This window comes from Gymnoscopelus braueri, assembly GCF_963280865.1.
Source record: "Gymnoscopelus braueri genome assembly, chromosome: 3".
Lineage (NCBI taxonomy): Eukaryota > Metazoa > Chordata > Actinopteri > Myctophiformes > Myctophidae > Gymnoscopelus > Gymnoscopelus braueri.
In genome coordinates this window covers 32,216,455-32,288,543 of record NC_137612.1, presented here as the reverse complement: position 1 = coordinate 32,288,543, position 72,089 = coordinate 32,216,455, and the positions used below count along the sequence as shown (strand labels likewise).

The following is a 72,089-nucleotide window of genomic DNA, read 5'->3' as shown; positions in this document are numbered from 1 at the left end:
TTCCCTCTCCCTTCAGCGGGATTAGGCCAAGTTTAACAACCAAGTCTCCAGACGGGAGTGACATAGCAGTACAATATGTTAAATACTACGAGCCAGATAATCATTAAAGTATGAAATAATAAATCCAAGAGGGGACTGCTTTTTCTCAAGCAGCCTATTAGGTCTAAGGGGAAAATCTATGGGGTTGAACATTCAACGTGACAGTATGAAAGCATACCTTTTCCTACAGTATATTAGTGGAAGCTGCTATTTCTGAACTTTCTATAGAATTACACGTACATTAATTAACTCTCCATGATAGAATATACAATGTGATTAACAACAATAAATGGCCATCCGTGGAAGGTCTAAAGAATACATCTGTTACAAGTGCACTATTACTATCGAAAATAGACACTGTATTTCAGAGATTTGAAATGCCCTAAATTCTGCTGTTGAGATTTGGGCAGCTACTGTAAAGTTGTTTTTCATATTATTTTTTTATGTTTTAGGGCTTTTCTGCCTTTATTTCAATAAAACAGTGTGTTGACAGGAAATGGGGAGAGAGTCAGGGAGTGACACGCAGCAAAGGTCCACCGGGCTCAGGAATCGAGTCTTAACCACTCGGCCATCGGCGCCCCCGGGGCAGCTATACTTTAACCTATCAATCATTACACTCCCACTGTCTTTAAGGGTCAAGAAGTGTAGAGACATTAGCCAGTTAGCTACCTAGCTAATGACCATGCAGTGCAAGTGTGATCAATAACACAGCTCAGATTTCCCAGCCAAATCACATAGAGAGACAAAAAGAGAGAGAGAGGGACGGAGGGGGTGCGGGGGCGGGGTAGCAGCAGCTGTTTAGGAGTGCACAGACTGATGCTAAACTCACAAAGAAATTGGAGAGACACAGCCGTCTTTCAAAAAGTATACACTTTGATGATCAACATTTGGTCAAAGTATTGATGACCTCAGTATACTAGTATACACGATATACTATAAATACTGTAAAGTGGATATTAGGGAGTTTGTCAGCTATTGTAGTCTAGGCTATGTTTATAGCTGCACCAAGATCATGAATATTATCTGGTAATAGCCATGGTAATAAATATCATCTTTTTTTAAAAGATTTTTTTTTAAATCTTTAATTACATTTTTAATAAAAGTCCAAGGTTTACTTTCTGTAGTTCATGGTCCTCTTTGAAGCATGCTGCTAGCTGGTTCCCAAACTTTTTAGCTCGAGACCCAAAAGAGAAATTAGATGTCTCCCCGAGACCCAAACTAGTGAAAATAGTAGATCTACAAGCTCACAACACATCAAGCTTGTAGATCTACTACTTTCACTACTTCTTAAAAGTTTATTTCTATTTTTATTTATGGAATTCCTTTGATTATTTAGTATATAATAGTAATAGTTACCCTGAAAAATATTTTTATTTCTAGCCTGGCTCCAGACCATAGACCTAGATTAATAATGCTGTACTGTATTACAAGACATCGAACTTGTAACTGAGATGCTGACACAAAATGAAAGTATTTGAACTCAACGATTATAATGAGAACAAAGCTATACACGCTGCTAAAAAAGGCTATATGGTCATCAGAAGGTCACCGGTTCGCCCCCTAGTTCGCCCAGTATACGTCTCGAAGTGTTCCTGAGCAACACTAACCCCTAGGAGCTCCCCCCAAGCACTCATCATGACCATCTGAGCAGCCATCAGCTGGATGAAGCTGAATTTCCCCTGCAGGATCAATAAAATACGCTGTAGGATATCTCACACATTTAATGAGTCTTAATCTCTGATCCTTATAAACTCTGGTCTTTTGTTAAAAATCTGAAGACGTGATTGAAACAGTAAGACACGCAGACAACCTTGGAGCAGTCAGCCAGTTTTTACGGGTCCCACAAGTCCTATTATCACAATCATCCGCTCTGAATGGGCTTAATTCTCTCCCCCACTTTGTCACTGAGCCCGCAGTGAGTCAGTGCAACCTCAACCTCTCTGCCATTCCTCTATCGCTCCCAAATGTTCCGACTTGTCAGAATCTCTATGTGGTCGTTTTGATGGAAGAAGATTCTACGAGCAGCTTATGCTTCAAAAGTGAATAGAGCAGTTATTGTTGCAGCCAGCAGTGCTGAAACTGCGAAAACACAAGGATGAAAAACATTTGCGGATTATGGGAGATGAAAGGAAGATAAGAAAAGGATGGAGGCAGTACAACTCAATGACGGTCCAAACCAGTGATCTGTAGGGAATTGCGTCTCGCTTAGCTGAAAAATATGACAGGAGCTGTTTTACTATTAGCTAAATAAGACACAGCTGTGTGAAACTAACTATAACTCATGTGGCTTAAGTTACAACTGTAGATACTTCTTGTAGAAATAAATGACCTTTCCCAAAATTGTATGTGTTCTGTGTGCCGCCATGTTAAAGACTTAATAAAAGCATTTTGTGCTTAGGTTGATACACAAAGTTGGATAGGCCTACCATGGAATGCTTTCAGAAGACAGACAGACTTTCGCCACTGAGTCATCCATAACTTTCCACCCACCAAGTAGCTTAACCACTTTCAACTAGGCGTCCCTCTTTCGGGCACGTCATTATAGGCAAAAGTTTCCAAATACTTTCCTTGAAAAAAAAAATATATAGCAGATCTACAAGCTCACAACGCTAAGCTTGTAGGTTCGTCGTACGATCAAGTACATACTGTAGTAGGGCTTAAGTGGTAAACGGTAAGACTAGACTTGGTAAAACCAGGAAGGGGGGATGGTCAACGTGGACCTTCAGTCCCAATGTTAAGAAAGCACTCAGGCTCCATCAGTACCAATCCCAGGGCGGATAGCATCGTTTCCCATCCTGGCGGTTTATCAATAAAGCGATTACCTCAATAGAAAGGACTGGGGCCTCTTGAAAGGCCTTTTACTTGTCAGATAATTAAATCAGCCAATAGAGAATCTGTTTCTGATCGGACACCTGAATTATTGATAGGCTACTGGAACCTTGAGAGGGACTCTGGGGTTTATCAATAATGGATACCACCCATCTGGATCTAGGGTGCATTAATGTGTGTGAATGTGTGTGTGTGCGTGCACATGTGCGTGAGTGTTCAAGAGTTCTGTGGTCTTATTAACTTCACATGTTTAAACTAAACGTTCATCTGTTGACCCATCTCCAAAAGTTCCCTCCATCCTCCTACCCATCCACCCACCCATCCATCCATTTACCCATTCGTCCATCCATCCATCCATTCATCCATCCCTCGACTAACACCACAGTCTTCCCTTGATTCTGGCTGTTAATTTCTCTGCTGCATGTGTGTTTCCTGGCTTATTAAAACCCAGCCTTGTGTGCCTTCAGCACACCATCTGAGTAATAACAGGGTAATGCAGTAAGTCAAACAGTCTTGTTCTAATTAGGTGTGGTCATGAGCAGCGTTCCAGCGCCTGCAGACCACTCGCAGACATGGCCATAAACACATTGGGTCTCACTGAATTCACAGCAGAACCCACAGGATGGGGATGGATCCAAAAAGGCCCTTGTCTCCTGCCACCGCTGAGAGGAACATGATCCAGCGCCAAAAATCACAAAGGGAAGGTCAGTAAAAAACAAAGAGGAAAGAGACAACACACAGAGAGGCATGGATGCTGCAGAAGGGACGTGGATCTCCTGGTGATTATTTTTGGGTTAATGCTCCTGACTTGGACTTCTCAGAGTATCTGAGTGCTGAAGTACAGTAAAAAAGTATGACAGTTTTGTTTCACCTCTTAAACACATGAACCCAAGCGTCCCTATTCTGGGGGCGAACATTATTGAAATTATGCTGCAAAAAGAGATTTGATGTTGAGAGGAAAAAAAGGAGTGGACCTAGGATAGAGCCCAGAGGGACCAATAGGGTTTAAGTGGTTTAAGTGGTTAAATATTAAATAGCAATATTTATTTGGAAATGCGCCACATTGAGGACCTTCTTCCACGGGTCTGCATCTACGTATCTTATGGGATAAATAAACTGTTGCAGTTTCCTGCAAATGGAGCACAATTGTGTCCTCTGCCCTCATACAGAATTTGCAGTAGCCTATACTATTGACGGGTGCGGTTTCGGTTTTCATGCGGTTTGCAGACAGACAAAATGATGTACTGTCCTCAAAGCTCAAACTGACAAGAAGATAAACTGTCCTCAACCAATATATGATTTACAACCATGAAAACGTTTGCCATAAGTTACATCAGCGTTTTTTTAAATGCTTACAAGATGTGTCAAGTCTTGCCTGTGACAACATAAAGACATCTCAATTATCGGAATACGGGCCTGGGCCCAAAACTGACAGCCGTTTGTGGCAAATAGGCAAGACCGGAACAACGGTCCTGTGAGTAAAATCAATAATCATCTCAATGAAAGCCTGAAGAGCACTTTTGAAAAGCGCAAAACATTGCATTTTTAAAACTTTGCGGACAGTAGACTGTCAGGATTCAATCACTTGACTGTCAAGCCAATTTTATAGGCTTTGTCACACACTTTGTCTCCACACTGTGTCACTCCCCCAACATAACTGATTTACAATCAGCTATCATGCGACAAAGCATAAATTAGGCTCTAGTCTAGTCAGTAGAGTGAATCCTAATGGTTGTTGATGTTGAGGCTTTCCTTCAATGTTATCTGCCTTTTAGCTCATTGTGGGAGGAGTTTTCACACACTTCGTAGTGACAAGACAATGTGCAACAAGGTGAGGCCACGGTGAAAATCCACCGCCTGAAGCCACCGCACTGACGGGACAGGAAATGAACACGTTGCTGCTTTTCTTTTTTCACACCGTTAACCGCCCTCCCCCACCTCCACCTCTGCTCTCTCTCATTTCATTCTTGCTCACTCTCTCTGTCTGTCTGTCTTTCCACCCCACCTCCACCTCTTCTTTCCGTCTCCCTCTGTTCTCTCTCTCTCACCAACCCCCACCACACCTCATCTTTCTGTCTCGCTCACCCCCCCCCCCTCTCTCTCATTCACCTCAGGCATCAAGCAGCTATAATCCAAAAGGTCACCTGTTGCTTCTTCTCCTGCCCCTCCCTTCCCTTTCTCTCCAGATCTCAGAAAAAAGGAAGACCTAACAGCCCTGAGGGAGTTTCAGTCCTGTTGGCCAGGGGCAGGTAACTCTCTGGGAGGCTGGTAACAGGTGCCTGATCTGCCAATCACAATTATTTTGTGAGCATCTCTCATTCACTTTGCAGCTCTCCTCATGGCGGCTGGAGAAAAATGCACTTATCATCCTCTGCCTACTGTGTAAGTGTAGGTCCACGAGCATTTTGCAACATTTACAAGATATTCTACTTATGTTCTGATATTTACCTTCACATCTTGATATCTAGCTACCATATCATCTTACTTTTTCCCTTTTTCAAAAATTGATTTGAAGGGATCAATCTGTCTTTGTGTTGCTTTGGGGTTGGGGTGAGGGTTAAAGGTCAAAGGTCTAGGTCACCCTCCACCCATTTCATTTCCAGTCAATCAATGTTAACGCAGTCCAAGCAAGCAGACTGGTAAACCTGTGACGGCTAGTTGTCCTGCTTTTGCCTTTGTTATCAATAATCCATTAAAACATGTGTTCCCCAAAATGCTTATTGACCAAATGGCACTTAAGGATCTTGTGACAGCATAAGTGAACTACTAAAGACCTAAAGGGACATAGCTAAGTAACACTCACGCCCATCGTTATCTCAAAGACTTCAATGATCCTCGTAGAATTAGATAGAACTCCTGACTGCTACATTAGTGCCAGCAAACAACTGAGATTAACGTTAAATTAAAAACACATTAGCCAAATGTCAACTGAGTATCAGGTTCTTGGACATTCACATGGGAAGTAATTTCAAATGGAGAATTAACTTGACTCATGTTTTGAATATCAATGTGTCTTTCTATTTCTGCCTCTATCTGTGTTCTCACCAGATAGTTTGACTGTAGCTGGTCTGACCGAGTCTGACCTCACTGAGGGTGTGTCCCTTATTTTGGGTTTATTTTAATAACCTCATTAAAAATGTCTATTTTCATATTTTTCAGACACAGCAGTGCAAGCCAACATAACAGCATGGCTCCAACATGTTATGAAGCTAAACAAAATTTGAATTTAAAATGTTTCTTAATTGTTTGCCTCAAACGGTAAATGGAAAATACTGTGCAGTCTGAGAACCACAAGCCAAAAATAGTTTTTTGATGACAGAAGATTAAAGAAAAACATTATTTTCAATCCAAACCGCAAAAAGTTGGGGCAAAAAATAGCCACAATAGTAATGAAGTGTGAATGAGGTGTGTTTTATTGGATGTGTAATGGACTGCTGTTGTAACATGGAGGTTTTCTGTTGAACCTTGGGTGACCATATTTTCAAACACCCCAAATGGGATCCTCAACCACTAAGCCCTATTTTTTTTTAAGCCGAAAATAGCAGATCTACACGTTCTCAACAAGTCGCTATGTGAAACGTTGTGAACTTGCTAGTGCTAGTGACTGCACCAGATTCAAAGAATGAAACATGATAAACGTCTATGTAAGCACTCAAAACAAGTCGTCACCTTGCTAAACTAATGGCCTATGTCATTTCTTAAAGTTTTTCAGGAAAAATAATAATGACTATTAAAATAGAAATAACACTGTCTGTCAGTTATGTAACATAAGAGATTTAAATAGGTTTAAATAGGATTCAATCTGACTTATGCCCAAAAAATTGCCTAAATTAGTAAATATTTTGGCCTAAGTCACAAAAACATGTGACTTAGGCCAAAAAAAAATCCTATTTTGGCCTAAGTCACACTAGGGAGTTAGGCCATTATACTAAAAGGGGAGGGAACAGCATGATCCTTTTCTATTAGGAGATAGGAGATTTTACCAGAGGTGGCCAGTGTCATGAGAAGCTGACTTGAGAAAATATAATTTTCCTCAAAAAATGACTTAAGCCATTAGTTTAGCAAGGTGACGAAGTGTTATCCTTCACAGCATCCTACACGTATCTCGAGAGCCGCCCGACTGATCGACTTGAACCTCGGCATGCGTAACACAGAGGACCCACAGGAGTGATGTGCCACTGAGTGGGAAGTCGGTTGGCGGATCTCCAACATGTTCTACAAATCTGCCAATTCCCATATATGGGGGACAGTAATTTCATCAATATGACATCATAGTACTGACGTCATAGACTGGCTGGACTCGATATTTGGGCATGCCTCACACAGAACTCCATATATGGGCATAAATGGACAGACAAACAGACGGGTGCAAGGGGTACACTGACAATGAGTACGGTACAATCAATGCATATTATATAACCAAGTGGGGCATGCATTCCCAATTTGCATCATTCCCGAATTGCATCATTCCCGAGAACCGGTCTAATCATTGTTACCGGATGGCAGAAGGCGTGGCTGAGATATGTATTCGCCCCTGTCCATCCGTGTGTCCTTATGTGTGTGTGTGTGTGTGTGTGTGTGTGCGTGCGTGCGTGCGTGCGTGCGTGCGTGCGTGCGTGCGTGCGTGCTTGCGTGCGTATATTCGTCCCTTCGTCTGTGGAAAGCTAATCTCCCGCACCGTTGGACCGATCGGTGTGAAACTGTGCACGCACACTCCCTGGAGGCCAGAGTAGAAGCTCTGGCCCAAATGTTTCACTTCGGCCGTCATAGCGCCACCAGCAGGCTGATTGTTGCAAAACAAATGTTTGGCTATTACTCCTACAGATTTTGTCCAAACATCATACAAATTGGTACACTTTATTTCTATAGTCATTTGATCAAGACGGACCCGTTTTGAACAAAATGCCTCAAATCATGAATGCAGCGTCCAATTGCCGTGAAACTTCACATTGGCCTGTTATAGCGCCAACAGGGGCACGATTTTTGCAGATTTTTTGCTATTACTCCTACAGGTTTTGTCCAAACATCACGCAAATCGGTACACATTATCTCTATAGTCATGTCATCAAGACGGACCTAGCCGATTTGTCATATTTCATCCTGATTGGCAAAGATTGACTTCTACTACCTGGCCTGGCGGAGACCTGTGCTACAAGGAGCACATTTTTCTAGTTTTAACTGTGGTGAACATTTTTGTATTTTACAGATACTTGTTGGGATTCGGGACACCCAGCTTGAAACTGTGACAATCCCGGCTAAACTGGGATGTCTGGTCACCGTACCCTTTGACCTCTGTACCGTGACCCACCTGCTGTAGTGGTGAAGGGAGTCCAGAGTAACTGAGCTTCTCTGTCTCTCTCCAGTTTGTGAGACAGCAGGGCTTCTCTTTCACCCCCCACCCCCCCTGCTCACTCGTATCCTCTCTCACTTCTTTCTCTGTCTATTCCCATCTTTCTCATCTCCTCCTCTGTCCATCTCTCCTCTTTCTCTGCCTTTGTGTAGTGAAGATGTGTGTCTGAGCAGAGAGGTAGGCCACATATAGCCAGGAGCAACTGGATGGAGAGTGTGGATGGGTGTCCTTGTCACCTGGATGTCTCCGGTGACAAGGACACTCTGTCAGTCTTTGCCAAGAACAGGTGACACATGATGGTGAACGGATGTCACAGCCCTTTTTAAAAGAATAACGGCTATAGTAAAACTACTCCTGTTTTTTTTTTGTGACACACGACGAGTCAAGCGACTTACTTACTTAATTAATTTCTCCTTCTTTCATCGTTGCTTTATTTTTTATCTCCCCCCCCCCCCAATGTACTATCCGCTTCATCTTTTACTCACCTTATTTCCGACATTTAATTTCCTTTGGCTGACAAACTATCATCAAATCCTTCGCTTTGACTTCACACTGCAAAAGCCAAAGAAAAAACACAACACAGAAACCTCACACAGACATGCACGTACAGGTCATGTAATGAACTCTGCTTCCTCTAGCCTCGCAGCCATGGGAATCCAGCTCAATATAGACAGGGGGTGACATCATAGAGTACCCTTGCAGGTCACATATAATTCCTTATCACTACAATAACAGTACACATAACAAACTTTCAACAACAAAAACATCTTTCTTCAACTTTGCGGTATGCTGGTCATGAACTCTAGAGAGAATAATAAATAGAAGAAAAAAAGGTTAATACTGTTTAGATGTCACGATAATTATCCACATGAACCTATAGAGTCCCTATTCAGGGGCGAACATTCTGCAAAAATTGCAGCTCTACAAAACTCACGTGTATACAGTAGGTCGGCTATTTTTGGCGAAGAGATTTCGTTTAGAGGGGGAAAAGGAGAGTATAGACCCCTGGGGGACCCAGTATATACGGTTGTGGTTAAATAGAGTTTTTGTTATGTAGATTTGCTAGATTCACTGAATCCAGTTATTGTTTCAGTATTGTGCCTTGGCTCATGTGCCGTGCATGTTGTGTTTGTCATTAGAGGTTATGTTCTGGCTGTGTGTTATAAGTAAGGGAATGCCCTCGTCTGATTGCTTTGTTCTGTTGCTACAACAGCAATGTAAAAGAGCTGGTTGGTACTGTTTTTTACACAATGGAGATCTTTTCTTTTTTTTTCATAAGCAGATGCCATGTGATTGGCTGATTTCGCTTGGCAATATTTTACACTCTGTTATGGAATGACGATCAGGCTGGTATCAAGTATAGGAATACTTCTCTGTCACGCACCATGCGACTGCTGCAGGGTGGATGAATTCAGCATAATTATCAAACGGCACATATTTGTGGAAACCAAATCTTTGTGAGATACCTACATATTTGAAGATGTAATAGATGAGATCTGTGGAGGAGAGAGTGATGGAAATCCTTGCTCTAATTTTGTGTTTAGTGCCACAAGGGTTGCTATAAATGAACTTCCCTTTTGGCACAACGAACCTTCCGTTAAGTCCCCCCCCCCCCCTAATTTCCAGTCAACATCAATGCAGAGCACTAGTGAACTTTTGGATTTTCTTCCCCTTTGTTGTCTTTATTCACCCAGGTTATTAAGAAATATTTAAATGTCTTATTTACAATAACGGCCTAGTGAAACAAAGCATTCACCATAAGAGCAAAAATAACCATCATATTTACAGAATGGTATAGAATTAAGTTTTAACCGCCTTATTTTCATGCAATGTAGAATAGTATGATACGAGCTATGCAGTATACTGTGTGACCTGCACTACCAAAGTAATAAGATACCCCAAGCACGTTCTGAGCATTAATGGTGTCAGAAAGAGGATATTCGTACATCTCAATTGTCATATTTGGCTACTTTTGTAATCCAGATATTTAGACAGATCAAATTCCCCGTCTGAAATAAGCATTTTGGTTTGCTTCACTAAAGACGAGACTCTTAAAACTGAAGTTCACCTGGTTTTGGTTGTTTCATATTAGAACAGCAGGAATTCTGATATTGATTTAACATCTTTTATTTTCAAACATTCTGTCAGTAGCTATACCCCTAACACAGACCTTTATGTCATTACCTCACTAAACACTAACCACACACACACACACACACACACACACACACACACACACACACACACACACACACACACACACACACACACACACACACACACACACACACACACACACACACACACACACACACACACTGTCGCTGTGGCCCAAGGCTGGGGTATTCTCTACCTATTCTTCTAACAAACCATTATCTTAAGTAAAGCCATTCAGGAGCACTGCACATCATCACGCAGCTATGTCATTCCCATGTCACCGTCACCAGTGCACACAAGCTGACACACACCATACATTGTTTACCTAAACAATAGGGCCATGTTGTTGTGAAACTATTTCACACTGTTTCTCGCCTCACATGGAGAGCTTCAGAAATGTAATACTTTCTGACACGCCTTGTCCATTTAAAGAGCCAGCCATGAGAGTGTTAAAAAAAATCCCCACTCTCTCGAGCATGGGCCCTTCAGCCTCGTGCATTCTACTGTGCCGTGGGAACTTGTAAAGCTACGTGCGAATGTATCTTTCTCACCTCTGGGTCTGTGTACAGGAAATGGAAGAGTCGAACATTGTGGGAGTGGGGAGGGAGGGTGGGGGTGCAACACAAAAGCGAAAGGTTTGGAATTCACTCAGGAGATCATTCATCATACACCAAGAGAGAACAGGTTGAGGCCACGCTTTATTTGCACTCATGGGGGCGATTATAAATCTTTGCAAGTGAGAGCAAGTGTCAATCATCCGTGGCAATGGTGTGAACGAACCCCCAGTGTTTGCTCAGACCATTGCTCCGTACCTGTGTTCAGTAGGCCTCACCTGTTAGTGTTGTAAAGACAGACAGGACAACCGAATTAAATCATTATATTAAACAAATTAGTTTTTTTTTATTGTTGTGGTATTGTCCATTATTAACAGGAAATTTGATTGCTGAAAGCGAGCTTTAATTACTGTTGTGTGTTGATTTGGCACTATCGTCTGTGTTGTGTCACGGTTGGCTTGGTCGACTAGCAATACACAGGGTAGAAATGTAAACTATTTTCACACAGGTTGACACAGACATTGTCGGGTTTGTGCGCATGGGAAAACAAGCGAATGAACGAAATGAATACCTGCCCTGAGGACATTCAATTCCACACTTCCGCTGACAAACCTGTACGTTTTTAATGCTGTAACACAGTTGCCGGATTTGGTGAGAAGATTGCTGATGGAGCGCCCATTTTCACACGGTTCAGCTGTGAATCAATGGCTGGCAAGAGGGTTGACTTTAATTGGCTTATCTATACTGGTACACAAACAAACTGTTAGTGATCGTGTTGTTAGGATCGGATGACAGCTGTTGTGATTAGAGAATTAATCCACAGTGCACAGATGACTAATGGTTCATCTATGGGCAACAGCCCAATGTGTGGGGATAGTCCCAGCATGGGACCAGTGACTCACAAGGTGAAGGTTTATGCCTTGAATTAATTGTTTGTGTTAGCTAACACATTTAAGGTCACAAAAGAGAATTGAATCCTGCTGTCACATTGTCTGACATTGTCTCTGTCTTACTGCGCCCCCCCAACCCCCCTCATTTATTTTTACCTTTTCATGTAATGTTTTGTTTTTATTTCCTTTTCGTTTTGCTTCGTTTTATGGTATATGAGAAAACAACTAAATATTTGATCATAAAAAAGAAAAGAAAGGAAAGAAAAATAATATGACTACTGCGACTACTGTTCTGCCCTGAAAGGAATTATTTGTTAAATCTCGAACTATTAACCACTTTCGACCTGGCATCCCTTTTGGGCATGTCATTATAGAAAGAAAATGGTCAATATGATAAAACGAATAAAACAGCAGATCCACAAGCTCACGTGTCGCGATGCAACACGTGCGCTTGTGCATTGGTTATTTTCGCTATTCCCTACAAAATTAAGTATATAGGACTTAAGTGGTTAATGCATCATATAGACTGGGTCAGGGGACTTCTTATCTGTACTAGTACAAGGTCTGCTACTGTAGCCAGTGCTGTATGAACATTAACAGCCTTAATATTGAGTCTATCAGGCCAGTGGGGCAGCTTCTGCACGTTACGGTTTCTTTCTGCTGTGGCTTCAGCTCTATCTGAGGTTTACCGCCTGAAACATCTGTTGTAATTTCTGTCAAATTGAACTTTTATTACCTGGTCATTAAAGCCCTGGCGATGGCAAAACCAGATGGGCTCTCGCTGGCCTTACAACTGCTGCTTTTTTATAGTGTTGGTGAAAATTGGACCAAAGGAAGCTGTCCGCTTTATAAAATTAAGGCAATCATTCCCACATTCCTAAGACATGGGGCCACTACGGAGGGTGACTATGTGTGCGTGTGTGTCTTTACATCTCTGCGTGCAAATGTGTCTGCTTGCGTGTGTAAATATGTGCCAGGTCAAATGTATGGCAGTTACTATAATCATCAGATTAGCATTATACCTGATAAAATAGGGGATCATTACCTGAATTGCTCAGTTGAAGGGAAGATTACTTTTACATTGTTAGGTTATAGTAGATTTTGCAAATTTCTATAATGGAAGACGCTGCTTGCTCATGATTAAAAGACAAAAACTAAATCAAAACAAATCAAAATACAGCCTGCAGTGCAAATGTATCACTTTTTACTTTTTATATCCTATTTATTGGCAAAAACAAAGCCAGTAGTGACAGAACACAATATGGTTACATTGCAGAGTTTGACTACTCAAGTGGATTGTGTTTCCCGTTCCAATTTTATGCAAGTCACTGGTGATCTGTAAGATATTCCATTTGGAAAATAACCTTTCCAAACTTGTGTGTTTGTTTCCTGGGGCCTCCAGCCTCTATGGTTACCCCTGATTTATACTGTACTTGGTTGTGCGACACTGGCGTGTACAGAAAATAGCAGATCTACAAGCTCACAATGTGACGTGTTGTGACCTTGTAGACAGGCTATTTTCAGTTTGTGACACTGGCATACAACTAAGTATGAATCACCCTTCATAGGGTAGGGTCAGTCAAATTGTAGTGTGTTCAATTGTGTCTCTAATTGTATTATTAGAAAGCTTAAGAGTAAGTCTCGTAATAAAGTAAAATGTATTCAGGTCTTGAAATGTACAACTACGAAATACTTTTAAGACAGATAGTACTACTCCTTTTAAAAAAAGCCTTTTTAACCTACATTTGAGTCAAATGTTTGTATACTCATTTTACAATTTACCAGAATTACTTTTAAACACAAACGGTCTGAATAGAGTTACACATTGAGCTATCAGTGAATCTGCTTGAGTAAAGTATTACCAGCTCTTTCCAACTATGAAAAAAGGGAAACGTTGAGGGGAAGTACAGTAATAATTGGTTGAAACAAATCAAAGAGTAGAATGAAGAAGTAGGAGTGAATTATAGGGGCTGAGGAGAATGGTTATGTGGTTTGGGGGTGTAGAGGCAGGCTTGAGGACAGGAGGTGGGTTTGACGTGTTGTGCTGAGTGTCGGTGATACCATGGCATGGGTCGGATGGGGTGTTTGGACCCGGCGCGATGGAAGGCTAGCTGTTGGGGCCTAGTGGAGGGGAGACATATAGACACAGATGTGGTGGTTATTACACCCCTTGCTTCCTTCCACATGGCGTTAACGCCCTGGAAGGTGTAATATTACATTCATCTCTGCCTCGTGTTTATGTTCTCTCTCCCTCTCTTTTCCTCATTCTCTCAGAATCCCTCAGCGTGGGCCTAATCGTGCTTACGTGAGATCACGAAATTGACAGGTTACACACAACGAAATGTTTTAACATCACACTTCAAAAGGCCCCCAAGTGATAGCTTTCAAAGTCAGAGTTCAAAGTTAAGACCATTTCTCCTTCTCCTTCTCCATTGAAAATTACTTATATTGTCGCTGTCGGGCAGAAACTTGAATGTCCATATTTATTATTTTATATTTTATTTTTTGTACATCGTATTTCTTTTGGGTTTTCAGCTATAATCACCTGCCTAAAAATAGGGACACCATATTTAAAGTGGTTAAGTATGTCTGTGGGTTTTATAAATATTTAACCGAAGAAAAGTATTAACAAGAGGTTGTGACTAAAACTACTTTAGATCCATTGGAACGCTGGTTATTTTTTCAAGAAAAGTAACTGTTTTAAACATTCAAGATTTCCGCCCAACAACAACAAGGATATATAGCTATGAAACAACCTATTCTAGTGGTGCCATCCTGGAAAGGACAGATTACGGGCAAACGAGAAAACATTTTTCCCGCACGAAGGAAGGAAGTACAGTATGTGGACATGACAGTGACATGAGACAGTGTGACAACGGCTGTGTCGGTGTGGACCACTTAAGACAGTGAGAGGAAGAGAGAGACAATGGCAGCTTTTATTTCTCCACCACACATTCCAATGGAAGAATGGAGCTGGCCCTGCCTGCCTGTTGTTCTGAGGAGATAGACTTGCTCATCTTGTCTCCGTCACGGTACTTCCCAGAGCCATTGTCATTTGGTGCTAGAATGCTGCAATGTAATGCTGAGGGATTGTTCCATTCAGTCTCTTATGTCCTTTCACTTAATTGTTTTTTCCCCCTTTACATATCTACCTTTTTTTTCCTGGAGAAATTGATTGAGCGTTTAGGTGGATATTGTGTGCACATGTAGAAATTTCCATTATCACTTGGGATGGTTTTGATAATTCTGGTTCCAATGGGAATGAGGCTCTTGCATGACAATGAATCATAATCTTGCACTTCAGTTATGATCATGTATGAATCGCAACTAATAAACAATCTGTTTATATTGCCATTATGACCCCAGAATTTATATTTAGTCTGCATATTGTTGGTTTCCTTTTAATAAAAAAAAAAATGATACTGAAATAGCACATTCAACATTTCCATTCTACTGTTTTTTAGAACATATCCCCTATAAGTATAAATTAGGGAGTAATACTGTGAGCAAAATTATGTAATATGATATCAATAAAACATTCATGCAGCACCTGTTCAGTTTATGAAACATATTACTTATGATACGGAATATCATTAAACGTATGAATCAACTGTTATTCGTAGTCCATTAGGTTATTTGTGAAGTAAACAGAAATCCCAAAGAAATTGTAACATTGAATCAGAATATTTACAGAATCTCAATACATAAAGTATCGGAATTCATATTGAATTGGCATCTATTCATCGATATACTGTATAGTATCCGGAGATCCCTGACGATTTCCATCCCTATCAGCCAACAACTTAGACCGGGTTAAACCACTTAAAGGGACTACACCATGAATTTTAACGTTTTCTTCTTTTTTGTGTGTTTTTGGTCTCCCCTACCTCTCTTCTATCCCCAAAAATACCCCAGTTTGAACACTCAGGCTTTCACAGCAAATCTGGGGTTTTCTGTAAATTGGTCTCAAAACAGGCCAAACTGATTTGCACCCCGACGTGACGTCACGTCATGGTACAATCCCTCCCGTTTTTCAGTTCCAACCAAAAATACATACAAACTGGCTCAATAGCGCCCCGTGCCAAACAGGACAATGTGGTATTGCAGGTGAAAGTGCTTTATAAGCCAGAGAGAAGTTAGTTGGAATGAGTATATCTGAGGCTTGATTTAGGCTCAAACCTTTTAAAAAACGTTTGAGGGACATAAACAATATGATATTAAATATATATATATTTTTTTTTATTCATGGTGTAGATCCTTTAAAGGTAGGGTAAGTGATATTTTTGGGTTAAAACAAAAAGTATTTTGTTAAAAGGTTAAAGCACTATATTCTGATAGTAATCATTGCTATAGAGTGTTTTTTCAGTAACAGGAGTCTCCCCGTCTCTCCAGCTCTTTAATAAACAGAAAATACATTTTCTGGTAGGTGTCAAAATTCCAGCCAATCAGGAGAAAGTACCCATTTTTAAGCTTAATTAGTGTGGTTGCCCTAACAGGGCAACCAGACTATAGTAATCCTCACACTTTATTATTCAAGATAAACAATATTTCAAACCGCATCACAGCCCACAGTTTTTATTCCCCAATTTAGTGCCATATCTCAAAATGACCGTCTTGACCTGGAATCGTGCGCTTGTATTTTGCTAAGAGATTGGTTAAATAGTTTAATTGATATTGAATTATTAGTGCATTAAATGTCCCCATCCGCTTTAATGAAAAAGTGAAAAAACTCAAATTCAAGTATTTTTTTCTCTGAAACCGTAAGAGCTAGAGTTACCAGATTTGGAGGGGAGGTTCATAATTTAGTCCGAAATTATTAAAAAAATAATTACACTAATCGAAATTTCTTTTCCCCTGGATTCCTTGGGTCACGACGCATCTCCCCATATAGGCCACGCCCATTTGCGTCAGGATAGATTTTCCGCCATTTTGAATTTTCTTCAAAACACACTTTTTGCACCTTTTTCCTATTTTTTTCCCCGTAGTCCTTACCGTTCGTCCGTAATTGGCTTCCAAAGTTAGTGGGAGGAGCCCGTTTTACCAAAAATGCCAAAAATCACGAACGAAACGTCCAATTGATCCCAAATTTGAATCACATGTCGAGGGTGGTTTACTCAACTAATCCCCAAAAGCATTTCCACTTTGACCCATAGGGGGCGCCACAACTGCGCAAAACGTAACCGTTTGATGCAAAAACATGATTTTTGGGGGGATCACTCCTCTCAAATTGAAAAGCAGGTGATCTCAGGAGTGACATGACGATGTCATTGGCCCGCTACATTTGTGGGAGGGGCTTATTTATTTTAGTGGGAGGGGCCTATTTCTTCAAATCAAAACGCCATGTATCACAAACACAGGATCCAATCAGCACCAAATTCGAATGGCACGTCACGCGGTCTCCGACGGTATTCCTCCAAGCATATTCCTCAAGTCCGGGCGGCGGCGACCCGCGACCGTCGTCGGCGCAACCACACTTTGCAATTTCCCAGAATTGCGACGCGTCTAGTTTTTTAGTGTTCCAGTTCAAATTTTTCCTGCTCATTCCTTAGTGTCATCACTTCCAATTTCACTTGTTTAATCTATATCCTGATTGAGTTCTCTATCCTGATTGGATAAAATTGGAAATGAAACTGAAACTGAAACGAAAATGCATTTTCTGTTTTATAAAGAGCTGGAGAGACATGGAGACTCCTTATATGGACAGGACACTCTATAGTAACGAGCACTATCAGAACATAGACCCATTTCGCAATTATTTGAATCATTGCAAATCACTTACCCTACCTTTAAGTGTATAGCAGTAGTGGCTCAGACCCTCTGCCTGATGACCCAAAGCCTAATATCTACCCAAGGGGGAATTCCCCTTTAGGCTAGTGGATAAGATGTTAGCCTTACACGCGGGGGAGACCCAAGTTCAAATCCTGTTGCAGAAGCACTGTTGTCAAAAAAGAGTCAGAAATTGTCTTGACATTTTCATAAAATAGTACATCTACAAGCTTATAGACCTGCTATTTTGAACCCTAGCAATCCTGGTCAACAAAGTATATAGCGTTTAAGTGGTTAATGTGACCTTCTTTGTATCTTCCAGTGGTGGAAAAATAACTCAAATGTTTTACTTACTAAAAGTATCAATACTGCAATGTAGAAGTGCTTTGTTACAAGCGAAAGTCCGGAATAAAAAATGTACTTGAGTAAAAGTACAAAAGTATTGGTATCAAAATGTACTTAAAGTAGCAAAAGTAAAAGTACTAAAATGTTTGAAAATAGCAGATCTACAAACTCACAACGTGTCGCGATGCGACGCGTTGTGAGCTTGTAGATCGGCTATTTTCAAATAGCCTAGGTATAAAATAGGGCTAAAGTTGTTAATGTATGTTCATAATGTAATAATGTATTAATTATATCTGCAAAGTAACTAGTAACTAAAGTTTTCAAATAATTGTAGTGGAGTAAAAGTACAATATTTGCCTCTGAGATGTAGTGGAGTAGAAGTAAAAGTATAGACAATTGGAAATACTCCAGGAAAGTGAAAGTACCTCGAAATTGTACTTAAGTACAGTACTTAGGTAAATGTGCAGTGCTATAGTTACTTTACACCATTGGTATCTTCCTCTTGTGTTGTCTCATTGTGTGTTTTAGTCAGTTGAAGCACGTGTTTTAAGTTTTAACCTTTGCATGAAGTTCATGTTAGTTACAGCCAACAAGGATGTGGCTTTCTTTGGACTGGAAAGTTCAGAGATACCAACTTTTTCCTGCGGATGAAAAATTCTTCCAGGTGCTCTGGGGTATCCATGTCTGGGTGGCACCGAGGGTGTTGGGGATTTCGTCAGGGAGAGCATCCTGTTGGCCTCGCACCAGAACACTGTTTCCTCCTGTGCCCGCCTCCGACCTCCAGCGCTCCTTCTGTTACAGAATACACACACACAGACAATGAAACACACACACACACACACACACACACACACACACACACACACACACACACACAGGTCTCAGGCTCAGAAACACACCATGTTTATGCATGCAAGTGCCGCATCATGTGCCTACCTGCACTCTTATAGCAGATTGGGTGTATTATAGCACCAAAAGTCAGACAGCCAGCAGGTAAAACTGTTGTCTTTATGTTGACCAAATGCGGTGGCATCCTGACAATTGTTAGGCTACACATCCACAAGGCCTGTTTAGATAACCATTTCAGAGGCCTGACATTCCCTCTACAGCAGGTGATAGGCTCCAGGCTTTGCCAGTATTTGCTATTTGGCTTAGAAATTAAAAAATATATTATTATAAATATAATATGTACAACTATTAAAAATATATAACTATGCTAATATATATATATATATATATATGTTGATGTTTAAATTTTTACATTTTACATTTTGCCTACTGTTTAGACACCAAATATGGTTGTCAAATCACTTCCCATTCCCTATCCCACCAGGATATTGGTCCTTGAATGAGACTAATCATCCAGCTGATAACACTAAAATCATTAACATATAGATAAGACCCTAATTAAGAGGATTAGATGCATGCGCGCTCAAAATTAAGAGGATTATATGCATGCAATTGCAGGCACGCAAACACACACACACACACACACACACACACACACACACACACACACACAGATAAAGTAAAGATAGCAAACACGGGCCACTATGCTTGATAAAGCTGTCAGCAGCCTGACTGAATGATAAACCCTCCTGTGTGAAGTGTGGAGAGCGAGTCAACACCTTCAGAGGGTTCCAGTCAATGGTGCCTGTTGGAGCTCCTTCGTTATGTAAACACACACACACACACACACAGAAGAGAAGAGCCTCCTCCACCAAACAAAGCTTTAAAGGAGAGATAGAGAAGATAAAGAAGAGCCTAAGCTACGCCTCGGTAGTTTAGTTAAGTGAATAATAATAGGAGGAGTGATCGATTGAGAAGAAGCTCTCTGGACGCGTTTTGGTCTTTTTTATCACTCACACACGCGCGCGCACACGCACGCATGCACACCTACATACATACATGCATGCATGCGCACGCGCACACACACACACACACACACACACACACACACACACACACACACACACACACACACACACACACACACACACACACACGTCTGTGTTCCGTTGTGAACCCCCTCAGGAGGAGGAACTAAAAAAAACTCGGTCATTTACTTACCATCACTTCAGCTCCCCACCACCGCTAAAGCAAAACACGCTCCTGAAGGTGCAGAGAGAGAGAGAGAGAGAGAGAGAGAGAGAAGAGAGAGAGAGAGAGCTGACAGAGAGAGAGAGAGCGAGAGAGAGAGAGAGAGAGAGAGAGCTGACAGAGAGAGAGAGAGAGCGAGCGATAGAGAGATAAATAGAGAGAGAGAGAGAGTGATAGAGAGCTGACAGAGAGAGAGAGAGAGAGAGAGAGAGAGCTGACACACACACACACACACACACACACACACACACACACACACTCGCACAGACGCACACAGAGAGAGAGAGAGAGAGAGAGAGAGAGAGGTCGTACAGAAAGCTGTCAAGTCCAGTCGACAAACACTAGTAGAGAAAGCGAGCAACAAGCAGCTAAACATTCACTTTGATGAGCAGCTGAACTGAACAGTGTTTTAGAGTGTTTTAACACTGACACACAGGACACAGGTCTCTTCTATGGAGAGGTGATTGTTTTCAGTGATAATCGGACATTTCTTCGCATCTGCTGCTGTCTGAATAATGGTAAGAAAAATCTCATATTCTACTATTCTAGTAGCCTTGGATCAAGACTGTCAGATGTATTTTATCGACACGATTTTTCAAAAAATAGCAGATCTACAAGCTCATAGTGCGGCACTTGAGCTTTATATCTGCTATTTTTGAATAGCCAAAGAAATCTAAACTTATGTTCCCATATCAGTGGTTCTCGATAAAATACATCTATGACGGTCTTGATCCCAGGCTACTATTCTATTTGGTCAAATGTATGGTAGGCCTTATTAGGTATTTAATGAACATTTAGGCTAAATTATTGATCAGTTGTTGTATAACGTGTATAGGCATAATACGCCAATGAACATTACATTGGAAACATGCCGTATCCACCTGATTCTACCAGGGTTTTCTTTTCTTTATTTATTTCTTCTTTTTTGTGCATGGATCTTATATTTCTGGAGGAATTAAACCGTATACCAAGCCTGTAAATAGCAGGGTAACACACATCCATGTCCACATGTATCCATATTTTATTTAATAGTTAATAATTAGTTAATAATTGCTTAACAACATCTAATTTATGTATGTATTTATTTTTTTGTTTGTTATTCTACAAAGCATTATTGCCCCAAATCTATTTAATTATTAAGCTTTAATTTGTCTTTATTCTATAAATTGCATGTTTTATAGCCTATAATAAATTAAATAAAACTAAATAGCCTACCTCAGCAGTTTTTTGTTTAACTATTTCATGTTATTAAATTACATTTTGGGTAATATTTTGTAATAGGCTATAGGCCTACTACAGAACACTCTCAACTTGTTGATGTAGGCTATAGCTACTGGCCTTTTACATTATCCATTATGGTCATTTTATTTTATAGCCCATAATTGCTCCAAGTAAATCTAGTTTTAAGCAGTGGTGGAAAAAGTACTGCATTTTTTTTTGTTAAGTAAAAGTATCAATACTGCAATGTAGAAATACTCTGTTACAAGTAAAAGTCCAGAATACAAAATTTACTTGAGTAAAAGTACAAAAGTATTGGCATCCAAATATACGTAAAGTACCAAAAGTAGAAAGTACTCATTATGCAGAATGTCCTGTTTCACAAGTTTTAAAATGTATAAAAATCTTTTGAAAATAGCAGATCTACAAGCTCACAATGCATTGCATCGTGACACATTGTGAGCTTGTAGATCTGCTATTTTCCAATGGCCAAAATCTATATTGGGCTGAAGTGGATAATGCATGTTTTGTAATAATAATACAAATCTACAAAGTAACTAGTAACTAATGTTTTCAAATAATTGTAGTGGAGTAAAAGTTCAATATTTTCCTCTGAGATGTAATGGAGTAGAAGTAAAAGTTAAAGTATTGAAAATTGTAAATACTGAAGAAAGTATAACTACCTCAAAATTGTACTTCAGTACAGTACTTGAGTACATGTACTTAGTTACTTTACACCACTGGTTTTAAGGTAATTTCTTTGGGCTTATCTGAGTGCATATTGAAGTGCAACAAATCAACTAGACTTGTGTGTGTGTAGGCCATGTGAGTGAGCACACAGTGCATAAGGAGAGTGGAACGGGAACGTATGAGGGACTTTACACATTTTCCAATTCAGTTTGAGGCCTTTTGTTTGTCTTGGTGGCTGAATCCTTCCAACACTTTTGCTTGGCTTAAGTACAGAAGATTGCCCCCAAATCGCTGCGACCCCCCTCTGCAGCCAGGGACCTAATTAAGTAATTTAAGGGAGCCACGCTAAGCATTTTTCAAAGGCGGGTATTCATATTTTTCAAGGACCCCCTTCATGCCTTCAGTCATGAAGGAGACTGACTCCTATGTTTTGCTAGCCATTCAAATCACCTTTAAACACTTTGCCATCATTACAGCCTCAGACTGAAGAGGTTGAATCTTTCTCCCTACAATCTCTTAAACCGCCATCTGCATGACCTGCATGAAGATGAAACAAAACAAACTTTAAACAAACAAAAGCAAAAAAAACTGAGGGGAAAACCCAAACCAGCAAGTTGTGCAACATGAAAAAGTGATTTATATCAATCTTGGTTTTTTTTACATTATCTGTAGCCTGCCCTAGGCTATATTAAGCTTAACCTCACAATGTCAGGTTAGAATCTTAACTGTGTGCTTGTGTCTCTTTTAAATTTGAATAACAGTCAAACGGTCACACATGTAAAAGTAAATTTATGATATTTAACCTGTGGAGACAATCCTTAGTGAGCAATAGTAGATTGTTTGCATATCACTTCAGCCACAGTATCACCATCGCTTCGGGGCAGGGACGACATATCCCTCCATTTTGAAATGTACACGAGCCACACTGAAATGTGTTTCCCATATACAGGTTCTCTAAAATGTCATATCGTTTCCGCCTTCCTTAACAGCATTTGGATGTATATATCTCTTTGTCAGTGCCAATTACCTGAGATAAACCTGGAGGGGGACGGCCGGGGGAGCATGGTCCATTATTATTATCAGAGATGGTTGCTGTATCAGGCCTGCATGTGACAGATTGTAAATTTCCACAAATCTCCTCAATACCTGTATTATAAACCCCCACAAATAACCGTCAGGAGATTGGGGTTTGGGGGGTGGAGGCAGTTTGGGGCTTCAGACCACATACCGAAGGCAGTGTGTGCCTGGGCGTGCTTGATTTAACACTCTGTTTCGTCTCCTAATAACATTAGGCCCCATTTCTGGACTCGTTCTCCTCGGCTGGCCACGGACCCTCTCTCTCTCTCTCTCTCTCTCTCTATCTCTCTCTCTCTCTCTCTCTCTCTCTCTCTCTCTCTCTCTCTCTCTCTCTCTCTGCCTTCATGGTTCCTATTACTGGCTCTAATAAATTGTGAATAAGCGGCGGCCCAAAAAGTCTTGGGCTGTGGAGAATTCCCCATCCTGTAGTGCAAGGCACCCCCTCTTAAGAAAACACGAATTAATTCCAAACCCCTCTGTAGCCAAAAGTTTGTGGAATGATAAATATTTTCATAGGAAGTGCTGCTCTTCCTGACTTTATCTGCACCAAATTCATTATATTTCACGGCTTGCCTTAAGCCCTTTGTGTCTTAGCTCACTCCCATCCCGCTCCCTCTCGTTCTCTCTCTCTATCGGGTTCTCTCTGTCTTCCTCCGTGAGTCAGTGTAGAGGACTTGAACTCTGGGTCTCAGCAGGCCTAGCGAGTCCACCCATCTTGTCCCTGTGGTAAAATTGCAGTCCACCGATCTCCTGGGTCTAAGATGAATTGATAGTCTCTGCACCAAGAGCTACAGCAGCCTAGTGATATCTGCAATATCATAGTCAGCTGAAGGCTTCATTCATTGTTGTTGGGTTCTTCAGTTATTGTGACATGATGAGTTCTTAGAACAGGAAAGACTTTATTTTTAGTATACTGTAGAGTTCACACAGTGTCTGCATGGTGTGTTAAAATAAACCCACAATAAAACTTTTCCTTTCTTTTTTCTTTTTTCATTTCAAAAGACATTTTTAACTGGATTATACCACAGACTCAATCTGTGAAAGATACATTTACAGTAAAAGGAAAGAAATCTGTTTCTGGGGTCAGTTTAAACTTTGTGCTCGTGGAATGACTCAGTTTTGAGCTGTTTGCAACCTCAGAAGTAACAATCTTGAATAAACCCCAGTCTAACCAAAACCTCCAGAGATGCTCAAAATATTGTTTTCATTTTTTCTCTGTTCAGTTTTTAGCAATGCCATTATAATATTGTAGTGAATAAAAAGTTAAAGAAAGTATTAAAAAAAAGCCATGTCATCCGTTAAGTGAATAAAAGAAACAAGAAGTTATTATTTATGAATTTTTTACTGTAAGCAACCTGTGTTGCTTTCTGTCTTACTGCAGATGTAGTGGTCTTCTATTTATCTGTGATGAACATTAAACAAAGTTAGATGCAATTGTATTTAAACTCAGGCTGGTGTGCAAGACATGGCATAAAGGTCTATTTTAATTAATCAACTGTGTGTGTGTGTGTGTGTGTGTGTGTGTGTGTGTGTGTGTGTGTGTGCGTGTGCGTGTGCGTGTGTGTGTGTGTCACGTGTGTGTGTGTGTGTGGGTGGGTGAGAGAGAGAGAATAATTGAGTAGATTCTGGTGGTTCTATTGGGTTGATCTGCTTGAACAGCTTGCAGAGAGGTTCCCCCCAAATTACTTACCCCCCCACCACCACCTCCATTCCTCTAAGCCCCAGACAGCACCCAGGCATAGGATGATCTGACTCTGCGTATGTGTGTGTGTGTGTGTGTGTGTGTGTGTGTGTGTGTGTGTGTGTGTGTGTGTGTGTGTGTGTGTGTGTGTGTGTGTGTGTGTGTGTGTGTGTGTGTGTGTGTGTGTGTGTGCGTGCGTGTTCGTGTGTGCGTGCGTGCGTGCGTGTGTACAACACGCGTGTGTTTGTGCGTGTAAGTGTGTGTCTGTCAGCAGACGACAGCTGGCTATCTCTGCTCTCTTTATCTCATCTATAGAGGGGTGAAACCACACACATAGCTGCATAGCCTACAGTGAACATATTTCATCTTTTTTTCATCCCTCAAGCAGTTTTTTCCTTTAAAAAACACATTTGACAAATTGTCCATAATTTTCTGAATATCTTTAGGAGTCAAAATGTCTTCTCACCAGAAGTTTCCTCTTTGAATCTGTGGTGCATGGGATACATTTACATAAAATGTCTTTAGGACATATTAATTATTCCTATATCATACATCTTACCTGTTTGATCTATAATAGCACAAGTCAGTGGTTCCAAAGTTGGTTCCAGGGACCATCAGGGTTCCTTGAGGTGGTTCCAAATGGACTCTGAGAGTGTACAAATGGAACCAAATGGTTCCACTTGTACCCTCTCAGAGTTATGGGGGTCCTTTGGAATTAAAAAAGTCAATGTCTCTCATCTCAACCCTCTCCGCCTCACACACACACATACAGTAATTGTAACAGTAAAGCAGTAATTGGACCTCAGTCTCTGTGTGTGATGTCGTTGAGCTGTGCTTCAGCTACCAGTGAGTTGTGCCTGGCCAGCTGCTAGCAACTAGGACGGCCGTTCAATGTCATCTGCTGTGGAAAAGTAGAGGAAGAGGGTGGAGGGCAAACCTTTTTGTCCTAATGACTAATAAAGAGCCAGGTCTGTGTACGTGTGTGTGTGTGTGTGTGTGTGTGTGTGTGTGTGTGTGTGTGTGTGTGTGTGTGTGTGTGTGTGTGTGTGTGTGTGTGTGTGTGTGTGTGTGTGTGTGTGTGTGTGTGTGTGTGTGTGTGTGTGTGTGTGTGTGTGTGTGTGTGTGTGTGTGTGTCTCCGAGCGAGGCAGCGAGCATATGTGTGTCTGAGATCATTAGGGAATGTGTGTGCATTCATGCAGTCAGGATTGTGCCTGTGTGCGCGTGTGTGTGTGTGTGTGTGTGTGTGTGTGTGTGTGTGTGTGTGTGTGTGTGTGTGTGTGTGTGTGTGTGTGCGTGTGCGTGCGTGCATCCGACCACCCTCCCATCACTCCACCAGATGTTTTTACCTGAGAGCCAGACCACCATCTGACAGGGGTCAACCCAGTCCTCCAACCCCACCACCTCTCCTCCAGGCTGCTGGGAGGTCTGCCAGCTGTCCCCCTCCCTGACCCCCGTCCTGGGGCACTGGTTCTTGGGTGAGGGTAGGAGTGTGTGGGGGGGGGAGTGTGTGTGGGGGGGGGGGGGGTCTGGGGCCAGGGGTAGGTGGTCCTCGCCCAAGGTTTATAGCTTAGAGATTAGTATTGGAGTTATTACAGGAAGATAGCGTATGCAAGAACAGCAGCAGTGGAGGAGAGAGAGAGAGAGAGAGAGAGAGAGAGAGAGAGAGAGAGAGAGAGAGAGAGAGAGAGAGAGAGAGAGAGAGAGATTGCAATGTAACACAGCTCTGTTTACACTTTTATGTTATTCCTATTTATTCAATATTTATTTGTACAGACATTGTTTTGTTTTGATCGTTTTGTTTTGCTTTGGCAATGTAAACGTATGTTTTCTCATGCCAATAAAGCTCCTTTGAATTGAATTGAATTGAATTGAGAGAGAAAGAGAGAGAGAGAGAGACACAGAGAGAGAGAGGAAAAGATGGATGCACAGTAATATTATGCATATGGGGAGGTCGGGCAGCAATTTAGAATGGGTGGTAAGAGAGTGGGAGTCTGTCGGTGAGAAAGGGAAAAAGAGCAATGGAGACAGTGGTGTGATTGAATGAGGAGGGTTTTGATTACTGAGGGGCGAAGGCAGGAGCGGGGGGCAGCTGGCATAAAAAGCAGTCTTGTTGCTTCGAGTCAGTCAAGCAGAGAGGAAAGGCCACCAAGTCTGGCAGCTAGAGTTACGCATGGCGGAGACGGCAACAGGTTCACTGCTGCCACAGCTTAATGGCAGCCACCCCTACACTCACTATAGTCACGTCTCACAGTTCTGGTGCTTTTCTTTTGGAACTTTTGTTGACTACACTCTTTCTTGGATTAAATTAGTTATTTATAGGATTTTCCGTTTGAAATAGCACGTTCCTGTCTCTCAGTTGTTTCGTGTTTATCAAAACTATCTCTATCATCATCACCATCTAGTATAGCAAGTTACAAACTCACCTGTTACTGTTACTAACATTGTACATCAATGTTATATTTGTTTTAATTATCTCTTAATATCGTTGTATCTTTCTAAATAATATCTATATTGATTATTCTGATTTATTTAGCCTTGTATTCATTCCCATGCTTTTGTATAATGTGTTTTAGGGGTTCCTAAACGCTGGCATTGCTAATTGATAGTGACAAGATAATTTGGTGCAGTTCTACTATGCTCACATAGTGTATCATACTATATCATCTTAAAAACCACTGCATGAATGTGTAGTGATTGGACATGCACGCACACACACACACACACACACACACACACACACACACACACACACACACACACACACACACACACACACACACACACACACACACACACACACACACACACACACACACACACACACACACACACACACACACACACTTGCTTACACAGTTGGACCTTGCGTTCATGATAATGAATTCCCTGGTTGCTGAGATCATGGCGGTGTATAAGTTATCTCAGGAACTCATTATTGGCTCATGATCCTTCAGTACGCAACATCTGTTACTGTCAGGCCGTTGGCATCTGCTTACCACCCCTCTCCCCCAATGGTTTAATTTATTAAACTTTACTTTATATATCACCATGCCTCATTTCATCAAAATAATTTCTTTCTCCATAATCTTTTGATGTGTGAATGCTTTTGTCAAGCGGCATGCTTTGTTAACCACTTAAGCCTTATTAAAAGATTATAATGAAAATAGGCTATCTACAAAGCTCACAACGTGGTGCAATGCGATGTTTTTTTTGTCTTTTTCTTTTTTTTTGATTGAAATGTTTGGAAATTCTTTCAAAATACTTTTGGAATTGTTTTGAAAACTTTAACCTACAATAGGGATGCCAGGTTGAAAGTTGTTAAAGCCAAGTTGATGGCACTCCACAGGGAGTTTGTGCTCTACTGTATGTTGCACAGCTGTCCTCGCCAACTGTGGTCCCTGAGGCCCTGAGACACCAGACCTGCCTAGTTTCAATATCTACAGACTTGTCAAGCCATGGCTCTGTGGACAGTTGGACAATTTGTCATGTAGCCTAGTTTACTTTGTTGATTTATCTTCTCTTATTGTATGGCATGGTGTCATATCTTGAGCCATTGAGGCTGTGTGTTGGCCCTGGTGTTCTATATTGAAAAGGAGTGGACTCATTTGACTACTACATTTGAACACAAGGCTGTATCTATTCATTGGTTCATTAGTAGCACGACTGGATTGCTATTTAATGTTGTTGTTTTTTTTCTCAAATTGAACTGACCTGCAGTGCCAAAGCACAGCCAGCCAGCAAGAATACAAGCAGATGGCACTGATAACCACCATGAAGACCCCGATAGTGACATAGGAACTAAAATACTGGGTCCTTGTTCTCTGGCTTTTGTTCAGGACTTCGAGAGCGGGGGTGGTGGGGTCCGTGCCAGTGCGCGACAGTGAATTTATTCCCCCTGGGGCACTTAGGCAGCCCATCCAAATTGATGGTTCCAGGTGGGACTCCATATGGCGCCATTAGAGAATGAGCAGTCACCTTGTCAAGAACAGCCATCAGCTGTTGACTGAGAGCCATGCTGTCTCAAGGCCCGTTCATAGTCCCTAGATGGGTCTAAAACGTGCGTCAGGGGGTGAGGGATTCCGTCCGTTCTTTACAGACGCATGCATAGTCGCTGACGTTAAATCCGTAGGAATTATAACGTTGGGCGTCGTACACCTATTAATCCACTAGATGGCAGCTGCGAGGTTTTAAATGTTGTGAAAAGTGTTGCCATGTCCGCTTATTATAAGCGACTTTGGGCTTATTTTTCTGTAAAGTTACTTGTAAACAAACATTGGTGGTTGCGGTTTTATTTGGGCTTGTTTCTAAAGTGTAGTTGCTTATTTGGGCCAATTATTATTTAAACCAGTGATTCTCAAATAGATATTGTAGATCTGCTATTTTCATGTGATGTGGCCTAGTCGATTATTTTGGGCTTGTTTTCATAGACCTGGTTGCTTATTTCTCTCACAAAACCTGGCAACAGCGCTAAAATGGACGCCAAAACAACGCAATAAAAGACACAAACTAGTCCACAAACTAGACAAAAACAATGGTTGTCTACAAAACGTGAGTTTCGACCCATACTGCACTGTGCTATATTATTTGTGTGTGTGTGTGTGTTTAGGGAATGGCTGGCTGGGTTCATTTTGTCACAGTAATTAAGTATATTTACTCAAGTACTTCCACCACCAACGTGGGTCTTTTTGTGGAGAAAGAGTGCCCAAGGAAAACTTTTTTTCCCTGATATACTGACAACGGTTTCCACTGGTACTACAGGCAACGTACAAACGAACGTACGTCGGCCTGACGGTGAATGTTGATCGCACGGACGGAAATCCTGGAGCCGTAAGTGACGGAGGGGGAGACAAAAACGACAACGCAAGGAGCGCTGGCGCTGGTTACGTATCCTTACGTCCGACTATGAATGATACTTCAGTGAGAGGTCAAACTGTTGCTATTGTGCAGCCAGTCTTTTATATGTCTTAACACACTGATGTGTCTCCCTGATTCGACCAAATGTGAATGGAACCCGCACACGGCTTGTGAACTGCAAATTCAGCAAAAACCTTGTGGCAAACAAACCCGGGAGCTCCACCCCTTTTTACACCAACGATCAGATTTCCTTCCAATTCTAAGAGCAATGCATTTTCCTATGATGCAATCCGTCCATACAAAGAGAGAAAGAGAGAGAGAGAGAGAGTGCGAGAGAGAGAGTGAGTGAGTGAGTGAGAGAGAACCTGATATCCGTGAAAGAAGCAGTGGTGTAGCAGGGACCCCAGGACCCAGGTGAGGCTGGTGGGACTGGCCCTGTGGCCCCAGTGGCCCCAGTGGCCCCTGCTGGGTTTGTTTTAGGTTTAGTTTCAAGCCTCAGCGCTCCATGTCTCTGCAGAGCGGTGCTCCTCTTTCCTCCGGTGCCCTGCTGTTCCCATGGCCTTGTGCGTCCTCCTCCCAGCCCTCGTCCTCAAGTAGGAAGTGCCTACACAAGGCAGTGTGTGACTGTGTGTGGGTGCATGTGTGTGTGTGGGTGCATGTGTGCGTGCGTGCGTGCGTGCACGAACGAATACATGTTTGTCCCCACATGCCTGTGTTTGTTTGGAGTGTGTTTCTGCATATGTGCGTGTGCCTGTGATAGCAAAATGCAGTGGTTCTCAAACTTTTTCATGTCAAGGACCCCCAAGTTGATATATAATTGGCCGTGGACCACCATCTGAAACATTTTTTATATTTAAAAAAAAAACATTCAAAAATAGCAGATCTACAAGCTTGCAGTGCGGCACGAAGTGACGCGCTGTGAGCTTGCAGATCTGCAATTTTTTTAATAGCCAACGTATAAATCGATAAAGTGGTTAAAATGATTGTGATACTACATTAACTACTTTTACCCCACTTTGAGAACCAACGGCATAATGTGTGTGTGTGTGTGTGTGTGTGTGTGTGTGTGTGTGTGTGTGTGTGTGTGTGTGTGTGTGTGTGTGTGTGTGTGTGTGTGTGTGTGTGTGTGTGTGTGTGTGTGTGTGTGTGTGTGTGCGTATTCGTTTGTTTGATAGTTTGTGTGTTTGTTCGTTAGGGTTAGGGTCACAAAGTTTCCGAGGGAACAGAGTCATGCCCATTTTACTCTACCCATCTTCAATGTTCTGAAATGCAGGGGAAAAAAACAGCACATCACCAGTTCCGCTATCTCTGCTCGTGTTCTGACTCTGTACTGTAGAGTTCATTCCGCTATACGCTTTGAGGTGAATGTTTCTCTATACAGCATCGCTGGCTTGCTTTGGTGTCGAGCACATGACTGTGAAATGAAATTGATAGTAGTTTAGCTGAAGTCAAATTCATATCAGAGGAATTTAATGGAATAAAAATGTATCCAGTAGAATTCAAAGTGAATTGAATTCAAGTAAAGTCGGTGTACCCGAGGCCAAACGTGAAGTCTGTTGTCCCCAACTTGTATTTAACTGAACTGAACTGTTCTGAACTGAACTGTAATATAACAAAAATAAAACAAATATATAAAAATAAAACAAATAATTTAATTCATAGCTATGATCAAAATCAATAACTGATTTACTTTGCACTGAGATGAATGGAAATAATTTCTTGTTTTCTACTCATGATGATCTCACCCATGTCTTCTTCTAGACCTTTCCCTTTACGTTGATTTCAAGTTCACTTGCACCGCCATTTCCTTATAGTGACCATAGATCACCCACTCTAGTGTCACATTTATTGTCCCTCTTACTTGTGTTTACTCTATGGTCATTAACATTGACACATAAGTGGTTTGTTTTCGTCCCCCGGTCCTCGGTAGGAATGCCGTTATTTGCTAAGAAAACATCATGATTCATGCTGCGTGTTTTGAAACGCCGGGAGGGCTGCAGCATCAGTTGGAGTTTACCATAACATATGATTTGTCTTCCCTGCGATGTCAGAGCAGTTGCTGCTCTTCAGTAAAAAAGGCATTGACACACCTTGAGTTTCTCCGTCAGGTTTTAGGATTTGCGATGACACTGGTGTTCAAAGCCTCTGAGAATGAGACAGACTGTCACAATCATTGTCTCTCTCTCTCTCTCTCTCTCTCTCTCTCTCTCTCTGGTTCTCTGTCTCGAACTTCAGACTGATTTCTTTTTGCCTTCAGCCCAATTCTCAACTGCTGTAAACCTCTGTTGCCCCCATATTTCATGTCTGCCGTCTGTCTTTGTCCTTGCTTTGTCAGCGGGGTCAAAGTTCATGTGGCTAGCTCCAACATTGCCAGATTGGAATTGCCCAGAGGCAGAGAGAGAGAGAGAGAGAGAGAGAGAGAGATAAAGGAGAGCGAGAGACAGACAGACAGGCAGACAGACAGGCAGGCAGGCAGGCAGGCAGGCAGGCAGGCAGGCAGGCAGACAGACAGACAGACAGACAGACAGACAGACAGACAGACAGACAGACAGACAGACAGACAGACAGACAGACAGACAGACAGACAGACAGACAGACAGACAGACAGACAGACAGACAGACAGACAGACAGACAGACAGGAGAGCTGTAAGGCAAAGGACCTCTCCTTCTATGTCTTTTGAAGGGTCATTAGTTCTTAGATGCATTGAACCTTTCTGGGCTGACAGCTGCGTATGGTCATGATACAGCAGCGCTGTGAAGGACTTGTGGAAACAGGCTATGGGAACTGCCAGTAGAGAGAATGACCCGCTCTACCTTCCTGTTTAGACTAGGCCGTGTTGGCATTGACCTTTTGACCTCCAGTGTGCTGACCTGGGACTTTCTTCTTCCTCTTGTCTCGTTCACTCAGCCCTCTCTTTCGTTCTCAAGCATTTCCTTTTATATTGTTCTTTCCTTTGCTTCATTCTTTTCTTATCTCCCTTATTGTATTTTCATTACTTTATTTCTGTTTATCTGTATGTGTGTGTATCTATATCTATATCTATGTCTATCTATGTCTATGTCTATGTCTATGTCTATGTCTATGTCTATGTCTATGTCTATGTCTATGTCTATGTCTATGTCTATCTATATCTATATCTATATCTATATCTATATCTATATCTATATCTATATCTATATATATATATCTATATCTACTGTATACACACACACACACACACACACACACACACACACACCCCCACACACACACACACACACACACACACACACACACACACACACACACACACACACACACACACACACACACACACACACACACACACACACACACACACACGTATATACACACACACACACACACACACACACACACACAGAGAGTGCATATTCCTAGCCAATATTGAGAAGTCTATGAACCAATGCATAGAAAATTCCAGACACCTTCACTTCGGTTTGAGATTCCATTCCAGTGAATATCCGGTTGGAAAGAGGCCTGTAAAACCTTGTTCTGTCTGTTCTACCCCCATTCGATGTCTTAAAGTAGCTCTACAAGATGTAACAACCACAGTACAGTGCGGGTGCCAAGCGGCAGAGTGACTCTGAGGCAGTGAAGCGAGGCATTCTTCCTCAGCGCTTTCCCAGGAAACTATGTCACCCGTCAAGTTCCTACCACCAACCATTTACTGCTGTCTGTCAACGACTTCCTTATAATCGTGATCTTAGGCAAACTCCGTCATGTCTGTCCCACATTTATCTTGTCCTCATCACACTATCCACTCTGTCTGTCTGTCTGTCTGTCTGTCTGTCGTTCTCTCTTTCCCATTGTCCCCTACATCAGTGGTTCTCAAACTTTTCATGTCAAGGACCCCCAAATTGATATATATTTAGCTGCAGACCCCCAAAATTAAAAAAAAATTAGCAGATCTACAAGCTCGCACTGTGAGCTTGTAGATCTGCTAATTTTGAATAGCCAACGTATACATCGATAAAGTGGTTAAAATGATTGTGATGCTATATTAACTACTTTTGGACCCCCTGGAACGCCCTCAAGGACCCATGGGGTCTCTCTCCTCCTCCATCTCTCTGACTCTCTCTCTCCTTCCCTAACCCTGTGTCACTTCCTCAACTGTGTGAAAACTACCCGCCCCTCTCCTCTTCGTCCTACTTGGCCAGAGGAGGCGTCTGTCAGTTGCCCCCGGGCACTTCATCACTTGTCACTCACCAGCATACCTCTGTCCTGATGGAGTTTATTCACTGTTGTTTCCACAGGAGACTTGACGGCTTTGGAGGAACCTGACGAGCAACAGTGTGACAGGACAAAGGGGATAAGTCTCTCTACAGAGGCAGGTAAAAAGCCTTATGAAGTAAACGTGTTCAGATCTGCGTTGGAGCTTATGAAAACAGACAGTTTGCTCACAGAGGTGGCAGTATATCTCTGTTAACCACTTGGACATTAGCGTCCATAATCTGGGCATGTCGTTATAGGCGTTTTTTTTATTTGTCAAAAATAAGTATAGAGCCTTGGGGGACCCCAGTAAATGAATTATATAGGGTTTAATTGGTTAAATAAGCTAATTCAAATTTTGGTGAACATTGTGTTAGTATTTCATGAACATGATGTATTGGGGGCACGGCACTCAAAAACAGAGGGTTAAAAATAGGGTATATTTATTTAGTAGGGTGCTTCTGTTTTCTTAGGCCTTCTTAGTAATTTTTAGCAAAGGTAAATAAACAGTAAATAAAAATATATACAGCAAAAAGTTAATTAATGAACGCAGCTATGGGGACACTTTTTGTGACAAGCCGTTCCAAAAACACATGGACATGTGTCCTTTTTTGTACAACCATATTCATGAACATGTTTATAGATCAGAAATGAGTTGAACAGTGATATAAATATTTTTTTACATTTAGTCAGTCAGTTAAATATGTGGCAACTGGGAAGTCTGTTTGTATACTTACTTAAAACAGTATTGTGAAAACAAAGTCCTCTTCACACACTGTAGAAAGTATTGCCATTTTGATAGCACATTTACAACTATTTCTCAATTTGAAAAGATCTGTCAATTTGAATAGCATTTTCTGACCATGATTTTATGTCATTCACAGGACTTCTTGGTCTATATCTTAGAGTCATCTTTGTACTGACGGTGAGTTTTCAGGTCCGTAGCTGAAGCTGGAATGCATGGGTTGCTTATCAGATAACAGTCACACAGGAATTTAAGGAAATGCTAATGCTAACTGGAACAGCACATTGTTAATTATATATTGTCAGTCAGTCACGTATGGAATTCCCTTTTGAAAATAGAATAACTTCTATTGGATTTTGTTGTTTTGTTGTTAATTCTTGTCAGTTCTCAGGAAAAACTCATTTATCCCCCTCTCAGTTAAAACACAAAAAAGGAATATTGTCTTGAAGGAAATGCAGGTGTCTGAAATATGAATTCCTGTTTTCAGATCAGCTGACCAGAGGAGTGTCATGGCGGCGTACGGACAGACCCAGTACAGTCCGGCCCTCCAGCCCCCAGGACCTTACACCCCTTACTCACACCACACACAGGGCTACAGCATGCCCTCTTACAGTGAGTACACTAAACATAGGACCTTACACCCCGTACTCACACCACACACAGGGCCCTCTTACAGTGAGGCTAAACATAAACGCACAGTTTTGTTTTACGTTGTTTTACTTTCATCAACTAACCCTAACCCTAACCCATCACTAATCCTAATTCTCATCCTATTCCTAACCCTAGAAAGCAAACCCTCTCTCTCTCTCTCCCTCTCTCTCACACGCATGCACATACGCACACACTCACGCACGCACACACATGCACACGCACACATCATCATCTTGTTAAATAAAATACATTTGTTTTGTAATCTACAAGCTACGTATATTTCACAGTAAGCTACGGTTAAAATGTTGCAGTACCTCAGTTCCTCTGTTGTTTATGTACGTACTGCCTCATGAACACACGCAGCAAAATCCCCCAAATTTCACCCACATCTATACACCTGTAAGCCTGTGATGTGACAGTAAATTTGAGTTGTGACTGTACAGCGCACAATACCCCATCCATTGAGCTGTGGCTCTCTCAATATGTAGATATTAAAACAGAGGAAGGACTAAGCCACTCTCCTGGACAGACTGGATTACTGAGTTACTCAAACTTCAGCAGCTCTCCCTCCAGCCAAGCTCTCTACAGCTACTCCACGCACGGTTAGTCCCACACATGCACAGTCACACGTACGAATTGCCGCTGTCGGGCAGAAACATTGTATCTCCACATTTCAGCTTTTTAAAGTGTTTTTCCATATACGAATGCCCTGTTTCATATTTGTCATATGGCAGTGCCACGCAAAAGTATCAAAAACAGACAATTTACAAACTCACAATGTGCTAGTGTTAGGGTTAGAAGCGTTGTTAACCTGTAGATGTGCTATTTTGGCAATTTATTTTAATCTTTGAAAAACTTTGCCTATAATGACATGCCCAAAATAGGAAAGTCTGTGAATGTTATACATACTTAACCAGTGAAAAGTATTAACAAGAGCTTGTGACTAAATATTAACTACATTGGACCCATTGGAACAAATCGACAAAATGCATCATTATTCACATCATGCATGTACTGTACATGAATAAGCACGGATCAGCATGCACGCATGGATGCATGCATGAGCAAAAAGGAGCGGGGTATACACAGGGATACACACTCTGACTTTACTTTTAGTGGCATTCAGGAGCATCATAGTTTATAGTGGTCCTTGTGTTGGTGGGCATCCACTCTCTTCTCCTCTCCTCTCCTCTCCTCTCCTCTCCTCTCCTCTCCTCTCCTCTCCTCTCCTCTCCTCTCCTCTCCTCTCCTCTCCTCTCCTCTCCTCTCCTCTCCTCTCCTCTCCTCTCCTCTCAACCCCACCTGTTCTACATTAGCTGCGGTCTGGGCTCCTGGCGTCAGACTTCTCCCCACCCCTCCTCATTTCTGGGGGTCAGGCCCTCTTTCTCCACTCAGACCAACAACACAGCGTGTGTGCGTGTGAGAGACAGAGGGGGAGACAGAAGAAAACAGAGACAGAACGAGAGGGCGAGAGACACACAGAAAGTGGCATAGAGGTGAAGAAAGGAGAGATTGAAAAGGAAAGATGGGCAAGCGTTCTTGCCAAAAAGGCAAACACTCAAATACGAAATGTGAGCGAGTGTGGCTTTCTACCCACGCACTGGCCGCATGCGCGAGCGTCTCTGCTTTTCGCATTCCTCAAGTCGTTCGGCGCCCAGAGCATGCTTCGCTCAGTGCGACTTTATGGCTTTCAAAGCAGCGTGAAATTGACCTCCTGTGTGAGAGGGGATAGGTTAAGGTGTGTTTTAAGGAGGGGTGAGCAGGTTTAATGTTGGCAGTAGAGGAAGGCACACTAAAGGGCAGAGGAATGGGGCACCGTTTCCACTCTAGGGAGAAGAACAAGACAGGGAGAAGCCTGGTCTTATGATGTTTTTAGGTTACACTTCATTTTCACATATCTGGATAGACAGAGCACAGCTCATGTGATAAGTACACAATCAAATCCATAGTGTTAATTTTACTCTGAGAGTGTACAAATCGGAACAAATGGACCCCGACGACGGCGACGAGTCAATTTGGTTTCATATGTACACTCTCACAGTTACTCTCACATTGCTATATCTAGCCTATGTTTCTTTACAAACCAGTACACTCGCTAAACAACAAAGCAAAACAAATGTATTGAAATAATTGTAGTGTGGGCTGGAAAGATGTTTTGCTGTTCCCAAACTGAGAAAATTGTGCATAAATCATTAAGCTTTATTATAAATACTGTGCTGACTTCAAACAGCAGCAAACTGCCACAAAAACTGGATGTTTGTACAATTTCCAAATGTTTCCGAGTCATCCATCTGCGCAATACACAAAATATACAGATACAATAGGAACACACACCGATTAACAAATACACACATGCACACAAGCGCACGCGCACGCACACACGCACGCACACGCAAATATGCAAACACATGCACAAACACGCAAACATGCAAACACATCTACTGTATGAACAACCCAAACCAAATGGGGGCCATGGGAGCCAGTCGGTGTTTACATGACAGACTTCTGGGTTCTTTGAAGTTGGCTGTGTTGTCCTGGGAGACTTCTGTGTTCTTCCACCACACAGTCATTACTCTCCTGTTTGTCATTCACTGTGGAGCAAGAGGACGGGACACGTTACAGAAAGGAGAACTAGAAACCAGAATGACAAAAAGAACAGTAGAGAGTAAAGGAATAGGTAAAGCATAAACATCAACAAAAGAGGAATAGCGTAATGGATGGAGGCATGATGTATAATCTAAATCTCTACTGTTGATGACGTTGGATGCAGAGAACATTGCTGTAATACCTACCCCCCCAGGGTTGGGAATTGTAATACCACCATGGCTGGCCAACTGAAGGGTATTAAACGGGTGTTTCAAATGTATCAAGCAGAGCTGATTTTACGCCTTTTGGTGCAAGTCCAAGTTAAGTCTCAAGTCAGTCACAAGTCGTAATTTTCGCAGCCTACTGTGAGTCCATCTGGAGTCCATGCAGCTCTGGTATCAATGTATAATATGTGATACCAATAGATGGATGTTTTGTCCTAAAGCACCATTCACACTACCATAGCCGCATACATTTGTATACTTTGTGTAAGTGTCAAACAAACAGTATATAATTAAAAGTGGGGGCAGAACATAATCTACAATATATGATCTATAGGTAAGGTAACGTAAGGTAAAACGTAAGGTAAAACTGTAATGTCCCCGAGGGGCAGTTTGCTTTATCGATAGTAGTCCAACAGAAATACACAATACATCATTCATACACAAACACAATACAAGATCCATATCACCAACGGTGTCAGAATTAATTATGGGGAAAAGAAAAGAAAGCAGAAGAAAAGAAAGAAAGATGAGATGAGTTGACATGATTACGGTGTTTAGAAAGACTATAGCAGATGGAACAAAGACATTCTGGATCTCTTGGTGCTACCTTTGGGGAGACCAAATCTCTGCCATAAGGGAAGTATCAGCATGTAAAGGATGTTGAGGGTCCTAAACAAAGGTCTGTTGTTTTGAGATAACCCTCACTTCATGCAGTTGCGGAAGGTTATTAACGTTGATGCAAATTCAAATGCTATATGTATAAAAGGCAAAACATTTTTCTTTTTAAGGAAGTTGCTGAGTTTCAATGCGGACATGACAATGAGGAAAATGTTTTATTCTACTTTTATTGAGCCTGTTCTTTCTTTTAATATGATTTTCTGGTTTGGCAATCTTAGTCTGATAAAATAGGATAACAATTGTCTAGCTGTGCTGTAAGATTACTGGTGCTACTCTTTCAAGCGCAACTGGAAACCCACCAAAAGAAGTGTCGCTCGCGCACATATAGTGCGTGACTGTTCACGCCAAACCCATAGCCACAGCGGTCGTCTGGTCAATGCGTTTCAATGAGAATGCGCGTGGAAAACCTTCTCCTTTTTTTTGCCCCGGAGCGGGGGAAAAAATTCCTCTGCGTCCGCACACGGCCATTGAGTACAGCTGCATTCATTAACATGGGGTCGGGAAAAAACGGTGTCGGCACACTTGCACATTCTGTGGGTTTCAAGCAAAGCTTCTCCGCCAGGACGGTGACCATACACTTATATTGCTGCGCTGCTGGTTCATCCGCTGGTGGTATGATGTTGATGATGTATCCTTAAATTTGAAAGATAAATGTTAGGTAGAGCTTGGTCAAAGGATATGTGCAAGATAATAATTTCATGTACCCTGAATATTGTTTATTTATAGCAATGTGGGTGGGTGAGTGGGGAGAAAAGTGATACCTAAACATTTTACTAAGATTAATTAGATAATATGCAATATGCTTAGGGTTATAAAAGCAAGCTGGAAAGGGAGACAGCAACAATGTGGAGGTATTTTGCCGATAGGTAAACATTAATGCCTTGGCTTGATAAGACTGATGGCGTGCACAACAACAACAGCAGCAGTGTACTGGAGGAACAGGAGTGCTGCACACTTTCCCACCTGTATTGTTGTCTCTGCCATAAATCACAACCCTCAACTCCTCCTGTCCGCAGGGGGTTTCTACACCAGCACTTCACTCAACAATCCCACAGATAATGATAACAAATTGGCAAAAGTTGGGAACTTGTTTTTGCCCAAGTTCGATTTCTGAACAAGAGAAATTCTTTGTTGAGTTCTTGGTTTAAATTCTGTATTTCCCCCCAAAAACAAACATTTTACCTTGCTTTTTGTGTTAACGTGTTATGAGACCGTGTTGATGTGGTTTTCTGCTTGCATCTCAGGTGCCGGTATCTCGTCTGGAATTTTTCAAGGCACCAATGCAATCGCCACCTCAACCCCATTCAACCCTGCTCAACAAGTCAGTACCTAACCTCACACAGTATTTTTTACTGCCAAGACAATACAGCTTCATCCAGTCTGACTGCTTTCATATTCACAATTGGGAAGCTATTAGTTTGATGTCATGTTTAATTGATGATTTATTGACTTTTAATTGCATGCATATACAATATAATTTTAGTTTAGTGTTTGTCCCCTAATAAGGTTTGTTTATACAGTAACTACAGCTTTGATTTCTTTGTGGAATCATTCATTATCCCTAAAAGCTGTAAAAAAAAAAAAAAAAAATGAATAAAACATTTATTTAAAAAATGTAGTCAATCAATTAATCAGTCAACCAAACAACCAATCAATCAACCAGTTTATAAGAGCAAATATCACTCCTTTAAATTCATGTCTATATCACTTTTTAACTAAACTCAATTTTGATTTGAATGATGGATTTTGATTTGACTTCAATGATTCCTTTCTCTTGTCAGGACTTCTCAGCATACTCCAGTTACAGTCAGAGTCAGTACTCACCATACTACAACTCCCATCATTATAACAACCCCTACCTCACTGGTAGCAACATCAGCCCCGCCTCCATCACAGCCCCTTTAGCCTATCAACACCCAGAGCACCCCGCCATGCTGCCCAATCACAGTCCAGATTCACACACGGGTAAGGAAGGACAAATAACCTATGCATTTTGTTGTTGTTGTTGTTGTTTGGAAAATGGTTTCTTTACATATTGTGGTTCAAAAGTTTATTCTAATTGTGTATGTGTGTGTGTGTGTGTGTGTGTGTGTGTGTGTGTGTGTGTGTGTGTGTGTGTGTGTGTGTGTGTGTGTGTGTGTGTGTGTGTGTGTGTGTGTGTGTGTGTGTGTGTGTGTGTGTGTGTGTGTGTGTTCCCAGGGGAGTATCACCCGCCCCCCAGCCCCCCCACCCCAGGTAAAGAGGAGGGTGTGTCAGCCAGAAGGGGGTCCGAGGTGAAGTTGCGGGGGAGGAAGAGAGCGAGTGACCCTGCTCCACCGTTGGACTCTGATATAGAGGTATAGACATTACACACACACACACACACACACACACACACACACACACACACACACACACACACACACACACGCTAGAATCCTCAGTGTAACACATGTACACACTCAGAGTTACAAATGGATAAATTAACACTGAAGATTTTACTGTCTGCATACTGTACACGTGGCTTCCATGTACACACACACACATGCATGTGAAATGCACGAGCGCACATTCACATGCGCACTTTATCACACAAGCACACACTCATAATCACTTACACACACCCACACAGGCATCAGGCTGAATTTCCGTTTCTCTTATTTCATTGCAGCGTGTGTTTATCTGGGACCTGGATGAGACCATCATCATTTTCCACTCCCTTCTCACGGGAACCTTCTCCACGCGATTTGGCAAGGTACGGCAATGCAAACCTCTTCCTCTACTTTCCCTCATGATGAAGACTGTATGGTGCGTGCGTGCGTACCTCATCCGCTCGCACACGACACCACCAGCGTCTTACACAGTGTGCACACTCCCAATGCAAAACGCCCTCACTACACCCTGACCAACCTGATCCCAGCCCCGTTCAGATAACCCCTACCCCCCGCTGGTTGTCACGGGACAGCTTATTTGGCTAACCATCCGAGGGGTGACGGTGTGAGCTGTGTATGTGACCCCCAGGTCTCCTGCATGAGCGTTTTCACACGCTGGCTGTTTTGCCTTTCTGCCCTCTTGTTTCTTTACATAATGCACCGGGGGTTTGTTTGGCTGCCCCGACGTCCCGCGGTTTTGATGGACAGCCAGCGGGGACCTTCTTTACGTAACGGGTGCGGGCGGCCCAGAAGACAAGGGGAAGGACAGCAGCGAGTTTCTTGTTTTTGGCTCCGCTCCGTGTTTTGAATTCTCACGGTCCCCCTGGTGAGGTTGACGCGAGGGGGCTGATGGGGGGGGGGGGCTAGCGGCGCTCCGTTTCGGATCCGCTCATGCAGCTCCGCCAGGCCAAGCAGTGCATGCCATTGTTTCTTTTTCCTTTCTTCCCCCTGTTGTGGAGGGGTGAAGAGAGAGAGGCAGCAAAAGTAAAAGAGAGAGAGAGAGGGAAAAAAACAGAGAGAAACAGAGAGAAAAAAACTGATAGAGAGAGAGAGAGAGTGGATGTGTTGAAATGTGACTGATGTGCCAAGATTCCTGATTCCACCCACCACCCAGACTCCCCGCTGCTGGAACCAAGGAGCTTCGTCGGATAGACGCTGACTTCAAAACTCGGACACGCAGACAAGGAATTTGAGTGATCGGCAGCGGAAAAACAGATTATGACCCGGGTCCATAGCGTCGACGTCGCTTACAACCAAGCACTGTGTCCTTTGTCTCCCTCCAGAATTTACAGCTCATAATGTTCATCCTAGTACGGGGACTATTATTCTCACTGTCACTCAATAATGCAAGATATTCTTTCTTTTCTTTTTTTGGCAAGGCTGTTGTGGCATAGATTTCATCCCTGAAACAAATCACAGCTTCATCTCTTTCTGTTTTTTTAGGGAGGGGGTTTCACTCTCCTCCCTTTCGCACACACACTCTCTCTCTCGTCCAGTTTCAAAGGCCCCCGTGTTTTCCCATGACAGCCTGATACTAGCAAAACTTTGGCCATAAACAAATGTTTTGAGCCTATCGGTTAAGGCAAGTCAGGGCCGCGAGAGCAGGCAAGACTAATGGCCGTGTTGAAAGACAGTTGTTTTCAGCGGCTCTGAGAGCCAGAGGTGAACTCAGGAGGAACATCAGGAGTTGATTCCCCTTGTAACAGCTCTTCCCTTATCTCATCTATCATTCTGCAGGCGACGGCACCCTGCTCCTTCCTCTGCTGAGCGAGTTTACTTTTCTCTGTTTTTTAACGCCGAACGTCCCCCCTGCATAACCATAAAAGAGAGGACTTGAATGGTTTGAGATGTTTGTTCTTCTTCTTCTGTCTCTTTTCTTTATTCCCCCCTCGCCCTCCCCATGTTTGGTTATTCTGCTGCCGTTCTCGGCCACCGGGATTATCTGCAAGAGGCAGGACCTTGCTTTTATTTCTGCTCCGTGCCTCTGTGTTGAAACGCCCTCCGATCTTTTGAGGAAAGTGATTACAGATGATGATTATCTCCATTATTAAAAACAAGAAGGCCCTTGTAAGCTTTCAATGCTCTCTACACATTCATCTTCCCCTGTGCAGTTTTTTTTTTTAAATGTTCTCTCTCTCACCTCTTTGTACTCCTACTCGTCCAAGTTTCCCGTCCCCTCCCGTCCCCACCCCTCTCCTCCGCCCCATCTCCTTTTACACCTTTTAATACCCCCCACCCCCCAAGTTTCTACCTGTTACACTCCCCCTTCAAACCACCTAATACCAAAAAACTAATTTCCACCATTCGTTGGGACCGGGGAGAGAAGGAGGCAGGCCGGCTGTCATTTCAGACACACTAATCGGGCGCTCACCTTTGGCTGACGTCCCCGTCACTCCTGCCAGCCAAAGAACCACCACTGCCATTAAAACAACACACACACACACACACACACACACACACACACACACACACACACGCACACGCACACGCACACGCACATGCACGCACACACACGCAGCACACTTGCTTTTCCACTCTGCGCTGAAAACAATACACCTACATTGTTTATCTATCCAACGCCAGTCCAGAGCTTGCAATTGGTTCGTTGCCCGTTGAGTCGAGGCTCATGCTTTGCATATCAAACAACAAGTGTTGTTGGGTTGTTGGTGTAGTAATCCAACCCCGGAATATTTTTTTTTTTCAACAAGAGAGAGAGAGAAAGAGAGAAAATCTGAGATAGGGAGGAAAAGGCACATGGTGGTGTGAAGTGTTGCGAGAAGGGCTGCAACTATCGATAATGTTCTTAGTGATTATTCTATCGATTACTTTTTTGATTAATTGAATAATCAATAAGCGTCTTATGTGTTTATATATATGTACAGTATTTATAAATTATATTTTATACTCACTTATTAATTTGATTAAAATCAATCTTTTTTGTTTGTTTGTCAATTAAATCAATTATTTCGATTAACTGTTGTACCCCTAGCTGAGAGTAGAAAATGTTGGCATTGAGGAGTATATCTCCAAGAAGCAATCAGTTTTCCTTAACACTGACCAGGTGAAGGATTATGCCACATACATATTTATGTCAACATCACTCAACGATAATTACAGATTTTCAAATGAAATAATTTGACACAATTGTGATTTTCAACTGAAAACATGATATACAAGTGTCTTGCTGAGGGACACTTCTTAGACTCATAAGCCTCTATATCAAAATGAACGTGAAGTTAGGTGAAGTGAGTAGCACAATAGACATTGCAGCTTTATCAGCATGATGATTGAAATTCTCTATTAGGAGTAACCCCTTGAGATGTAGCATCTCGTTTTCGAGGGGGTCCTAGACACAATGATACAATGTATAATATACTTTTTTTTTAAAGAAGAAATTAGGCAACAAAATAGAAACTACAACAACCAAATCAACCAAACAATATCAAATATGACACTAAGTACACAAACAAGAGAGATGACAAGATACTAATAACAAACAAAACAAGTATTACACTCCAGGCAAGCATAAAGAATCGACCATTAATTCAAGATCAGATAGATCAATGTCATAAATATCATGATAGTATACAGTATATTTAGAGTAATGATTAATGGTTAAGTGTTAAATTGTCTTGATTAATTATAAACACATGTACTCTCATGATAAGAAGATAATATGAAGGTGAGTGTAAGAAAGGGAGTGCAGAAAAAAACCAGGCGAAAGAGAGACAGTAGGAGTCCGCCAACAAGACAGATCCGTGGAGATAAGACAGAGCAGAAGCAATGATTGACAGATAAATAATCACACTTCCTTCTTGCGCTGATGAAACCTGTTTGCAGCGTCAGTCCAAATGAGGACTTGGCAGCGGAGCTGAAAGGTTGAGTGAGAGGTTGTTTGCAGAGACAGACGGGCGGCCGGACTGACAGGGAAAGAATAATGACATGGATAATGATGATGACTCATCACAGTAAACAGCAAAAGAATATCAACGTACCCCATGCCATTATGCTCAGTCCTTTCCCTCGACAGTCTACATCGCATTTCTTATCCTAACCATGCAACCCTCAAACCATGTAGCGAGCTGCACATAATCCTCTGTAACTAGCTCAGCGCCACAAGCCAAAAAAACTGTTTTAGTTCCTCCAGTTGCCCAAGGCTAAATGGAACGCTGAAGTGCGCACAGTCGTGATTGCTTTGATTTAAATTGTCTTGTATTAACCCATTCAATCCGGCAACGTATCTGTGTCATTTTAGATATCTTTCGCTATCATACAAGCAGATATACAAGCTCATAGCGTTATGAGCTTGTAGATCTGCTGATTCTTTTTTGATCGTGACAAATTTAGCAAATCTATGAATGTATATATTTTTAAAGCAAACATTTGTAAAACATTTTGTTCCAGGGACCCCCAGAAGCAAAGATTTGAGTTTAAAATGTTGTTTCTAAAAATATATGCTTTCAAATATTTGCACAAATGTTCAAGATTTTTCAAAAATAGCAGATCTACAAGCTCATAGAGCTTGTATATCTGCTATTTTTGACTAGCCAAAGTATAAACTAGTGGCTATAGTTCAAATCAAAAATTGCATAGATGCATTCCCGGATTGAATGGGTTAAATGAAGCTGTCTTGTCATGTATTGCCTTGCATCATGGAACTGACAAAGGAAAAACGTGGATGCATTTCGAGATTTCATAGCACTAAAGCTTAAAATAACAACAACAACATGGCGCTGGAGTTTTAGTTTAGTTTGAAAATTGCAGTGCAATTTCTCGTCGTCAGTGAAGCTTGCGGCGCTGCCATTCTCACTCTTGTTTGTATATGTCAGAAAAATAAAATATGGTGTAAGTGTTAAAGTGTGGGTTGGAAAAGGTTATTAATGTTGTGGTTGCGTCTGGGTTTTCAGGACTCTTCCAAGGCGGTGTCTCTGGGACTGTGGATGGAAGAGATGATTTTCAATCTGGCAGACTCCAGGCTCTTCTTCAATGATCTGGAGGTGAGATTTTTAATCAAAGACTATGAGGCCTTTTCCCCCCCCCCTTTAAATGCATATGAGACCTTTTATGATCATTACTGGGTTAATAATTGTGGGCAATGTCGAGGGGAAAACGGGAGTATCGCTATGCGTCCAAAAACTATTTAAAGAAGACAGTACGGTAGAACTGAGTTTTGTGCAATTTATCTTCCATTAGGATTCTTTTTTTCTTCTGAATATTCTTTTGAATATTAATCTTTTTGGCCTTTTGTCATTAAAACAGCTTTTTTTCTTTTTGGGAATGCGCATCCACTTTACTCTCCTACAGTATGTGTGCATTGTACAGTGCTACATTGTACATTTAACTACTAGTAACCAATGTGAAACTATCAGTCGTAACATTGATGTTAGGCCTAATAGTAAACAGCATAGCAAGGGGCTTGTTACAACTTGCAGGCTGTTTTCCCAAAACTGGCATCAAATAGAATGTTAACTGTTTTACAAGCATTTCCTAATGCCTGATTTATACTTGGTTTGGCATCGTATCTTGCACCTAATATAGCCAATCTACAAGCTCATAATGCATTACGCTGTGATGCGTTTTGAGCTTGTAGATCAGTTATTTTTGGTGCGAGACACCGAAAAGGCCTTGGGTAATTGATCAGTAGTGGGAAAAGTATATCAAACTTAGGAGTCTATGTTGGCTGCTACTGAACATCTGCACTGTGACCAGTAGATCAGTCCAGAAACTAATAGTGTAAATGTTTAATAGTTAACATATGAATGCTAGGCCCAGAAAATAAATGGAGGCGTATTCTAGGAATCTTCCAAGGGGTTATTAAAGTGTAGTTTTACTACCTGTCAGTGACTGAACAATGTAAAAGCTTTCTATTCTGCATTCCTCTGCTTTGTTCTGACAAAGAGAAGGATTATACACATACACGCACGCGCGCACACACACACACACACACACACACACACACACACACACACACACACACACACACACACACACACACACACACACACACACACACACACTTATACGGCACACACACGGCAGCCATGCATTTACGCACACACGCGCGCTTGCACACACACACACACACGCGTGTGTGCGCACACACACACACACACACACACACACACACACACACACACACACACACACACACACACATATAGACAAAACAAGGACACTTTGTGCTGTAATTATAGCTGTGTCTGTGTCTCCAAGAGGGAAATTAGTCACATGGGAGTGGAAGCCGTGTACTGTAGAAGAGGGAAGGCGGCCAGCAAAGCCATTTACAAACTCAGTTTTATCCCCTCTTTGTTGTCAGAGTGTGTGTGTGTGTGTGTGTGTGTGTGTGTGTGAGTTGTCTCAGTAAATCTCGGTAGGCCACAGCAGGCTGACAACTCATGTCAAGTCTTGTAGCTCAATTATCTTGTCCATGTCCTGTGCATTGGTGAAAAGTAAATTTACTCAAGTACTGTACTTCAGTACAATTTTGAGGTACTTTTACTTACTTTACTTTTTAGTTACTAGTTATTTTTAGTTATTTTGAACTTTCGATTATTAATACAAAACATAGATTAACTGACACATTATGATGTAATATTATAGGTTAAGCTACCCATCAGCACATGAAGTAATTCAAATCAGCCCCACCTTTACCAGCAGCTGCAACATTAAAGTGATGAACATATTAATGCATTACTAATTACAATGTAATTATATGAAATGGGCCATTCTGTATAATTAGTACATTTTTTTATGGTAATAATTTTTTACTTTTACTCACACATTTTGAACTTCTTCCACCACTGGTTGTCAGTAGCTACATACACATAAATAAGATAAGATGAGATAAACCTTTATTGATCTCAGAGTGAAATTCAGGTGTCTTAGAAGTAAGTGTCAAAGAACAAAACAATTAAATGAACAATTAAAAATAGAAGTTAAATAAAATGATGAGCTGATATCTGCACAGGGTCCCTGAATGACTGAACATGTGCACAGTCGATCAATAAATGTGAACGTACTGTACAGTGAATATAGAACTACATAGTAGTACCTATAGCAATATACATCAGGGGCTTTGCAACAGTTAATCAATTTAACAAATTATTTAAAAAAAATATCAATAACTGATTTTGATTTTTAAAAAGTATTGATTTTGGAGGGGAAATTATTGATTGTTTTTCTTGATTGTTTTTTAAATAGCGAAAATGCAGGTTCTTGATAGATCTAATATATTTGCTATTTTTGTGCGACACTTCAATCAGACTAATCCAGTTAGCAAATTTAAAAAAAAATCTATTAGAATTAGTACCAATAGAATACTCGCTAATCGATAACTGTAGCCCTACTAACATGCACGGTGCAGGCGTTAACTGCAGCCCAGCAGGGTCTGGTGAGTGGGTGCTGGGTCACGAACTGGGGGGATATACAGATGGAGAGAACAGTAGTGGTGGTTGGGGGGTGGGGTGGGGGGGGGGGGTGGCGGGTGATGAGGTAGCGTCTCACTCTGTTGTCTCAGACTAGCTGAAAGGTGATAGGAGGGCCTGTCTTCTCCTCCTGGGTCGCTGCGTGACAAGTACAGTAGTAGGAGTTATAGTGGGATCACTGTGTGTGTGTGTGTGTGTGTGTGTGTGTGTGTGTGTGTGTGTGTGTGTGTGTGTGTGTGTGTGTGTGTGTGTGTGTGTGTGTGTGTGTGTGTGTGTGTGTCCATATTTATTTACTTCTGTCCATATACAGTGTGGTGTGTGTGTGGGTATGTGTATTTGGTAGGATTTAAAGGCTCAAAGCATCAGTCGATGGGTAGACAGACTGCAGGAAGAGTGAAATGAGAATAACAGATTTGAAAGATCACAGACTCAATATTAAAGTGCAGACTAAGAGCAGTGGTGGTTGCATGGATGATGGCTTGTGTGATACACATGGGTGTTGTCTGTTAGCCTATCATGAGAGACACCAATGTGATTTCAGTTAAGTACACAGTGGAATCCCAGTGTTGATTTTACTCATAGTCATTAACCCATTAACTCAAATGTTATACATTCATTTGGTTACATTTGGTTTGTTGTTGTTTTTTTTTACAATGAACGATTGCTACACTAAGTTACAAAACACTGTGCTCCACAGTATCCACACACATTCAAATGTGACTGTTTTCACGGTTGTGATTTGAATGCATATGTGTGTAGGGGGAAAGTAATATGCATAGTCAAATTCTCAATATAAAGAGTGGCATTATTCCCTGTGTTACCGCATTGACCCAGAGAGGAATAACACACAGCCAGCCATGCATTCTACGTCATGATGGGCTGACTCACATTTACAAAGTTGAAAAGTTTTTGGGAAAAGATTAGAAACATTTCTATGTTTGTTTTAAAGACAAGGAAAAAAGAATTTTAATACAACATGAAAAACATGAAAAGGAAGTCGTCTGCTGTGCACATTCATCACCACTACATATTTATTGTGTTGTCAGTGTTGCTGTTATATAACAAAGGAACTCTCTGGACAAGTGTTCCTTTGACCACAAACACCAAATCCACAGTAAAGCATGTAGAGGCTATAGTTGTGTAAGAACATTTACATCACTGGTTCTTAACGTGGGGTTCAGGGATTCCCGAGAGTCCTTGAGGGGGTTCCAGGGGGTCCCCAGCTAAATGATTGATATGGACCTTTGCGGGTCTTTAACCCACAGAGCATATGAAGCGCTATGAGAGTCAAAGTAACACTGAGGATTTTACAGTGTAGCTCCCAGAGATAAAAATCTAATCCAATGGGGTTCTGTGGCCTAATGCATATCAAACTGGGGGTCCTTGAAATGAAAAAGGTTGAGAATCACTGGTTTGCGAGGTTCGATCGGCGTGGCACTGCCAAGCAGTGTGGTTCTGCTGAGTACCCGCGTACCCGCTCTGCTCTCTGGCGCCGCGCTGTCCCACGTCTCTGCAACTTATTTCCCACTGCCTCATGTTATATACTTTTTTCTTTCTTTCTCTCTTTATTTCCTCGGCCCCCCCCTCCGTTCCCGGAGGCTCTCTTAAAAGAGTGAGAGACCTGCCCGTACAGAGCTCCGCTCTGAAACAGATCTCTCTCTAATATATCCTCTTTCATTTTCATTTCCCAGGAATGTGACCAGGTTCATATTGATGATGTGGCATCTGACGACAACGGGCAGGACCTGAGGTAAGGCTCCTACTGTCATTTATGCCTGATTGATGCTTGGAGTCGCGCGCCGGAAATAGCGGATCTACAAGCGCACGACGCATCACACTGCAACACGTTGTGAGCTTGTAGATTGGCTATTTCTGGTGCGCGACACCGGCGTGCAACTGAGTATTACTCTAGTCTAGGCTTTACCGTCCCACGGAGAGAGACAGCCTGACAGTTCTATTGTGTTCTTCATTCTGAACCAGACTTGCCCCTGAGCTTTACATTCAGCGCAGGATATAGCAGGATATAGCAGTAGAGTGTGTGTGTGTGTGTGTGTGTGTGTGTGTGTGTGTGCGTGTGCGTGTGCGTGTGCGCGTGCGTGTTCGTGTTTTATTCTTTCCAGCACGTAGTTATATGATACATCATAGTATTTCCATAATTCTTTCAGATCTCATCATCTTAGCTCTCTATCTGTCTCCCTCGCTCCAGACATTTTATTGTGTAAACTTTTTGAAGCACTTTAGTGGAGGTTTCAAAGTGATTTGAGAAAGAGCTCAATTGTTACCAATATATGTACGTCTGTGTCTGTGAATTCTTTCTTTTATTGAATTTTATTGCAGAGACTTTTCACTTTTCCCAATTTTTATCCTTTTTTTTTTCTTTCTTTCTTTTTTTTTTTTTACAATGAATGCTACTTTAGTTACATTACACTGACAGCTCAGTAGCAACCTTTATGCATAATTCTTTTTACATGCCATTGTTTCTGGTTAGACGGTCAAGTCATTGAAGTCATTAACTAGTTTGTAAATTGTAAGAACACATACATACACAAGTCAATTCACAGATTGCTTTATTCAAGGCAAATATGAAAACAAAAGATTTATTGACAATGGAAAAAAATGCTGTTTACATAACATATCTGAATTATACGCAACTTTGAGTACTTAAAAAATCGCTATATAAATCTGAGGTATTATTATTATTATTATTATCATCATCATTATTATTATTACCATAAAGGTCACAATGTATTATCTTCCCCATCTCTGCCATCAGACCATATGAATGATAACAAGCTATGGGGAAACAAAGTTAGTGTCCACCAGTTCTGATTCCCATGCTGATTCTGTGCTGATGTCCTCTGTTTCATCCATCCTGCAGCACTTATAACTTTGGGACAGATGGCTTCCAGAGCCCGGCAGGGGCCGGCTCCCTGTGTCTGGGCTCCGGGGTCCATGGAGGGGTGGACTGGATGAGGAAACTGGCCTTCCGATACCGCAGAGTAAAGGAGATCTACAACACCTACAAGAACAACATCGGGGGTGGGTTTGATTCTTATTACACTTCTAAAACATTCTCATGTCAAGGACCCCCAAATTAATAATTGATAGCATTGCTGTCGGATGGAAACCTCATATGTCCAAAACTGTTTCTGTTTAGGATTCAAATTCACAAATAGCTAAAATAGCAGATATTTGAGCATGTAGGTCTGCTATTTTTGTACTTTAGTGTGACACTGTAGTAAGGCATTATGAAAAAAACATAAAAAGTTAAAATATGTAAATACGAGTTTTCTGCCCGACAGCAACGATATATTTGCCAGGGCACCCCCACTTTGAGAACCAATGTAAGTTATTATAAATTTCTAATGGTATGGTGACCTCACTAGCAGGAACTGAAGACGAACTCAGGTCAACTTAAATGTTTTGACTGGATGTCCTGCATGGTATCATAACAGCAACCTGGTAGTAATCTACTAGTTAGTTTGTGGAATTTAGCACTTCACATTTCCAAAAACTCCAAACCATCAGGATACCAAAATACAACAAGTGAACATTTGGAACACCAGTTCCATGAAAAAACGAACTAACTACTGTAAGTGCATCCAGCTGTTTTCGCTTAATAATCTGACCAATCATAGGTCATCAGACAATTGAGATGGAGATCCTGCAAAAGGATATGCAACTCAATATCAGGTGTTTATGATAATAATTCAGCTTTAGTGTTAAGCCTGATATATACTTTGTCGTATGACGGCGTCACATGGCGAAAATACCCAATTTACGTATAAGCTCACAACGCTTCGCATCGCGACTCTTTGCGAACGTGTATATTGGCTATATTCGGCACACGACACCATGGTACGATAGAGTACACACTGCACTGCATTGCTCATCATTTAGTCAACGAAGTCACAGGGGTACTGTAGAGGCTTTAGTGATCCAAACAGCCCTAAGCCGGGCTGAGCGGTACTGGCTGTGCTGAGCACAGGCACCGCTGATTACAGCTGGCTGTTTTAACTCTGCTGGAAACCATGTGTTTGAGGCTTTTGGCAAACAACGCTCATGTGAGAATTGTCCATGCATCCAGAGACTGGAGACAGCTTCTTCTGTCAAAACATGGTTTTGCGATGTCTCAGCGAAGGAGCTTTTATTCATTATTATTAGATTTTTCCTATAAGTGCTATCCGTCAAAGTGTGCGTGTCGCTGTGATTGGCAGGTTTGCTGGGCAGCCCTAAGCGGGAGGAGTGGCTCCAGCTAAGGAGAGAGATGGAGGTTCTGACGGACCTGTGGCTGACTCAAGCACTCAAGGCCCTGGCTCTCATCAACTCAAGGTCAGTTCGTGTTACTGTGGCTCCACTTGACTTGACGCTGCCAAGTCGAAACCCCGACTGTGTACGTAACCGAAACTGATTTTACACATCTGAAAAACAAAAAAAATAACAAACTTTAATGATACGCTAGCGTGATGAACTTACAACAGCGTGAGACAATGTCGATGTGATTACTGTGCAGCCAAGGAGGATTTTGTTTTGCTTTTTTTAAATTAATCTTTATATTGTTGCATGCCTCTGTGAAAAACAGCTGGAGTTACTGGAGTTATATCCCATGTTGTCCCGTTTAAAAGCGTCATAAATGTGTGGCTAACTGAAGTTGTCACTCCTTTCCTCGTAGGCCGAACTGTGTGAACGTGTTGGTGACAACTACCCAGCTCATACCGGCGCTCTCCAAGGTGTTGCTATATGGACTGGGATCTGCCTTCCCCATAGAGAACATATACAGTGCCACAAAGACAGGTGAGAACTGACAATACAGGTCCTGATCCTATTAGAGAGGGAGGGGGGGAGCGGTTGGGCAGATAGAAAGTACTCAATTCAATTTCCTCCCTGTAATTTTCTTTTTCCCCCCTTCAATGCGCAGTATTGCTTGTTTTAAATTCTTTTCGTTTTCACCCCGTTTCCAAAGGAAAAGAGAGCTGTTTTGAGCGTGTGTCGCAGAGGTTTGGTCGGAGAGCCGTGTATGTGGTTGTGGGAGACGGAGTGGAGGAGGAGTCCGTGGCCAAGAAGGTAGAGAAAAATCAATCCATCTTCCCCTCAGGAATTCTGACCGTTGAAAGACAGACCTCAGCTAATCGGTTACCCTTATGCTACTGTAGCTTACTGTAGCTTCTCTGACTTATCAACTAGTAGCCTACACAATAAAATTCTCATTGGCAATTTAACACTGAGAGGATACAAATGGAACCAAATTTGCCCATTTGGTTCCAGTTGTGTACTCTCAGAGTTACAAATGGATGAAAACGGTTCTTTCTGGAAGATTCTCACTGAAGACGTCACCCAGACAGTTACATTTAGGCATTATAGATGAGCGAGTTATGCTAAAAGCTGTGACCAACAGTATTTTTTTTTCCATCACGCTTGTTGCATGTTTACACGCCACCACGTTACCCGCATGGATTTAGGCCCATTTTCCCAATCCCCCATCCTAACCACAGTCAGAAACATGCATCTGCAGTGCATCACCGAGGCTGCCAGTTGTATGTTTGCCCTCAGACATATTCAGAGTGTTTTACATTAAAACGGTTTTGGTGTTTTTCTTTTTTTCAGAAGAACATGCCGTTCTGGAGGGTGTCGTGTCGGGCTGACCTGGAGGCTCTGAGCCATGCACTGGAGCTGGACTACCTCTAGAGGGCGCCAGCCATCTCTCTCTCACACACACACACACACACACACACACACACACACACACACACACACACACACACACACACACACACACACACACACACACACACACACACACACACACACACACACACACACACACACACACACACACACACACACACACACACACACACAAAACATCTTGCTCTTCCAATCACTGCCTTTCCCTTGTGATAACCTGAACTTCCTCAATGTCGCTGCTGGCTGAGGCTGCCCCTGGAGAGGCTGATCCGTGGTCAATATTGCCGTTTCAACCTACAGTATAATTCGCCAGTGCTCGGGACAATGAGGCTTATCCCTGACCAGCACTCAGTGGCAGCTCCACCCCTCACCACACCCCAACGCCAAAGGACCATTGAGGACTGAGGAGAGTTCATGTCACATACTCCACAAAGCCAACACTATCGGACCACAGTTTTCATAATTGACTGCAGGGAGTTGCATTTTATTTTTATTTTTATGTTTTACTGTGGAATCATTTTTGTTTATTCTTTACTTTTCCCGCCTCATTTTCTTTCTATCAACTCACAAAGGACTATATGAGAGGTGTCCCACTTTTGTAAGAGAGAGTGTTGCACTGAAAGTAAGGTGTTCTAGCCTGGAAATGATCATTGGGTCAGTCTGCCCAAATGGAAAGCTAAGAGAGGAGAGAGAATGTCTCTGTTGTGTCCTGTCTTTTTCTAATTGGTTCAGACGTTAAGATGGAAATTCAAATCTCCGATAAGCAACACCAGTGCTCTAAAGAGATGATTCCAAACAAGGTCTTAAGTAATAAAGTTTAAAAAAAAGTTATATGAGAATATATATATACTAAATAAACATCAAATAGTATTTCACCCATATTTGGAGACTATTGAAAATAGTCTTATGATATTTTTTGCCTTTTATAATGTGAGCTATTTATTGATTGGTGAATTTCTACAAAGCAATGAGACAGACATCTTGGGAGTTTAGGATGGTAGCGTTGGCTACAGAGACCAAATGCCTTTGTAAAAAATGTTTTGATAACAAATTGTCTTGAAGATGCTGTAATATTGGCTAGTGCTTGAATCCTTCGTTTTGATTCTGGGTTGTATATGTTGTCATGTTTTAACTCTTCTGTTTGATTTTTGTTGTTTATTTTGTCAGTGGTTGTCTAAATAACCTTTTTGTAATATAGATGAACTGTTATGGATGTGCATGTGCCTATTACACTGCCTGTCAGCTTAGCTAAAATGTGTATATAATGTTTTGTTGATTTGTTTTGATGGACAGTTATGATAGAATAATAAAGATAAGTTAATTACATCCCAAGGAAGCCAAATCTAGTTATTGTATGTATGTATGTATGTATGTATGTATGTATGTATGTATGTATGTATTAGATGTTTATGAACCAAAGGGAGAAACGTAAAGGAAAGGTCTCCCTCTGCTGGACATGCAATGAACTATATTAATATAAAATTGTTGCTTTATTACCCAAATACAGTCATTACAAAATAATACTTAATAATATAATAAATATTTTTTTCTTTTCATTTCAACAAATAATTGTAACTTTATATGCACACACATACATACTTTGGCCGCTAACAATGGTATTATGTGTCATTCCAAGTTTGAATGGCCACATTAGCTATATACAGTAGGCCTATAGTATAATTATACATTCACATTTTGATAAATGCTCAAGCAATGATCCAGTGTTGTAAATCTGTGGTTTAAAGGGTCTTCATATGCATTATTTCTGTAATACTGAGCCTGGGATGACAGAGGTCTGATTTGGTTTCCATACACGGAGGCAACTACACAGTGTAGTGTATTACACCCATGGAAACCATATGACTTGACATTTCTGAGTCAAGATAACACAGACAGAGAACAAAGTTTATGTGCAACAATGCCATCACTGGAACAGAACCATGGCATAGTAGTCCTGTGAGGTCTATGAAACGCTGTGTCTATTGACAAACACCATTTTAAATCCTCTGACGATGGTGTTGTGTTTCTGTAGAGACACAGTGGCCTGCAGCATTCTTGATCCTGCCATTCTGGGGGTAAACGTGATGTGTTTCTGCTCTTGTGACCCTGGCTGCAATGGTGGTATCCTGCAGAGAGAGAGAGAAGAAAAAAGACAAGAAGTGGAATTAATTCACTGAACTTTGAATTACAAAAATGATGCAGGCCTGGCAAGCAAACAAAGAAAAAGGTGGCATAGGTTTATGTAGGTGGGGTTTGGCAGGGACACACACGTCTGACACATTAATAACCTCAATGAAGTCACTGAAAATGTAATTAGTTTAATATAATTAACATAATAATGTCTATGCCCATCCAACCCCTGTCAGTGCCACTCCCAGACAAACAACAAGGCGCACAAACATTTCTAGCGATTTATTACTGTACACAGAGATTAAAGAAAAGACAAATCTTATGACTGAAAATGTTTGTTAGTATAGGCCGTGACCGTCCCAATCTGTGATTTGTGAAACAGTGTGAAAGGAGTCCTCCACACTAACGCTGTGTTTCCTAAACAATTAGCACAATATGTAGGATTATGATGAAGAAGAAGGAGACACTGGAGCATGATGGCGCAGGCCACAGGCTTAAATGTCCGAGCTGCTCCAGTGTCTCCTTCTCCACTGTTGCCTTTTTTTGGCTGAGGCGCGGTGGTACTTCTCTTCTTCGTGTAGAATTGTGATGTTTAGGCAGTGGTGGATAAAGTACTAAGATTTTTTACTCAAGTAAAAGTATCAACACTGCAATGTAGACATAAAGTCTGGAATTCAAAATTTACTTGAGTAAAAGTACAAAAGTATTGGTATCAAGTATTGGCACAAAAAGTAGAAAGTACTCATTATGCATTGCAGAATATACCATTTCACAAGTTTTCTAATTTATAAAAATGTATAAAAATCTTTGGAAAATAGCAGATCTACAAGCTCACAACGCGTCGCATTGTGAGCTTGTAGATCAGCTATTTTAAAATGGCCGAAATGTAGTATATAGGGCTGAAGTGGTGAATGTATGTTTTGTAATCATTATCTAAATCTAACTAGTAATTGAAGTGGGGTAAAAGTACAATATTTGCCTCTGTAATGTAGTGGAGTAGAAGTAAAAGTATTGAAAATTGGAAATACTCCAGCAAAGTACAGTACTTGAGTAACTGTACTTAGTTACTTTCCACCACTGTGTTTAGGTATTATCATTCTAAACCTATGTTATTGCTGTTCTACATACTGTACAGCCAACCAGTTGAAGAAATTGCAGATTGAGGCTTAACCTTATACAAGTAATATAAATATCCGAGACTATTAGGGTTTTATGGAAGATTGCAATTCACAATTTAAGCACTAGAACATGTATTCTATTGCTAGTTTGACACATTCTAATACTCTTTAATCTTATGCAAATGGTTGAAATCGGTCGTGGTGACTGAGAACTTTAATCCATGTGTACGTTATTAAACAACAGCACCCTATATGGCACTGTGGTATACGTGTAGAATGAACGGTAGGGACTTCTTAGTTTTACACAGTTAACATGGGTGTGTTCATAAACTATGGAGTTCATCTTACCTGAACTGAACCTTGTTCTGGAGTAGTCCAGCACCAAACAATGTCAGTACTCCACTGACAGGCACAGAACAATTATTAGTGAAAGTCACTATGGCAGTGTGCTTCTTGAGGAGTATTACAGATCCTTCATCTGGAACCTGGGAAGAGGAGAGAAGCCATTTTATTTTCTGTCTTTGTCCACATTTTACTATTGTCCACTATTTATAATTGTGTATAGTGAAAACAGTTGTTAACTAGAAATGCACTCAAGAGATGTTATGTCCACACATAGGGCTACATTTTGACCGTTGACTGATTTGAAAACAAATCAATAGCGCTGGATTCAAACTGTCTGAGTTATTACTGTGACAGACAAACAAATAGAGAGACAGACAAACAGAAAGACAGACAGTGTAAGTTTGGATTTTTTGAATACTTAAAACCAACCCTGCACAAATGATCCACCACTTATTAGTCCTCTTGATATGTATTTGGCCCCCATTTGAAAAGATTCTGTGCCAAAATACCCAAAATATAAAATGGGTATTTTTTAAAAATATATTCCTAATTTAGCTGGGGACCCCCCCCCCCTGCTTTGAGAACCATTGGTCTACAGTACCTGAATGGTGAGTTGTGGGATGGTAATGTTGAACTCCTCTGAGGCCAGGACATACTCCTGGCTGGCCTCATCCTTCAGGACCACCGCCAGGTTGATCATGTTGTCTCCCACCACATCCTCATACTGGCCTGGGCTCATCTGGTGATGCAGCACTTTGACTGGAAATAGAAAGAGACAGAGATAAGAGTGAGGCAGAGAGAGAGAGAGAGAGAGAGAGAGAGAGAGAGAGAGAGAGAGAGAGATTAAAACTAAATTTAAAATGCACTATCATTACACATCAGTGTATTTTAGCACTGCATATTGATTATTATTATTTAGTTTTTTTTATTATTATAATTATTTTTAATTTATTACAGTTCTTTAAATATATTTTTTACATTTTCTTTATATCAATGAATCGATTAACCACATAAGCGTTATTTCATACTTCGTTGCACAACTGTGCCGTGCAGAAATAGTGAAAATAACAGATCTGTTATTTTCACTATTTTTATTTAATTAATTTTTTTCACCAATGCCCAAAATAGGGATCAATTTATACATTTATTTTATTAAATTATCGATCTTCTTTTTTAAATAATCGATTAAATGGAGTAGTTCAATTAACTGCTGCACCGTATTTACCATTAAGCTAACAACAACAAAAAATCATAGTATCCAGTAAAATCTTCAGAAAAAAATATATATTTATAAATTCTGAGATGGAAAGCAATTTACCCTCCAGGGGTTCCAGGCTTATGATGCTGTCGGACTCCCAGAAGGTGTCTGAGGGACTGTGGTTGTACTCCTTGACCTGAGCGTTGATATGCTCCTTGATCACCTTAGCAACTGTCTCCATGTTGGTCACAGTCACCGTGAAGCAGATAGCCTCCCCGGCAATGGGAGCTTTGTCAAGGCTTATTGCGATGGACACACCCTTGGAAGAACCTGAGGACCAAGCAGACATTCAGTGATTATAATATAAAATACATATTTTTATACATGAATACTTGCTATAAGGCTGAGCTGCTAGTGTACGTTGTGAAGCAGGTTTTATAGAAATGGGAATTATCTGCAGATGCAGAGGCGGATTGTCTTACTTCTCCTCATTGTTGAGTCATCTGATGTAGCAGAACTTCTGGACATGGCCATAAGTGACGGAGTAGGACCTTCATTGTAAAGATGATAGAAAGAAAAAAAAGCAGTGTGTGAATGGATAAGCCTGAATTAAACTTTGTCGTAAACTGGTGTCACACGCCGAAAATAGCAGATGAACAAGTTCACAACATGTCGCAATGCAACTGAGCTTGCAGATCTGATATTTCTGGTGTGCGACACATAGTACGACAGAGTATAAATTAAGACATTGGTGAACATTATTTGGATCGTAGCCTACTTTTGACGAATTTGTAGTCTCCTGTGATGTCCTGGGACCTGGGGACACCTATAGCCTTAGTGTAGATGAGGGATCCAACTCTCTCTGTGTCTGTGCTATAGCTGAGCACCTGGCCCTGCTTCACTACGACCGTGTGGACATCAGCATTCACCTCAGCATATACAAAGGGGACGTCATAAATCAAGTCTATTCGCCGATCACGGATGGCCTTGACTGGTGCTGGTCCACAGCAGAATACTCCTGTGAAAAGGTACACAGAGAGAGAGAGAGAGAGAGAGAGAGAGAGAGAGAGAGAGAGAGAGAGAGAGAGAGAGAGAGAGAGAGAGAGAGAATTGGGGACAAAGGGCAGAAAAAATGTATAACAAAAGGTAGTTGTGGTAAGTGTGTGAAACTTGAGACATGACCAAAATAGATTTAAAAAAAAGCTGTAATCCATCACTTTCATGTCCTATACCCCCGGGATTCAAACCCACAAGCACCAAAATATTCCTCTCTCTTTTGGGAAGTTATTTCCATTTCAATTGCATGTAATATTTGTCAACCAGTTGTGGTCCTACTCGACCAGGATCTAAGTGTCTGTCAGTTGTGTTAGTTATATTCTATCAACATGCTCTACCATACAAATAGATTAAAATAACCTTTTTATTCACAAAATAAAGTTATTGTTTGCAGCTTTAAATTGTATTTTACAATAACACACACCTCCACTCCTTTCCTGAGGGGTGGGGTCCAGAACCTGCCATCCATCCATGCCAGTTCCCAGATCTGGGCGGGTCATCCAGCACTCCACCCACACGTGGAAGTTCCTGTCAAGTGAGGCCACAGGACATGTTGCAGAATATTGGTTAAGTTTTTCAGCAAAAGTATGTTTGAGATAAATTACTTTTCATGAACTGCCACAAAGATTAAATATATTGTAGGATACCGCACTGGATCGCCATGACAACAATGGATGCTAGGGATTTGTCTGTGTCTGCAGGTCAGGTAACTGGATATTAACCATAAAAGCCTTATTTTATATTTTGTCATGTACAATGGCGTCACACAAAAATAGGTATTTTCAGAAAAAGAAAAAAAAAGTTAAAATGTTAATGACATGCCCTAAATAGGGATGCCAGGGTCTAAAGCCCCACTAGCTGCCTATAAAGGCTATGCTGCTCCTTACACCTAACTATACGAAAGGTTATGATTTATTACTAGCCTTTATCACATCAGTACTTTGTGCACTAATTTCCGAGTAACAGAGGTAAATGTTATACCCTAAAAATATACAGTAGCCTACATTTAAAACATTCTATTTGGCATTGGAAAAAATGATGCAATCAGGATCGCAGGATTAAATGGGGACGGAATTGATCCAGTGTGTGGATCTCAGACCTCAAGTGCAGCCTGTGAAGTCAGACATCTATTGTACGAAGTCATCTATGACATAGGCTTACCTATGAAGTATGACTCAGATCTGGGTTTCAGCCCGATCAGCCAGTCTCTATTTCAAAAAGCATAAAACTTATGTGGAAAGAAAGTGGAGGCACTTACACCTACTGGCAGAAATTTGTAGTTGATTGGTCCAGCAGTTTGCAAAATTAGCTCTGGACAGTGGACATAGACCAACCCTCTTAAAAGTCTAAACTCCTGCAGAGCGAGAAAAATTGAAATTCATGTTTACAGAGTGATAAGAGTGTTACAGAGGCTACACTGTGCCTTGGGCACAAAAGGTTTGCTCCTGCTGATCCACGCCATGAAAATAAAAGGTTTACAGAGTGATAAGAGTGATAACACATATTACAGAGGCTATTTTGCACAGAGGGGTGCCTTGAGATTTTGACTTGCCGTTGGCATTGCCTTGGGCACAACATTTTGAAAACCACTGTGCTAGAGGAAAACATACTGTATGGGGTCACTCAAATAGTTCTCTGTTCTGGGAGCATGACTACTACACTCAGAAAGTTTCATGGCAATCTGCCCATTCAATTATGAGAAGTTGTACTGCTTCAAAACGTTTGGTCCAAGGGTGGCACTGGAGGAAAGGCCATGAGGTCAACAAAATCAGAGGGTTCATTCAAGCTGAGCCAAAGTGGACAGATCGAAGGACAGATCGAAGGACAGACAGATGGATGGACGGACTGACCAACCGACCGACTAGCCATCATCAGTACCTATAGTGGGGCTGACGTACGTGTAGTTAATAAAATGGTTGTTAGATTTAGGTGGTATGCCACTGTGATCATGCCAAATGCCAAGTGGCATTAGTCAACATAGCACTGTCAATGCCTTCACATTGTCACAACTAAATCTAACACAACCATTATTAAGTTGTATTAGCTGCAGTTGTGTTGTTTACATCCCAGTGCCCAAAGCACAGTCTCAACCTTTTTAAACCTTTAGGTGGCAGCAAACTCACACACTTGTCACAAAAGTTGTCTAGGGTTCGGTTCAGTCCCCTTTAAAGCTACAATCCAGAACTTATTTTAATGGATAAAATGTTATTTTAATCCAATCTCTATGGTAGTATGTTAATACAAAATAACTATAGTGCATTTTTAGTGGTTGGAGGTGGTGTCCGTAGTCTTCCATTGAGAAATGTAGATTCTGATACCAGGTAGGACACCTACCGGTTGACAAGTAGTAATGCCTTAAGATCATAAATGCAATCTCCCCCAGCCAAGCAGGGATTCCTTCCTGGAAGAGTGGTTTTGGTCTCCCACGCTGGAGACCCGCGTTCTAATGTAATATCTAATGTAACTAATGTAACTAAGTACTAATGTAATAGTACTATTTTTTTTAAATAGTAATATTTTAATAAATAGTACTATCCTAACATCCTCCATTGCTTGCAACCTACCCACCAACCACTGTGCAGCAATAGGACATGGTGCAAACCACTTGAACCCTAACATCCTTATTTTGGGCATGCCATATTATATAGGCGGGAATCCAAATTAGTCGTAATGTCTTTGAAAATAGTCGAATCGCAAGGTGTTGTGAGCTTGAGTACTGTAGATTATTTTCGTCTTCTTTTTTTTTATTCTCTGGCTTAAAGGTAGAGTAAGTGATATTTTTTGGTATTTTTTTGGTTAAAAAGGTTAAAGTAATATTTTCTGATAGTAATCATTGCTACAGAGCGTTTGTTTGGTCACAGGGGTGACGGGGTCTCTCCAGCTTTTTAGTAAACAGAATATAGTACATTTTCAGGTAGGTGACAAAATGTAAGCCAATCAGGAGAGAGCACTGAAAATGCATTTTCTGTTTAATAAAGAGCTGGAGAGACATGGGAGACTCCTTTTACTGAACAAACACTCTATAGCAATGAGTACTATCAGAATATAGAGCTATTTAACACTTATTTAAACAAAAGTAAATCACTTACCCTACCTTTAGCCTAACAAACAAAACAAGGAAATACTGACCATATACTGTCTTTACTGTGGTGCAACTTCATTCCTGTTTCACTGTAGAACTCCTCAATCACCAGGTTGCCATTGGTGTCATGTGCAGAGTTGAAGTTTGTGACAACACGACATGGAATGCCAAGAACTCTCATGACTAAAAGACAGATAGACAGATAAAAGATAATTACACAACCAGATACAGAGTTACAGACACACACACCTACATACCATACTGTACATACTGTTCTGTATGAAATATGATCTTGTAAACAAAGTGGACAAATACAAGATCAGCGGCATACTCTAAATATGAACAGAACAAGCTTTGATATACAGTAGACAGAAGATGTGGGAGTTTTGGTTCCAAATTTTAAAGTTCCATTTGTCTCCCATTAAACTTTCAAAAATGATAAATGACAGCTACATTTTAAAACCTTATTGTGTTATCACCTGTGCACATGACGGCAGCAAACACCCAGCACTGTCCGTACTCGACTGGGTGAAAGCCAGTCTTCGCCCACTGTCTCAGGATGTCCCCACTCCCTGTCCACGTGGAGGGGTGAACACCCTGCTTGTAGTCCCCTGACCAGTTCCCTTTCAGCACTCCACGGTCATCTTCACAGTTGATCTGCACGGAAGATGGAGAAACAGCACCGCATGAAATTAGTCTATGTTCTTGTGTGTATTCACATGTCAGATATCTTAAAGTGCAGCATCTGTTCTGTTTGAGGACTATTAAGCCACTGCCTCGCAAGGATTACTGAAGACAACTTTGGCTGACTGGACTGTATTAATGTAATCACAACAGGCTCATGGTTAAAAATGTAAGTCTTTACAGCTCTGTTGTGGGGATACGGTACTGAATGTGTTTCACGACCAGGGAAAAACTAAACAAATGCTGGAAACGTCCCTTGTGAAGATTTTTCCTTCCAGATACAGTCAGTACATGGTACTAAAAAATGTGCAGACTTAAAATGTGACCTTTCATAGTACTGACCATTGCTGATACAACCCTGCTGATGTAGACAGGGTCTGATCGTTGGAGGCAGTCTTTCCCTCTGTTCCTGGTGTGCTGGGGGCTGACTTGCAGCAGATTCATACAGCTCGCCAGGATATCAGGCTCATACTATTGAGGCACAAAGCGGACAGTGTTGTTGTTGTTTTTAAGATATATTTGTGTCCATTTCTGATTTATTTAGAGACAATACTCACGATAGCATAAAAAACACAGGAAGTTGGAGGGAAAACATGCAATGCAGATGTCCTGCTGGCAGAGGTGTGGACTCGAGACTCTGACTTGAGACTCGACAAATTTGATGACTTAAGACTTACAGTACTTGATAAAAAAAAAAAAATGCTTGGACTCGACTTGGACTTCAACGCCAATGACTCGTGACTTGACTTGAACCCTCTCTTGACTTGAGACTTAACTTGATACCTTCCAACAAGCTTATAACTTGTTTGAGACTCAAAATAAAAAGTGTAAGACTTTACTTGGGACTTGCCTGTCTTGACTTGGAACTTGACTCGGGACTCGAGAGCAAAGACTTCAGACAAGTACTTGCAAAACAGTGACTTTGTCCCAACTCTGCCCGCTAGAGTCAAACTGGGGAGGTTGCAATTCTGTTAACTGAATATGTTACTTCAATACATTCTATGCTCACCTGATCATATGACCATGGTCTGGTCGACATGTTCATGGATGTTCCCATGTAGAGCAATCCAGAATCATTCTGGATGTACTCTTCTCTCTGGTCCCCAAAAGGAAGAAATACGGAATCCTCTGCAATTGAATAAAGGCATTCATTTAAACTTCAACTTCCCTTTATGTGTCACATCACAAGTTTACAGGTGTAAAAAGAGTGGGCGAAAATATACTCAAAAATCCCTGAGGTATGAGGTAACTTCTCTACATCTGCAGACAAAATAAACATATAAGTCCTTAATGGATTTCTAATAACTCAAGTTCTTTGATATAATTTGTTATTGTTATTGTTATATGTCATTGTTTGAAAGTGATATGTATGCGTACCATATGTATACCATATGTATGTACCATATGTATGTACCATATGTATGTATGTATGTATGTATGTATGTATGTATGTATGTATGTATGTATGTATGTATGTATGTATGTATGTATGTATGTACAGTATGTATGTATGTATGTATGTATGTATGTATGTATGTATGTATGTATGTATGTATGTATGTATGTATGTATGTATTTTCCTTGTTGTCTCAATTACTTCTAACGTCCATTTTAGCAATTCCTATACAGCAAATAATATATAGCCTATTTCCTGTAAAGTTATATGCTTTAAATACATAATTTGGAAATACGTATCTTCTTAGGCTACATGAGTGTCGAAAATAGCCTATCATTTCTGGTCATTTACATATTTTAAATACAGCATAAAATAAATCTAATAAAACATGTTTCTGCATGGATTTTAAATACATGATCGTATTATTTTCGTATTACTTTCTGTTCTTACTCACCAGGACACCATGGGTTGCAGAGCAGGGTGAAGTTGCAGATGCTGTAGCGTTTCTGTCTATTAGGAGTTGAGACGAACAGTTGCAGGCGATAGATCCCCACAGGAGCGATGGCTGGGCTGCAGATAAACATCTGCAGCCCAGCAGCCCAGCAGCCCTGGCGGTCGAAATAAGCTCTCCACTGGGAGGGAGAGCCCTTGTCGGAGAATGTGACCGGCATGGTCACGTACAGGCGGCCTGGCAGTGTGAAGAAAGAGGGAGGTTATAGCCTAAAGGAGAAAACAACCTGTCTCCTCTCCATCTATGCCTTTAAACAGACTATTGTGGTTGTGGACACATTAGGGCAGAATTTTCTGTGCGTTGCAAGTATGATCCCAGGTCTGTATTAAATCAGATTGCACTTCTTTAGGGGTAGATCCATTCACCATACCTAACAGAGCTTTGAACATAAGTGTGTCCGTCTGAGGGTTGAAGGGTCTTCCCTTAAGCAGCAGATTGACTTTGAACGGGGCTCCTCTCCGTAGGACCAGGACTTTGGAGCTGGAGCCGCTGAAGTCCTGAGTCCTGTGTCTCTCCTGGTTCCAAGAATGTTCCAGGTTGACATGTTTTATTAATAAATCTGTAAATCAATGGCAGAAGAAAGAAATGTTAGAATTTGTCACTAGCTGGAATGTTTTTGAAATTACCACACAATAGTAATTAGGTTAAAGATCCCATATACGTGTGTGTGTGTGTGTGTGTGTGTGTGTGTGTGTGTGTGTGTGTGTGTGTGTGTGTGTGTGTGTGTGTGTGTGTGTGTGTGTGTGTGTGTGTATCATGAACACAGCTTCTGTTGTGTAAGTAATGGAGGTATGAAATGTAACAAATAAAATAAAAATAATAATAACCGGAAACATCTCACCTTCCATTGGTTTGGATGCGTCTGTTTGAAAGCTCCACCACAAGTTGATATAGCTCAAAGCTCTGCTTATTCAGCTATATAGCCTACTGTAACCCTTTATGACACACCCACACTTCAACAGCAACAGCATCACCCTGTTGATGTTCCGCTTAACTGGTTTAGCGTGACGTTTTAACAGTATTATGCAATACCATAACCATGTCATAGATAGGCTACGCAAAATGTACTGGACATACTAGCTCTGACTGCCTCACACCTTGTTTGAGTGATCAGACTGACTCATGCTGCTAACTAACGGAAAATCACTCAGTGGATTGAAACCCTTTCCCTGGAATTCATGTTAAACTAGAGAAAGTGCTCCTCGGAGCACAGGTCTCCGCCAGGTCAGGTAAGTTATTGTGGCCTCCTGGTGGCGCTATAATAGGCCAATGTGAAAAGGGTGGCATTTCTTCCTCGGCCTAGTGGGAATATGCGTGCAAATTTTCACGGAAATCGCACGCCGCGTTCATGATTTCAGACATTTTGTTCAAAACGGACCAATCCTGCAAACTTTGGAAGTCAACCTTAGTCAATGAGGATGGAATATGAAATATCGGACAGATGCGTCTTGATCACATGACTATAGAGATACTGTGTACCGATTTGTGTGATGTTTGGATAAAATCTGAAGGATTAATATCCAAAAATGTATTTGACATAAGTCGGCCTCCTGGTGGCGCTGTAAAAAGCAGATGTGAAAAATGCAGTGCAGATGTTTTTCCTTGGCCTCTAGGGAGTAGGCGTGCAAAGTTTCACGCAGATCGGTGCAGTTATAGTTAAAAATGCAAATCGGCCTGTTATAGCGCCACCATGAGGCTGATGTGAAAAGTTTTAAGTGCCATTTCTTCCTCGGCCTAGTGGGAATGTGCGTGTGCAATTCTATGCAAATGGCAAGCTGCGTTCATGATTTGAGCAAGTTTGTTCAAAACGGACCAATCCTGCAAACTTTGGATGGTAACCTTAGCCAATGAGGATGGAATATGGGAAATCAGACAGATCAGGGTTGATCACATGACTATAGAGATACTGTGTACCGATTTGCATGAGGTTTGGTTAAAAACTGTAGGAGTAATGGGAAAAAAATGGGTTTTGCACAAATCGGCCTCCTGGTGGCGCTATAACAGGCCCATGTGAAAAATTTGAGGCAGAGGTTCTGAATTGGCATCCAGGGAGTGTGTGTGCACAGTTTCGCAGCGACCGGGCCAACGGTGCCAGAGATTTGGTGCTAACACACAGACAGGACACACACACGGACGGACGGACGGACGGACGGACACACGGACGGACGGACGGGCAGGGGCGAAAACATACTCTCTCGCCATGCCTTTCGGCCTGGCGGAGACAATTATTGCACGATTCAGTTCCTTTACAAGCATACAGTAAAACTGCTGTTTTTTTTTCTTTCTTAAAATTTGAGTAACCAATTATTTTGTACCCCTTTTCACCCCAATTTAGTCGTTATGCCAATTAATTCCTCCGTTCACACTTTTCTGTGTTGTCACTGCTGTGTTGTATCCTACTGACTCACCTGCCAGTGAGGAGCCCCCACCGGGAGGACGTAGGCCCTTCGTCCTACTCCTTCCACCCAACACTCCCTGCTGACAGGTGCCGCCCCACCCCGTAGGAGTATATGCAATGGCCAGTATCACCCTCCTCGCCCGGCTTCCATCCCCCGAACATGGGCCATCGGGCATCTATGTGTTCGCATAGATGCCCGACAAAGCCGGATGCACCATGGTGGATTCTAACCCACAAACTGTGCTTTCTGTAGGCTACTCATACTGGATCAATGTAAATGAGTGACTCATATACTCATTTACTTTTATTTGATTGATTGATTTCATTAGTTGATAGAGGATTTTATTACTGTTCTGTTGCTCTGTTTATCTCTCTCTCAACATCCTAATGTTAACACTTGCTCATAAGGTACTGATCATAATTAACGCTTAATTATGATTATTTAATACATTAATTAAGCATTCAATCATCATGAATTCCTTGTAATTCATGTATTAAGTAACTTTGCTTAACTAATGAGTAACTAATGATGTTAATTAATGATGAATTACAAGGAATTAATGCTTAATTAATGCTTAATTAATGCTTAATTAACGCTTAAATTATGTATTAAGTAATTATAAATTAAGCGTTAATTACGGGTAACTTATGAGCAAGTGTTACCACTTTCATCACCATGTTCATACCTGGAAGAGTCCTAGAGCTGACTCATATTTAATATGAAAAGCGTATTGCTCAGGGACATTTTGACACTTAAGCCCTATTTACTATATCACAGTGAGCTGCTATCTTCACTATTATCAAATATTGTATTTACATTTCTGAGAAATCTTACATTTTAATACAGAATGCTTTGATATTAAAAACAAAAATGTACTTTTGAATACTTTACTAATCATTTTTAAAAAGCATTAGGATACTTTAACCTCAAAACAGTTGAGTAATGTTTCACCAGGAGTATCTATACTTTGACTCAAGTTCTGGGTTAGAGTACTTTGGTCCACCACCGCTGCCAGTAGAGCCTCACTTTTAAGCATAATAGTGATGTCCAGGACCCTTCACTGACCTGCTACAATGATCTGTGCAGGACCCTAAGGTCAGCTGATCAGGGTCTATTGGTCATTCCTCGTACCAGGTTGGGCGGCCATAGCTGAATGGTTAGAGAGCCCGCCTTGGAAGCCTATGGTTCCAAGTGTTCCTGTCCCTGAGCAAGTAACTTATCCCCTAATTGCACCCCCCTCCTCGCTCCTCTTTGGGCAGCACTCAGCTGGGTGAAGTTGTTGATGTTAATTAATGATGAATTACAAGGAATTCATGATGAATTAATGCTTAATTAACGCCTAAATTGTGTATTAAGTAATCATAAATTAAGTGTTAATTACGGGTAACTTATGAGCAAGTGTTACCACTTTCATCACCATAATGAATGCTTTCAAACTCCCACATAGTTCAGTTGAACTGTGCCTGTGGCAAGAGAACTGACAAAAATGGAATGAAATATGAGGGCCCTGTTCATTACCTGGAAGAGTCGTAGAGCTGACTCATATTTAATATGAAAACTATGCATACTGTTACCGGAACACTTTTCTTCCTCTTTGAAACTCTAGGAATTCTTCCGCCGTTTTTCCAGTTCTGGCCCAACCGTGCATACGCTTTTTACGAAACTCGGCAATATGGTAGAGGGCTATGCCAAACGGCGAAGACACAAAACTCACAACCATTGGCCAAAGGGTGGTGCTGTAGCAATCAATTGAAAAATGCCAACTTTGAACAGGTACAACTCATGCCCTGTTTGACCTACAGCCATGAAACTTCGATACACACATGCGTCTTGTCATGCCTAACAACTTTCACGCTCTGACTTTTGAATTATATGAAAAACAGTAAAAAATCTATCTCCTCCATCTTTGAGCAATCTGCACGAAACTTTTTACACATGAACTTTGGACCAATATCTAAAATCTCAATTCATGAAAAGTTTGTAAGTTAAAAAATGTAGCTTTTAAGAGCCAATGAATATTGCAGTTTTATGAAAATTATTCGTCTGCCCCTAACACATACATGCAGACTCACATTTGTTTGAAACTTTGCAATAATGTAGAGGGTCATTCCAAGTATCACTGAAACCAATCTTACTCCAATTGGTCATAGGGGGGCGCTATAGCAATTTTTTGAACATGCAAACTTTAAACAGGCAAAAGTCATGCCTCGTTTGGCCGACAGCCGTGAAACTTGCTTACACATGTGCCTTGACTCATGAGGAACACATCTATCACTTTGACCAGTGAGCTCCGCCCTCAGATTTTACGCCATATTGAGCAGTTTGAAAAACATTTAAACCAAGGATTTCTGAGCAATTTGTGTGAAACTGTGTCAAGTTTCAGGTCTGTTGGTGCAATAGCTTGATCGCTTAATCATCTGCCTTGAAACCACAGGGTCGCCAGTTCGAATTCCACCTCATGTAGACTGCATTATAATTGCATTGCACACAACATGACTGTATCAATGAATACATGTGCAATTGTTAAAGATAACGTGAAATGCTTATTTGAAAGTAGTTATTTTCAATGTATTATGTACTTCATTCGCCCTTTTGTTTTGTTTTGTTGGATTGTCCTTTGTCACTGTCTAAGGCTGTGGATTGAATAGCTCAATCAATAAAGAATAGCCTCATGTTCCAAAGGTCCCTGGTTCAAATCCCACTCATTACAGTTTACATTTAAATTGCATTGTAGAAAACATGACCCTGTTAATTCAGACATGTGCATTTTTTTTTAAATAACATGAAATGCTTTTTTGAGAGTAGTTGTTTTTTATGTATGACATACTTTCTTGTGAAAATAGCCGATCTACAATCTCACAACTTTTCAGATAGCAACGCGTTGTGAGCTTGTAGATCGACTATTTTCACTAGTTTCCATTCCGAGAAGACAAAAAAATCTTTATTGGTAAATGTTTTGTGAACCAGAGATCTAGAGTAGTTAGCGAAACAGAGGCTCGGTTCATAACGTACGGAAGAAGCTATAGATATCAGCAGACACCATCAGGGAGGCCATATCTCTAGCGAGTGGTTAGTGAGACCGCCTAGGGAGCCAGAGGCCCTGGTCGCCCGAGGTACGATTCCAGGCCAGGCCAGCAAATGTGTTGATGAAATGAAATTTGGCCCTGAGCAAGACTCTTAACCCCTAATTGCTCACAGGCCCTCATTGGAAACAAGACCGCAAGGACTTTCATGAACGGACCTGTTTAAAAGAATTATCCTTATCTTTTATAATAAGCAATCCATGCTGTATGATACATTACCACACATGAAATCCAATTCTGTCTATCCAATGGCTCAGTCAGTACACTGTCAGTCTGTAGGTCCCTGGTTCAAACCCCAATTTAACCAGTCCAAATCTCTCTCTCTCTCTCTCTCTCCTCTCTCTCTCTCTCTCTCTCTCTCCTCTCTCTCTCTCTCTCTCTCTCTCTCTCTCTCTCTCTCTCTCTCTCTCTCTTCTCTCTCTCTCTCTCTCTCTCTCTCTCTCTCTCTCTCTCTCTCTCTCTCTCTCTCTCTCTCTCTCTCTCTCTCTCTCTCTCTCTCTCTCTCTCTCTCTGAGCCATGTTCAGATTACATCTATACTTGTCTTTTAACTAAATACTTGTTGACTATTTTCTCATAATCCTTGGAGTGTGTATTTAAAGCTTCTGCCTGGTACCAGGCTGAAATAAGGTTGTGTGTGTGTGTCAGTGTCCACAGAGGCTGCAGCTCTAAAGACCTGTGGAAGTTGTTTTTGACCTTTTTTTCATCCCACAGGGGAACTTAAGTTGTGCGAGGGGGGAGCAGTTAGCGGTTAAGTGTATTGCTCGGGGACATTTTGACACTTAAACCCTATTTTAAAATTGTGAAAATAGAAGATCTACAAGCTCACATCACAGTGAGCTGCTATCTTCACTATTATTAAATATTTTATTTGCATTTCTGAAAAATCTTAACATTTTAAT

At 41.3% G+C, this 72,089-nt stretch overlaps 2 protein-coding genes across 3 annotated transcripts; one reads left to right on the top strand and one right to left on the bottom strand.

Moving 5' to 3' along the window:
- The first annotated feature begins 20,331 nt into the window (after positions 1-20,331).
- eya2 (EYA transcriptional coactivator and phosphatase 2) lies at positions 20,332-55,513 on the top strand. Of its 2 annotated transcripts, XM_080425115.1 has the most exons (16): positions 20,332-20,548; positions 33,828-33,905; positions 34,668-34,708; positions 35,016-35,140; positions 35,668-35,781; positions 39,912-39,988; positions 40,449-40,632; positions 40,867-41,003; positions 41,318-41,401; positions 45,986-46,075; positions 50,194-50,252; positions 51,381-51,541; positions 52,720-52,834; positions 53,175-53,296; positions 53,466-53,566; positions 54,107-55,513. In XM_080425115.1, exons 4-16 carry the CDS (start codon positions 35,038-35,040, stop codon positions 54,185-54,187), a joined length of 1,428 nt encoding a protein of 475 aa, XP_080281241.1. In that variant the 5' UTR covers positions 20,332-20,548; positions 33,828-33,905; positions 34,668-34,708; positions 35,016-35,037; the 3' UTR covers positions 54,188-55,513. The 2 variants fall into 2 exon arrangements, with proteins under 2 accessions (XP_080281241.1, XP_080281242.1); XM_080425116.1 differs by lacking the exon at positions 35,668-35,781.
- A 157-nt stretch (positions 55,514-55,670) lies between these two features.
- On the bottom strand, positions 55,671-66,640 carry tgm5l (transglutaminase 5, like). The gene is made up of 14 exons (XM_080423910.1): positions 66,549-66,640; positions 66,078-66,266; positions 65,651-65,884; positions 64,810-64,928; positions 64,143-64,271; positions 63,596-63,773; positions 63,164-63,299; positions 60,459-60,562; positions 59,757-59,996; positions 59,461-59,529; positions 59,099-59,308; positions 58,382-58,539; positions 57,784-57,920; positions 55,671-56,313 (listed from the first exon to the last, which is right to left on the bottom strand). Exons 1-14 carry the CDS (start codon positions 66,553-66,555, stop codon positions 56,151-56,153), a joined length of 2,073 nt encoding a protein of 690 aa, XP_080280036.1. The 5' UTR covers positions 66,556-66,640; the 3' UTR covers positions 55,671-56,150.
- Positions 66,641-72,089: the final 5,449 nt, after the last annotated feature.

Bases quoted from the DNA above. Each gene is read 5' to 3' on its own strand.
- tgm5l (XM_080423910.1), bottom strand. The intron at 64,929-65,650 runs GTGAGTAAGAAC...ATTCAATTGCAG, and splicing joins CTGCAACCCATGGTGTCCTG to AGGATTCCGTATTTCTTCCT. The intron at 63,774-64,142 runs GTCAGTACTATG...TCTTCCGTGCAG, and splicing joins GCAGGGTTGTATCAGCAATG to ATCAACTGTGAAGATGACCG.
- eya2 (XM_080425115.1), top strand. From the start codon at position 35,038: ATGGCGGCGTACGGACAGACCCAGTACAGTCCGGCCCTCCAGCCCCCA. The intron at 35,782-39,911 runs GTTAGTCCCACA...CTTGCATCTCAG, and splicing joins CTACAGCTACTCCACGCACG to GTGCCGGTATCTCGTCTGGA. The intron at 41,402-45,985 runs GTACGGCAATGC...CTGGGTTTTCAG, and splicing joins TCTCCACGCGATTTGGCAAG to GACTCTTCCAAGGCGGTGTC.